The 72,089-nt window shown below is 36.6% G+C and overlaps 3 protein-coding genes across 5 annotated transcripts; 1 reads left to right on the forward strand and 2 right to left on the reverse strand.

The window, feature by feature from the left end:
* The first annotated feature begins 27,619 nt into the window (after nucleotides 1-27,619).
* On the forward strand, nucleotides 27,620-39,727 carry LOC107806361 (arginine--tRNA ligase, chloroplastic/mitochondrial). Of its 2 annotated transcripts, none has more exons than XM_075245275.1 (18): nucleotides 27,620-27,906; nucleotides 28,552-28,632; nucleotides 28,742-28,881; nucleotides 29,366-29,441; nucleotides 29,573-29,674; nucleotides 29,772-29,987; nucleotides 31,964-32,044; nucleotides 32,438-32,521; nucleotides 32,807-32,911; nucleotides 34,462-34,640; nucleotides 35,313-35,397; nucleotides 35,545-35,731; nucleotides 35,905-35,974; nucleotides 37,975-38,044; nucleotides 38,318-38,407; nucleotides 38,627-38,695; nucleotides 38,788-38,886; nucleotides 39,473-39,727. In XM_075245275.1, the coding sequence occupies exons 1-18, from the start codon at nucleotides 27,793-27,795 to the stop codon at nucleotides 39,581-39,583; spliced, it is 1,959 nt and encodes a 652-aa protein (XP_075101376.1). In that variant the 5' UTR covers nucleotides 27,620-27,792; the 3' UTR covers nucleotides 39,584-39,727. The 2 variants fall into 2 exon arrangements, with proteins under 2 accessions (XP_075101376.1, XP_075101377.1); XM_075245276.1 differs by having other exon boundaries at nucleotides 27,709-27,906; nucleotides 28,556-28,632.
* A 1,136-nt stretch (nucleotides 39,728-40,863) lies between these two features.
* LOC107806360 (protein OXIDATIVE STRESS 3) lies at nucleotides 40,864-41,955 on the reverse strand. Its single transcript, XM_016630503.2, has 2 exons — nucleotides 41,554-41,955; nucleotides 40,864-41,348 (listed from the first exon to the last, which is right to left on the reverse strand). The coding sequence occupies exons 1-2, from the start codon at nucleotides 41,748-41,750 to the stop codon at nucleotides 41,078-41,080; spliced, it is 468 nt and encodes a 155-aa protein (XP_016485989.1). The 5' UTR covers nucleotides 41,751-41,955; the 3' UTR covers nucleotides 40,864-41,077.
* A 7,381-nt stretch (nucleotides 41,956-49,336) lies between these two features.
* On the reverse strand, nucleotides 49,337-56,748 carry LOC107806359 (mitogen-activated protein kinase kinase 6-like). 2 transcript variants are annotated; one of them, XM_016630502.2, is made up of 8 exons: nucleotides 56,543-56,748; nucleotides 56,338-56,422; nucleotides 51,674-51,808; nucleotides 50,977-51,201; nucleotides 50,705-50,887; nucleotides 50,296-50,519; nucleotides 49,657-49,702; nucleotides 49,337-49,562 (listed from the first exon to the last, which is right to left on the reverse strand). In XM_016630502.2, the coding sequence occupies exons 1-8, from the start codon at nucleotides 56,614-56,616 to the stop codon at nucleotides 49,470-49,472; spliced, it is 1,065 nt and encodes a 354-aa protein (XP_016485988.1). In that variant the 5' UTR covers nucleotides 56,617-56,748; the 3' UTR covers nucleotides 49,337-49,469. The 2 variants fall into 2 exon arrangements, with proteins under 2 accessions (XP_016485988.1, XP_075101378.1); XM_075245277.1 differs by having other exon boundaries at nucleotides 49,657-49,763.
* Nucleotides 56,749-72,089: the final 15,341 nt, after the last annotated feature.

Genomic DNA, 72,089 nt, shown 5'->3' on the forward strand with positions numbered 1-72,089 from the left:
ACATCCAGGGAAATGCCTTTTGGGTCAGAGAGGTTGTTTCCACTGCCATGATCTGGGTCATATTAAGAGAGACTATCCACTGCTTGGACAAGCTCCGGGAAAAACTCCAACCAGACAGGTAACATCCATAGGTAATTCTACAGTTGCACCTCCTCTAGTTCGGGCATCTAATACTCAGACTGGGTGTGGTGCCAATAGAGGTGGAGCTCAGGGAGGAGGCGGACCAGCCAGATTCTATGCATCTAGACATGCAGAATGTTGAGGCGTTTAACAAAGTTATTACATGTATTCACTCGGTTTGTGGTTGCCTTGATTATGTATTAGTCGATCCTGGTTCAACTTTCTCTTATATGTCTCCTTATTTTTGTGTCGAGTTTTGAAAAGCACCAGAAAAATTAAGGGTTCCATTTGAGGCTTCCACACCTATAGGGTAATCTGTTAAAGTTGAGTATATATATTCAAAAAATGCATAATCACAGTTCAGGGCCGAGAAACATTAGCCGATTTGAACTTGTTAGATATGGTAGACTTTAACATCATAGCTGGCATGTACTGGTTATTTTCTTGTCATGCTACAGTTGATTGACACGCGAAGACGGTCAAATTCTCATTTATTGGGGAAGATCCAATTATAATTAAAGGTGAAGTAGGTATGCTTGTGAGTAAATTTATTTCTTACCTTAAGGCTAAAAAACTAGGGAGCATCAGGTGTTTGGCGTATCTAGCACATGTACATGATATGAAAGTTGGCTCCCCAGTGCTTGAATCAGTACCGATTGTGAAAGAGTTTTCAGACAAGTTCCCGGGTGATCTCCTAGGGATACCACCAGATAGGGAGATTGAGTTTGGCATAGACACATTGACAGAAACTCAACCAATCTCGATTCCTCCTTACAGAATGGCTCCATCTGAGCTAAATGAACTCAAGAAGCAGTTACAAGACCTCTTAGATAAGGGTTTTATTCGACCTAGTGTTTCACCCTGGGGTACTCAGTGTTGTTCGTGAAGAAAAAAGATGGTTCCCTACGGATGTGTATAGATTACCGCCAGTTGAATAAGGTTACTATCAAAAATAAATATCCACTGCCCAGGATAAATGACTGATTTGATCAGTTGCAGGGTGCCAGGTATTTCTCAAAAATAGATCTGAGATCGGGATACCATCAGTTAAAAATCAGAGAAGCAGACATACCGAAAACAACTTTCAGAACTCGGTATGGTCACTATGAATTTTTAGTGATATCCTTTGAGTTGACCAATGCACCAACAACTTTTATAGACTTAATGAACGGAGTCTTCAAGCCTTTATTAGATAACCCTGTCATAGTATTTATCGATGATATTTTGGTATATTCCCGTAGCCAGAAAGACCATGAGAATCACTTGATAATAGTTCTTCAAATACTCAAGGACCGTCAGCTTTATGCCAAAATTTCCAAATGTTAATTTTCGCTCGATACAATTACATTTTTGGGACATGCGGTCTCGAAAAAAGGCATTAGAGTAGACCCCCAGAAAACAGAAGCAGTTAAGAGTTGGCCTAGGCCGACGAACCCAACAGAGATTCGTAGTTTTCTAGGGTTGACAGGTTACTACCGTCATTTTGTAGAAGGGTTCTCTTCACTAGATACCCCGTTGACAAAGTTAACTCAGAAAAATGTGAAGTTCCAATGGTCTGAAGCTTGTGAGAAAAGTTTTCAAGAACTCAAGAACAGGTTGACTACAGCCCCAATCCTGACTCTGCCTACCCCTACAGGTAAATTTGTGATCTATTGTGATGCTTCTAGAGTAGGATTAGGATGTGTTCTTATGTAGAATGACAAGGTAATTGCTTATGCTTCTAGGCAGTTAAAGAATCAAGAGAGAAATTATCCTACCCACGATCTTGAGCTAGCAGCAGTTATTTTTTGTCTAAAAATATGGCGTCACTAGCTTTATGGAGAGTAATGTGACATTTATACATATCACAAAAGTTTGTAGTATATATTCAGGCAGAAAGAGTTGAATCTGAGACAATGCAGGTGGTTGGAGTTGGTTAAATATTATGATTGTAATATCTTTTACCATCCCGGCAAAGCGAATGTGGTTGTTGATGCTCTGAGCAAAAGATCCATGGGGAGTTTGACCAGGTTGTGTGTGGTCGAACGTCCAATAGTTAAGGAAGCCCAACATAGATAGCCAAGGGGTTCGTCTCGATGAGAAGTATGATGGAAGATTGATAGCAAGTATGGGTGCTAAATCTACTTTAGTAGAGCAAGTTAAAGCCAAACAATTTGATGAACCTAGCTTGCTTAAGCACAAGGAAGGTGTCCTCAGTGGCAAGATTAAGAATTTTGCACTTGATGAGAATGGTGTGATGAGACTTGATGGCCACTTATGCGTGCCTAATGTAGAAGATCTTCGAAGGGCAATTATGGTAGAAGCTCATAGCTCCAGATATTCAATACATCCAGGTTTACCAAAATGTATCATGATTTGAGCGATGTTTATTGGTGGAATAATATGAAGCGGGATATTGCAGATTATGTATCATGATGCCTTAACTGTCATCAAGTAAAAGTTGAACACTAGAGGCCAGGTGGCTTAGCTCAAGTCATTGAAATACAAGAATGGAAATGGGAACGAATAAATATATATTTTGCGGTTGGCTTGCCACTAACTTTTAAAACACATGACTCCATTTGGGTCCTAGTAGACTGACTCACTAAGTCAGCTCACTTTTTGCCATTCAAAATAACCTACACGTCACCCCAGTATGCATCATTATACATAAATGAGATTGTTCGGTTGCTTGGTTCTCCCATGTCTATTATGTCTGACATGGGTGCACAGTTTACTGCACAGTTCTGGTAGAGTTTTCAAGAAGGTCTCGGTACCCGAGTTAATCTGAGTACAACTTTTCACCCTCAAACGGGCAGACAGGCCGAGAGGACAATTCAGACTTTGGAAGATATGTTACGAGCCTGTGTTCTTGATTTTAAAGGAAACTGAGATGATCGTCTACCTTTGATTGAATTTGCATATAATAACAGTTATCAAATAAGCATTCAGATGGCCCCATTCAAGGCCCTATATGAGAGGCGATGTCGTTCGCTTGTAGGGTTGTTTGAGATAGGTAAAACGAAGCTTATTGGGCCAAACATAGTACAAGATGCCTTGAAAAAGGTGAAACTTATTCAGGAACGACTTAAAACAACTCAAAGCCGACAAAAGTCATACTCTGATATAAGACGTCGTGATCTCTTGAGTTCAAAGAGGGTGACTATGTATTTTTAAAGGTGTCTCCAATGAAGGGTATCATGAGGTTTGGTAGAAAAGGAAAGCTTAGCCCAAGATATATAGGGCCTTATCCAATTCTTTAAAGGATTAGGCTTGTGGCGTATCGACTAGCTTTACCTCTAGAGTTATCTTCTGTGCATCCAGTTTTTTATTTGTCCATGCTGAGACAGTAATTTCACGACCCGAGTCATGTACTTGATAGACATGAGATAGAGGTAGATGATACTCTGACATATGAGGAGGTCCCTGTAGCTATAGTAGACAGGCAGGTTCGTAGACTTCGAACCAAAGACGTTGCGTTGGGAAAGTAATATGGAGCAACCACTCAGCTGATGAAGCTACGTGGGATCCAGAGGAAGTCATGAAGAAAAATTATGTTTATTTGTTCGAGATTTCAGGTACATAATTCAATTTAAGCTTTAAAATATTTAGATTGGCAAGTTATGTGATTTTTGTACTTATAATGATGTAAAATGGCTTTGGCGGGTATATGGGTATGCCTTGATGTTGTATATAATTGAATTGAGTAGCTGGAGGTGCAAAGTATTATGGTTCGATTAGTTTTGACAGGTTAAAAAATTTGGGATAACTCCAGTTACAAAGGAAACTCTGCTAAAGTTTTTGAAAATTTTAGGAGTTAGCCAAATTTTGAGGTCCTAAGAGATAGTGAGAGTGGCATAAGACCTAAGATCTTTCTTTATACTCAAGAATAACTGTGATATGACATTCGAGGACGAATATTTCGAAGGGGGAGAGAATGTAATGCCCCATTTCGCTAGCTTTTAAATACATATTGCTTAATAATAACAAGTAGCAACTACAATGATTAAAAAGCAAAAAGATAAAAAGAAAAAGAGACTTAGTGGGACCGAAGCCTAAGGGAATTAGAGGGGTAAAAGTTTTTTCCCATGAGAAGGGTTGGTAAAGGTCTTTGTCTGAAAAAATAAAGAGGGAGAAATGAGGTATTAGCAAGAAAACCAAAGCAATTTAATTGCTTTGGGAGTTAGGCAACACAGAAAACGTAGAAAGTTATAAAAAAATTCAAGGTTTTACAATTTTCCATTCTCGAAACCCATGTATTCAATTCTTCCAAAATTTCTATGGTTATTATTGCTAGGTAAAAATTTAGTCAAAACCCTTAAGTTCACATTCTATGAAATTATTTTTATACGTAAGTTTAAGTATTCACTGAAATAAATTGATAGAGCTTTTGCGGTTCATATTTTCTAGTCATGGCATAGAAGTTTTCTTTGAATGCCCATATGATAAAAGTTTATCTTTTAGTTAGTTCCAAAGTTAAGTGAGAGATTCTTCCATATCTAGTATTTAATTGTATAATACATAATTGATGTTATTGGTCTAGAACCAAGGATTTATAATGAGGTCACTTTATCTTTTTTGTAAAATCAGTTTACTTGAATTTATGGCCTCGTCATCTATATACCTTTGTGGAAGAATGAAAATATTTAGTTGAAAACTTTACTTGAATTAGTGAGGTGAGAGTTTCTAGATTTATAGCTAAGTAATAACAAGTAAGACTTAATAGCTTATGAATTGACACGGTTTAGCCTATTATTGTAGATTTCGCGTTGTCGAATACTCAAAAAAAACTTGAAGAGACGAGTTGCAGCTAAAGTTTTAAGGTGAGTTGATGTTTACTTTCCTAGTTGGAAATTCCATTATAACCCTTGTGCTCCATATATTAGCTAAAGCTAAGTCATGTTTTCTCGTGATCCAATGCTTAGTTCACTTATTCTTATTCAGTACGGCATTATATGTGATATGAATATATGATTATGTGTATTACCAATTGTTACGTGCCTTTAATTGTGATATTCACATTCAGTAGGGAGAAGTGGCCAACCTCCCCTAGCGTGAGTGTTATGATATCAGGGTTACGTACCTCATACTCGCAGGTGCCAACTGTTTGTTGGGAAGATAGGTCGACACTCCCCCTTACGTATTCCCAGATGCTCACAACCGCAGGGCCATTATGCGTAACATTTAACATTGCAAAGTTATATCTTAAAATATATGTAACTCAGTTTCTATTTCAGATATCAGTTATGGGCTCCATTTCTACGTTAAGTTTCAGATTCCAGATTATTACTTGGTGGTAAAATTTTATATAATTTATATGATTTTCCATATATCCCTTTTCTTTCTTATATTTTCCAGAAGGTCTCGCTCCGCCTTTTTAGGAGGTAGCCTATGAGACTTAGTGGGTATCCTTTGGTGGTACTTAGCCCGTTTGGTCCTGCTACGTCGTGTGGCAGGTATTGAGGACGCATGTAACCGGGCCCATTTGGTCCTTCTACATAAGTAATCTTGAGTCAAAATAGCACCTTTAAGAGCTATCCAGGTGAAGCACATGATCTTTGTAGGGAGTTTGTCTTCCATATAAGCTTCCATGGCCAAAGTTCAATTACTTCATTGCTAGCACACTATTTCTTGTATCCTGCCTTCACTGAATAACAACCTCCATTGAGATTGCCCCCCCACCTTAGACTGTCTTGAGCTTGTGTGTTCATTTAAAAGCTTTTCAGTAGCTGGATAATCCCAGATCTTCTACTGGGATAAACCCCTAATCATTGTAACAAAACGAACCCTAATTGTTTGTATATATTTTCCAACAAATAACTAAGAAAAACTCTCCCCTTTCCTTTTCTTTTTCCATCCACTATATTGTCATCTCCCCTTTACTTAGCCCGTTTGGGCCTGCTACGTCGTGTGGTAGGTATTGAGGATGCAGGTAACGAGACACGTGGCTAGAGGAGATATTCTAGATTCAGTTTACAGACTCCGTTGATTCATCCCAGCGGTAGGGACCCTTTTCAGACTATTATTTATAACTTTTTTTGACGTTTATTTTATTTTCAGGGGATGCCCCCATTGGCTATGTATTTTAAATTTTATTTTTTCAGATTCTAGAGGCTCATGACTTGTTAGTGGGTTAGTATTAAAATATTTTGGGATTTATTTTTTATTTATTATATTTTATCAGTTAGCTTAAGAACTGCAATTTGATTAAAATTAATATTTAAGCATGTTAATTTCTTTGCTATTGAACTTGAAGTTTGATATAAATAGTACAGGGTTCACTCAATGAGTGGTAAGGGTTGAGTGCCAATCACGTCCCACCCCAATTTGGGGGCGTGACAAGTTGGTATCAGAGCAACAAGGTTTACGGAGTTCTAGGGAGTCGTGAGCCGTGTCTAGCAGAGTCTCAAATATGCGTATGTTGTGCACCATACTTATATTTGGGAGGCTACAGGATATGTTAGGATTTTTGTTTTCTCTCCTTTGACTCTTATATCGTGCGTTAGAGATAAACATTTCAGAATTCTAACACCCATTTATCTCTTGTTTTAGCACAAACAAGATGGTTAGAACAAGATCAACTTCATCCTCTACTGCTAACAATGTTGAGATTCCAACTGTTAATCATCAAGATGCAGCGCCAGAGGTGCAAGTCGCACTAATAGCACCAGTTGCAGTTAGAGGACGTGGCAGAGGTAGAGGCATAGGTCAAACTACTAGGGGTAGAGGTGGAAATGCGAGAGGTAATCAGGCTCGTGGTAAGGCCACAAGACAAGCACAAGCTCCACCTCAGCAGGTTGTTAATGATCGGGTACCACCACATTAGCAGAATAATTGAATTGACAGAATTTTGGACTTTCTGGAGTCCCTAGCCCCTCCGACTGGTGGTCGGGCTGCACATGTTCATGCTCCTCCTCAGGACCCTCATGATTCAGATGAAGAGGTTATATGAGATGATTTTCAAGCTCCACTCGTGGTGCCACCACCAGTTGTCCATGCAAATATTGCCCAGATAGTGCAGTTACCAATAGAAAAAATTGATCCACATGCCTTTCTGAGATTAAACCCTCCTACTTATAATGGTACCGATAAACCAAATGAACCATTGTTATTTTTGGAAGAGATAGAGGAAATGTTTGTGTCTTTGGGTTGTCTTGAAACACAAGACACAAAGTTGATTGGGTTTCGATTGAAGGGTGCAGTAGGACAATAGTGGGGAGGTTACAAGAAGGCCAGAGATTCTACATTACTGCCACTTACTTGGCCCAAGTTCAAAGAAGTTTTCAGGGCCAAGTTTTTGCCTAGCAGTCGGATGGATGAGCTCCTACGTCGGTTCGAACATCTTAAACAGGGTACTATGTTAGTGACTAAATATGAGATGGAATTTGCAAAATTGGCACAGTATGCACCTAATTTGATACCGACATAGAGAGAGGAAGTGAAAAGGTTCATTGAATGCTTGAATCCACATATGGTAAAAGATATGACTTCACATCAGGATGATAAGACTTATCTTTAGGTTGTCAATATCGCTGCGCATAAGGAGGCTTTTGATAAAATCGCCAGGGAAGCTAGAGATAACAGCAAGAAGGCTAGAATAATAGGTATTTATAGTGGATTTTCAGTTGGGGGTAAGAACATGAATCATTCAGCTCACATTCAATCAACGGCTCACTCATCTCCTTATCCAGCTCCACTCAGACATGGCCAGTAGAGTAAAGGTCAGGCCCCTCAGGGGCAAAGTTTAACTAGTCAGGGCCAACCTCGGTTCTCCTATCCTATATGTCCTTCATGCAGCAAAAGACATCCAGGGAAATGCCTTTTGGGTCAGAGAGGTTGTTTCCACTGCCATGATCTGGGTCATATTAAGAGAGACTATCCACTGCTTGGACAAGCTCCGGGAAAAACTCCAACCAGACAGGCAACATTCATAGGTAATTCTACAGTTGCACCTCCTCTAGTTCGGGCATCTAATACTCAGACTGGGTGTGGTGCCAATAGAGGTGGAGCTCAGGGAGGAGGCGGACCAGCCAGATTCTATGCATCTAGACATGCAGAATGTTGAGGCGTCTAACAAAGTTATTACATGTATTCACTCGGTTTGTGGTTGCCTTGATTATGTATTAGTCGATCCTGGTTCAACTTTCTCTTATATGTCTCCTTATTTTTGTGTCGAGTTTTGAAAAGCACCAGAAAAATTAAGGGTTCCATTTGAGGCTTCCACACCTATAGGGTAATCTGTTAAAGTTGAGTATATATATTCAAAAAATGCATAATCACAGTTCAGGGCCGAGAAACATTAGCCGATTTGAACTTGTTAGATATGGTAGACTTTAACATCATAGCTGGCATGTACTGGTTATTTTCTTGTCATGCTACAGTTGATTGACACGCGAAGACGGTCAAATTCTCATTTATTGGGGAAGATCCAATTATAATTAAAGGTGAAGTAGGTATGCTTGTGAGTAAATTTATTTCTTACCTTAAGGCTAAAAAACTAGGGAGCATCAGGTGTTTGGCGTATCTAGCACATGTACATGATATGAAAGTTGGCTCCCCAGTGCTTGAATCAGTACCGATTGTGAAAGAGTTTTCAGACAAGTTCCCGGGTGATCTCCTAGGGATACCACCAGATAGGGAGATTGAGTTTGGCATAGACACATTGACAGAAACTCAACCAATCTCGATTCCTCCTTACAGAATGGCTCCATCTGAGCTAAATGAACTCAAGAAGCAGTTACAAGACCTCTTAGATAAGGGTTTTATTCGACCTAGTGTTTCACCCTGGGGTACTCCAGTGTTGTTCGTGAAGAAAAAAGATGGTTCCCTACGGATGTGTATAGATTACCGCCAGTTGAATAAGGTTACTATCAAAAATAAATATCCACTGCCCAGGATAAATGACTGATTTGATCAGTTGCAGGGTGCCAGGTATTTCTCAAAAATAGATCTGAGATCGGGATACCATCAGTTAAAAATCAGAGAAGCAGACATACCGAAAACAACTTTCAGAACTCGGTATGGTCACTATGAATTTTTAGTGATATCCTTTGAGTTGACCAATGCACCAACAACTTTTATAGACTTAATGAACGGAGTCTTCAAGCCTTTATTAGATAACCCTGTCATAGTATTTATCGATGATATTTTGGTATATTCCCGTAGCCAGAAAGACCATGAGAATCACTTGATAATAGTTCTTCAAATACTCAAGGACCGTCAGCTTTATGCCAAAATTTCCAAATGTTAACTTTCGCTCGATACAATTACATTTTTGGGACATGCGGTCTCGAAAAAAGGCATTAGAGTAGACCCCCAGAAAACAGAAGCAGTTAAGAGTTGGCCTAGGCCGACGAACCCAACAGAGATTCGTAGTTTTCTAGGGTTGACAGGTTACTACCGTCATTTTGTAGAAGGGTTCTCTTCACTAGATACCCCGTTGACAAAGCTAACTCAGAAAAATGTGAAGTTCCAATGGTCTGAAGCTTGTGAGAAAAGTTTTCAAGAACTCAAGAACAGGTTGACTACAGCCCCAATCCTGACTCTGCCTACCCCTACAGGTAAATTTGTGATCTATTGTGATGCTTCTAGAGTAGGATTAGGATGTGTTCTTATGTAGAATGACAAGGTAATTGCTTATGCTTCTAGGCAGTTAAAGAATCAAGAGAGAAATTATCCTACCCACGATCTTGAGCTAGCAGCAGTTATTTTTTGTCTAAAAATATGGCGTCACTAGCTTTATGGAGAGTAATGTGACATTTATACATATCACAAAAGTTTGTAGTATATATTCAAGCAGAAAGAGTTGAATCTGAGACAATGCAGGTGGTTGGAGTTGGTTAAATATTATGATTGTAATATCTTTTACCATCCCGGAAAAGCGAATGTGGTTGTTGATGCTCTGAGCAAAAGATCCATGGGGAGTTTGACCAGGTTGTGTGTGGTCGAACGTCCAATAGTTAAGGAAGCCCAACATAGCTAGCCAAGGGGTTCGTCTCGATGAGAAGTATGATGGAAGATTGATAGCAAGTATGGGTGCTAAATCTACTTTAATAGAGCAAGTTAAAGCCAAACAATTTGATGAACCTAGCTTGCTTAAGCACAAGGAAGGTGTCCTCAGTGGCAAGATTAAGAATTTTGCACTTGATGAGAATGGTGTGATGAGACTTGATGGCCACTTATGCGTGCCTAATGTAGAAGATCTTCGAAGGGCAATTATGGTAGAAGCTCATAGCTCCAGATATTCAATACATCCAGGTTTACCAAAATGTATCATGATTTGAGCGATGTTTATTGGTGGAATAATATGAAGCGGGATATTGCAGATTATGTATCATGATGCCTTAACTGTCATCAAGTAAAAGTTGAACACTAGAGGCCAGGTGGCTTAGCTCAAGTCATTGAAATACAAGAATGGAAATGGGAACGAATAAATATATATTTTGCGGTTGGCTTGCCACTAACTTTTAAAACACATGACTCCATTTGGGTCCTAGTAGACTGACTCACTAAGTCAACTCACTTTTTGCCATTCAAAATAACCTACACGTCACCCCCAGTATGCATCATTATACATAAATGAGATTGTTCAGTTGCTTGGTTCTCCCATGTCTATTATGTCTGACATGGGTGCACAGTTTACTGCACAGTTCTGGTAGAGTTTTCAAGAAGGTCTCAGTACCCGAGTTAATCTGAGTACAACTTTTCACCCTCAAACGGGCAGACAGGCTGAGAGGACAATTCAGACTTTGGAAGATATGTTACGAGCCTGTGTTCTTGATTTTAAAGGAAACTGAGATGATCGTCTACCTTTGATTGAATTTGCATATAATAACAGTTATCAAACAAGCATTCAGATGGCCCCATTCGAGGCCCTATATGAGAGGCGATGTCGTTCGCTTGTAGGGTTGTTTGAGATAGGTAAAACGAAGCTTATTGGGCCAAACATAGTACAAGATGCCTTGAAAAAGGTGAAACTTATTCAGGAACGACTTAAAACAACTCAAAGCCGACAAAAGTCATACTCTGATATAAGACGTCATGATCTTGAGTTCAAAGAGGGTGACTATGTATTTTTAAAGGTGTCTCCAATGAAGGGTATCATGAGGTTTGGTAGAAAAGGAAAGCTTAGCCCAAGATATATAGGGCCTTATCCAATTCTTTAAAGGATTAGGCTTGTGGCGTATCGACTAGCTTTACCTCTAGAGTTATCTTCTGTGCATCTAGTTTTTTATTTGTCCATGCTGAGATAGTAATTTCACGACCCGAGTCATGTACTTGATAGACATGAGATAGAGGTAGATGATACTCTGACATATGAGGAGGTCCCTGTAGCTATAGTAGACAGGCAGGTTCGTAGACTTCGAACCAAAGACGTTGCGTTGGGAAAGTAATATGGAGCAACCACTCAGCTGATGAAGCTACGTGGGATCCAGAGGAAGTCATGAAGAAAAATTATGTTTATTTGTTCGAGATTTCAGGTACATAATTCAATTTAAGCTTTAAAATATTTAGATTGGCAAGTTATGTGATTTTTGTACTTATAATGATGTAAAATGGCTTTGGCGGGTATATGGGTATGCCTTGATGTTGTATATAATTGAATTGAGTAGCTGGAGGTGCAAAGTATTATGGTTCGATTAGTTTTGACAGGTTAAAAAATTTGGGATAACTCCAGTTACAAATGTAACTCTGCCAAAATTTTTGAAAATTTTAGGAGTTAGCCAAATTTTGAGGTCCTAAGAGATAGTGAGAGTGGCATAAGACCTAAGATCTTTCTTTATACTCAAGAATAACTGTGATATGACATTCGAGGATGAATATTTCGAAGGGGGAGAGAATGTAATGCCCCATTTCGCTAGCTTTTAAATACATATTGCTTAATAATAACAAGTAGCAACTACAATGATTAAAAAGCAAAAAAGATAAAAAGAAAAAGAGACTTAGTGGGACCGAAGCCTAAGGGAATTAGAGGGGTAAAAGTTTTTTCCCATGAGAAGGGTTGGTAAAGGTCTTTGTCTGAAAAAATAAAGAGGGAGAAATGAGGTATTAGCAAGAAAACCAAAGCAATTTAATTGCTTTGGGAGTTAGGCAACACAGAAAACGTAGAAAGTTATAAAAAAATTCAAGGTTTTACAATTTTCCATTCTCGAAACCCATGTATTCAATTCTTCCAAAATTCCTACGGTTATTATTGCTAGGTAAAAATTTAGTCAAAACCCTTAAGTTCTCATTCTATAAAATTATTTTTATACGTAAGTTTAAGTATTCACTGAAATAAATTGATAGAGCTTTTGCGGTTCATATTTTCTAGTCATGGCATAGAAGTTTTCTTTGAATGCCCATATGATAAAAGTTTATCTTTTAGTTAGTTCCAAAGTTAAGTGAGAGATTCTTCCATATCTAGTATTTAATTGTATAATACATAATTGATGTTATTGGTCTAGAACCAAGGATTTATAATGAGGTCACTTTATCTTTTTTGTAAAATCAGTTTACTTGAATTTATGGCCTCGTCATCTATATACCTTTGTGGAAGAATGAAAATATTTAGTTGAAAACTTTACTTGAATTAGTGAGGTGAGAGTTTCTAGATTTATAGCTAAGTAATAACAAGTAAGACTTAATAGCTTATGAATTGACACGGTTTAGCCTATTATTGTAGATTTCGCGTTGTCGAATACTCAAAAAAAACTTGAAGAGACGAGTTGCAGCTAAAGTTTTAAGGTGAGTTGATGTTTACTTTCCTAGTTGGAAATTCCATTATAACCCTTGTGCTCCATATATTAGCTAAAGCTAAGTCATGTTTTCTCGTAATCCAATGCTTAGTTCACTTATTCTTATTCAGTACGGCATTATATGTGATATGAATATATGATTATGTGTATTACCAATTGTTACGTGCCTTTAATTGTGATATTCACATTCAGTAGGGAGAAGTGGCCAACCTCCCCTAGCGTGAGTGTTATGATATCAGGGTTACGTACCTCATACTCGCAGGTGCCAACTGTTTGTTGGGGAAGATAGGTCGACACTCCCCCTTACGTATTCCCAGATGCTCACAACCGCAGGGCCATTATGCGTAACATTTAACATTGCAAAGTTATATCTTAAAATATATGTAACTCAGTTTCTATTTCAGATATCAGTTATGGGCTCCAATTTCTACGTTAAGTTTCAGATTCCAGATTATTACTTGGTGGTAAAATTTTATATAATTTATATGATTTTCCATATATCCCTTTTCTTTCTTATATTTTCCAGAAGGTCTCGCTCCGCCTTTTTAGGAGGTAGCCTATGAGACTTAGTGGGTATCCTTTGGTGGTACTTAGCCCGTTTGGTCCTGCTACGTCGTGTGGCAGGTATTGAGGACGCATGTAACCGGGCCCATTTGGTCCTTCTACATAAGTAATCTTGAGTCAAAATAGCACCTTTAAGAGCTATCCAGGTGAAGCACATGATCTTTGTAGGGAGTTTGTCTTCCATATAAGCTTCCATGGCCAAAGTTCAATTACTTCATTGCTAGCACACTATTTCTTGTATCCTGCCTTCACTGAATAACAACCTCCATTGAGATTGCCCCACCTTAGACTGTCTTGAGCTTGTGTGTTCATTTGAAAGCTTTTCAGTACCTGGATAATCCCAGATCTTCTACTGGGATAAACCCCTAATCATTGTAACAAAACGAACCCTAATTGTTTGTATATATTTTCCAACAAATAACTAAGAAAAACTCTCCCCTTTCCTTTTCTTTTTCCATCCACTATATTGCCATCTCCAACCAAAGCAAATAAAGACGCGTGAGAAAGTTTACTGCTTTATCATCCATTTGTTGAAACTGTATTTGTTTCTTTAACAAACAAATACACCAAATGGCACTTAAAGCTTTACTTTCGAAACCTTCATCTTTACCCATTTATCACATATCAGTAGATAAAGCTAAGGGCATCCGTGGACTATAGCTGATAGATCTACAATGAACTCAATTAATATGCTAGATGATCTAACATAAACTCGGGCTAAATTGCTGAATGCAGTAGCTATGAACCATTTATCGAGATTCTAAATTCAGAACATAGCATCTCTATCAGAGGTCCATAAACATGGATCTTCATTTTGGCATCTTAGGAACTGTATTTGGTATACATTCTGGCGATTTGGAAAAGATACCACAATAAGGCACCACAAATTGCAAAAAGAAGAGATTCATTCTCTCATGATTGAAAAGTATATCTCTAGATTTTTCTGGTCTGGACTTGAAAAAGGAGGCATGCACCACTGGGTTTTCTGGTACAATATTTGTTTTCCATATGAGGAAGGGGGTGCTAACTTCAGGAGACTAGATGACAGTTGTTTGGCATTCAATGCTAAAAGAGGTGTAAGTTTAGAACCACTGACTCCGTGTCGTCACAATTCATGAAGGCCAAGTAGTGTGGTAGTTCTCATCCTCTCACAGAGGTATGGACCAAGGGTCAGTCTCATAGTTGGAAAGCTATGTGTGGCATTAAGGATAGTGTGGACTCTAACATCTTATGGAATATTGGCAAGGGATACATTAGTTTCTGATTTGATAATTGGTCCACCATTGATCCTTTATACAAAAAGATTGATGATGGCCTGGCTCAACACAATATTTTTATCAATGAAGTGTTTATAGATGGGCAGTGGGATTGGTCTTGTCTTCATGCTCAAGTTCCAGTCAATATTAAGAGGCAAATGTCTCAAATGCATGTTGTTCTCAATCCAGATGCTGATGACATTCCACACTGGATATGCTCAAGTACACGTAATTTCTCTGTAGCTACTGCATGGAACCTCCTCAGACAGAGGAGCCACACAAATCAATATGACTCCAAGATCTAGCACAATGACATTCCTTTCAAGATGTCATTCCTAACTTGGAGAGCAATACATGACAGACTCTCCACTGATGATAAGATCATCAGGTTTGGTATCAACTTACCCTCAGTGTGCTCATGTTGCATGAGTCCTAGAATGGTCAACGGATCCGAGACGGTGGAAAATCTATTCTGTAAAGGCTATTATGCTCAAAATATCTGGAAATACTTTGTTGGTCCTCAAGGGATTACATACAGAAACATAAATATGAGAACTCTTATCATCAACTGCTGGGAATCAGAGGACTAAGAACTTTGTTATTGCTTATGTGCTTAAAATTATCCCTCCCTTTGTGTTGTGGGAACTATGGAGATCAAGGTGTAGCTCCAAATATGGAATGGAAAGACCATCAGCTGCTAGATCTATCTCCTTTATAGCTTTCAACATTACTGACAAACTGAAAGCTAAATTTGGTAATACCAGACTTGGTGAAGGCTAGGTTGACATATGCAATCTTAGCAATATTTCTCCCAATGAAGTATCAATTATCAGTGTCGGAGGGATAAGACCCCCCATTCTCTTTGTTAAACTCAATAGTGATGGCTCATGTATTGATGGTAAATGTGGTGCTGGAGATGTGACCAGAGATTTCAGGGGGAAATTCATTATGGCGTGCTCCATTCACTTGGGGATGGTACCAGCAACTCTGCAGAAGCATGTGCTTTGGAGTTTGGTATCAACTAGTGGAAACAAAGAGGGCACAACTTAATCATAGGTGAGACAGACTCACTACTCCTGCATAACTGCATTTCTGGTTTTTGGCCTACCCCCTGGAGGATTGCTAACAAAGTGAGACAACTTAAAACACTGGTGGAAAGCCACAGGGTCATCACCAGATATTATTTCAGAGAAGCTAACAGAGTTGCAAATAGAATGGCTGCCTTGAGTCACAATTCAGAAGAAGTGTACATATATACTAACTTTAATTCTCTATCTCGACATGTTAGAAGTCTTCTAAAATGCTGATAGATGGCAACTTCCTACATTTCGAGTCAAGAAGAGAACCAAGCAAGCTTGTTTACGAGCCTCCTTGAAGTAACAGCTTTATTGCCACATTTTTTGTGTTTTGCTTTTGTGAGGAAGTGTTAGCTAAAGTAGTCTCTAACTTAACTTACCTCTATCACATCTTCTAAAGAAGGCATGGTTATATCCACCTTCTTCAAATGTACTTTCTTCAAAAATGATGAATATGATATTATGAAGATGTGTAAAACTTATGAGTACAAATAAATAATTATAAAGACATTATTTGGGATTTTGTATATTTTTCTCCCTATTATAAAGACACCAACTGCGATTTTTAAGTCTTTGTTTAACTTATATACAGTAACTTGCAAAAGGAAGTGTTTTGGCAAGTATAGTGGAAGTTCAAGGGTTATCTCTTAAACGCTTTTAAGGTAGTGCATTAATATCTTGATGAGTGCTAGGGTATAATGTCCCATTTCGCTAGCTTTTAAATACATATTGTTTAATAATAGCAAGTAGCAACTACAATGATTAAAAAGCAAAAAGATAAAAAGAAAAGGAGACTTAGTGGGACCGAAGCCTAAGGGAATTAGAAGGGTAAAAGTTTTTTTTCCATGAGAAGGGTTGGTAAAGGTCTTTATCTGAAAAAGTAAAGAGGGAAAAATGAGGTTTTAGCAAGAAAACCAAAGCAATTTATTTGCTTTGGGAGTTAGGCAACACAAAGAACGTAGAAAGCCATAAAACAATTCAAGGTTTTGCAATTTGTCATTCTCGAAACCCAGGTATTCAATTCTTCCAAATTTCCTATGGTTATTATCGCTAGGTAAAAATTTAGTCAAACCCCTTAAGTTCTCATTCTATGAAATTATTTTTATACGTAAGTTTAAGTATTTACTGAAATAAATTGATAGAGCTTTTGCGGTTCATATTTTCTAGTCATGGCAGAGAAGTTTTCTTTGAATTGCCCATATGATAAAAGTTTATCTTTTAGTTAGTGCCAAAGTTAAGTGAGAGATTTTTCCATATCTAGTATTTAATTGTATAATACATAATTGATGTTATGGATCTAGAACCAAGGATTTATAATGAGGTCACTTTATCTTTTTGTAAAATCAGTTTACTTGAATTCATGGCCTCGTCATCTATATACCTTTGTGGAAGAATGAAAATATTTAGTTGAAAACTTTACTTGAATTAGTGAGGTGAGAGTTTCTAGATTTATAGCTAAGTAACAACAAGTAAGACTTAATAGCTTATGAATTGACACGGTTAAGCCTATTATTGTAGATTTCACGTTGTCGAATACTCGAAAAAAACTTGAAGAGACGAATTGCAGCTAAAGATTAAAGGTGAGTTGAGGTTTACTTTCCTAGTAGGGAATTCTATTAAAACCCTTGTACTCCATATATTATCTAAAGCTAAGTCATGTCTTCTCGTGATCCAATGCTCAGTTCACTTATTCTTATTCAGTACGGCAATGTATATGACATGAATACATGCTTATGTGTATTACCAATTGTTATGTGCATTTAATTGTGATATTCACATTCAGTAGGGAGAAGTGGCCAACCTCCCCCAGCGTGAGTGCCATGATGCCAGGGTTACCTACCACACGCTCGCAGCTGCCAACTATTTGTTGGGGAGATAAGCCGACACTCCCACGTACGTGTTCCCAGATGCTCACGACCGCAGTGCCATTATGCGTAGCAATTAACTTTGCAAAGTAATATCTTAAAATATATATAACTCAGTTTCTATTTCAGATGTTAGTTATGGCCTCAATTTCTACGTTAAGTTTCAGTTTTAGCTTACAGTTTCAGTTTCCAGATTATTACTTGGTTGTAAAATTTTATATGATTTATATAATTTTCCGTATATCCCTTTTCTTTCTTATATTTTCCAGAAAGTCTCGCTCCGCCTTTTTAGGAGGTAACCTATGAGACTTAGTGGGTATCCTTTGGTGGTACTTAGCCCGTTTGAGCCTGCTACGTCGTGTGGCAGGTATTGAGGATGCAGGTAACGAGACACGTAGCTAGAGGAGATATTCTAGATTCAGTTTACAGACTCCGTTGATTTATCCCAGCGGTAGGGACCCTTTTCAGACTATTATTTATAACTTTTTTTTTTACGTTTATTTTATTTTCAGGGGATGCCCCCATTGGCTATGTATTTTAAATTTTATTTTTCAGATTCTAGAGGCTCATGACTTGTTAGTGGGTCATTATTAAAATATTTTGGGATTTATCCTTTATTTATTATATTTTATCAGTCAGCTTAAGAACTGCAATTTGATTAAAATTAATATTTAAGCATGTTAGTTTCTTTGCTATTGAACTTGAAGTTTGATATAAATAGTATAGGGTTCACTCAATGAGTGGTAAGGGTTGAGTGCCAATTACGTCCCACCCCAATTTGGGGGCGTGACAAGTTGGTATCAGAGCAGCAAGGTTTACGGAGTTCTAGGGAGTCATGAGCCGTGTCTAGCAGAGTCTCAAATATGCGTATGTTGTGCACCATACTTATATTTGGGAGGCTACATGACATGTTAGGATTTTTGTTTTCTCTCCTTTGACTCTTATATCGTGCGTTAGAGGTAAACATTTCAGAATTCTAACACCCATTTATCTCTTGTTTCAGCACAAACAAGATGGTTAGAACAAGATCAACTTCATCCTCTACTGCTAATAATATTGAGATACTAACTGCTAATCATCAAGATGCACCACCAGAGGTGCAAGTCGCACTAATAGCACCAGTTGCAGTTAGAGGACGTGGCAGAGGTAGAGGTATAGGTCAAAATGCTAGGGTAGAGGTGGAAATGCGAGAGGTAATCAGGCTCGTGGTAAGGCCACAAGACAAGCACAAGCTCCACCTCAGCAGGTTGTTAATGATCGGGTACCACCACATTAGCAGAATAATTGAATTGACAGAATTTTGGACTTTCTGGAATCCCTAGCCCCTCCGACTGGTGGTCGGGTTGCACTTGTTCATGCTCCTCCTCAGGACCCTCATGATTCAGAAGAAGAGGTTATATGAGATAATTTTCAAGCTTCACTCGTGGTGCCACCACCAGTTGTCCCTGCAAATATTGCCCAGATAGTGCAGTTACCAACAGGGAAAATTGATCCACATGCCTTTCTGGGATTAAACCCTCCTACTTATAATGGTACCGATAAACCAAATGAACCAATGTTATTTTTGGAAGAGATAGAGGAAATATTTGTGTCTTTGGGTTGTCTTTAAATACAAGCCACAAAGTTGATTGGGTTTCGATTGAAGGGTGCAGTAGAATAATAGTGGAGAGGTTACAAGAAGGCCAGAGATTCTACATTACCGCCACTTATTTGGCCCCAGTTCAAAGAAGTTTTCAGGGCCAAGTTTTTGCCTACAGTTGGATGGATGAGCTCCTACGTCAGTTCGAACATCTTAAACAGGGTACCATGTTAGTGACTGAATATGAGATGAAATTTGCAAAATTGGCACAGTATGTACCTAATTTGATACCGACATAGAGAGAGAAAGTGAAAAGGTTCATTGAATGCTTGAATCCACATATGGTAAAAGATATGACTTCACATCAGGATGACAAGACTTATCTTCAGGTTGTCAATATCGCTACGCGTAAGGAGGCTTTTGATAAAATCGCCAGGGAAGCTAGAGATAATAGCAAGAAGGCTAGAATAATAGGTATTTATAGTGGATTTTCAGTTGGGGGTAAGAACATGAATCATTCAGCTCACATTCAATCAACGGCTCACTCATCTCCTTATCCATCTCCACTTAGACATGGCCAGTAGAGTAAGGGTCAGGCCCCTCAGGGGCAAAGTTTAACTAGTTAGGGCAAACCTCGATTCTCATATCCTATATGTCCTTCATGCAGCAAAAGATATCCAGGGAAATGCCTTTTGGGTCAGAAAGGTTGTTTCCACTGCCATGATCTGGGTCATATTAAGAGAGACTGTCCACTGCCGGACAAGCTCCGGGAAAAACTCCAACCAGACAGGCAACATCCATGGGTAATTCTATAGTTGCACCTCCTCTAGTTCAGGCATCTAATACTCAGACTGGGTGTGGTGCTAATAGAGGTGGAGCTCAGGGAGGAGGCGGACCAGCTAGATTCTATGCATCTAGACATGCAGAATGTTGAGGCGTCTAACAAAGTTATTACATGTATTTACTCGGTTTGTGGTTGCCTTGCTTATGTATTAGTCAATTCTGGTTCAACTTTCTCCTATATGTCTCCTTATTTTTGTGTCGGGTTTTGAAAAGCACCAGAAAAATTAAGTGTTCCATTTGAGGCTTCCACACCTATAGGGGAATCTGTTAAAGTTGAGTATATATATTCAGAAAATGCATAATCACAGTTCAGGGCCGAGAAACATTAGCCGATTTGAACTTGTTAGATATGGTAGACTTTAACATCATAGCTGGCATGTACTGGTTATTTTCTTGTCATGCTACAATTGATTGCCACGCGAAGACGGTTAAATTCTCATTTATTGGGGAAGATCCAATTATAATTAGAGGTGAAGTGGGTATGCCTGTGAGTAAGTTTATTTCTTACCTTTAGGCTAGAAAACTAGTGAGCATCAGGTGTTTGGCGTATCTAGCACATGTACATGATATGAAAGTTGGCTCCCCAGTGCTTGAATCAGTACCGATTGTGAAAGAGTTTTCAGACAAGTTCCCGGGTGATCTCCTAGGGATACCACCAGATAGGGAGATTGAGTTTGGCATAGACACATTGCCAGGAACTCAACCAATCTCGATTCCTCCTTACAGAATGGCTCCATCTGAGCTAAATGAACTCAAGAAGCAGTTACAAGACCTCTTAGATAAGGGTTTTATTCGACCTAGTGTTTCACCCTGGGGTACTCCAGTGTTGTTCGTGAAGAAAAAAGATGGTTCCCTACGGATGTGTATAGATTACCGCCAGTTGAATAAGGTTACTATCAAAAATAAATATCCACTGCCCAGGATAAATGACTGATTTGATAAGTTGCAGGGTGCCAGGTATTTCTCAAAAATAGATCTGAGATCGGGATACCATCAGTTAAAAATCAGAGAAGCAGACATACCGAAAACAACTTTCAGAACTCGGTATGGTCACTATGAATTTTTAGTGATATCCTTTGAGTTGACCAATGCACCAACAACTTTTATAGACTTAATGAACGGAGTCTTCAAGCCTTTATTAGATAACCCTGTCATAGTATTTATCGATGATATTTTGGTATATTCCCGTAGCCAGAAAGACCATGAGAATCACTTGAGAATAGTTCTTCAAATACTCAAGGACCGTCAGCTTTATGCCAAAATTTCCAAATGTGAATTTTCGCTCGATACAATTATATTTTTGGGACACGCGGTCTCGAAAAAAGGCATTAGAGTAGACCCCCAGAAAATAGAAGCAGTTAAGAGTTGGCCTAGGCCGACGACCCCGACAGAGATTCGCAGTTTTCTAGGGTTAACAGGTTACTACCGTCATTTTGTAGAAGGGTTCTCTTCACTAGATACCCCGTTGACAAAGCTAACTCAGAAAAATGTGAAGTTCCAATGGTCTGAAGCTTGTGAGAAAAGTTTTCAAGAACTCAAGAACAGGTTGACTACAGCCCCAATCCTGACTCTGCCTACCCCTACAGGTAAATTTGTGATCTATTGTGATGCTTCTAGAGTAGGATTAGGATGTGTTCTTATGTAGAATGACAAGGTAATTGCTTATGCTTCTAGGCAGTTAAAGAATCAAGAGAGAAATTATCCTACCCACGATCTTGAGCTAGCAGCAGTTATTTTTTGTCTAAAAATATGGCGTCACTAGCTTTATGGAGAGTAATGTGACATTTATACATATCACAAAAGTTTGTAGTATATATTCAAGCAGAAAGAGTTGAATTTGAGACAATGCAGGTGGTTGGAGTTAGTTAAAGATTATGATTGTAATATCTTTTACCATCCCGGCAAAGCGAATGTGGTTGTTGATGCTCTGAGCAAAAGATCCATGGGGAGTTTGACCAGGTTGTGTGTGGTCGAACGTCCAATAGTTAAGGAAGCCCAACATAGCTAGCCAAGGGGTTCGTCTCGATGAGAAGTATGATGGAAGATTGATAGCAAGTATGGGTGCTAAATCTACTTTAGTAGAGCAAGTTAAAGCCAAACAATTTGATGAACCTAGCTTGCTTAAGTACAAGGAAGGTGTCCTTAGTGGCAAGATTAAGAATTTTGCACTTGATGAGAATGGTGTGATGAGACTTGATGGCCACTTATGCATGCCTAATGTAGAAGATCTTCGAAGGGCAATTATGGTAGAAGCTCATAGCTCCAGATATTCAATACATCCAGGTTTACCAAAATGTATCATGATTTGAGCGATGTTTATTGGTGGAATAATATGAAGCGTGATATTGCAGATTATGTATCACGATGCCTTAACTGTCAGCAAGTAAAAGTTGAACACTAGAGGCCAGGTGGCTTAGCTCAAGTCATTGTAATACAAGAATGGAAATGGGAACGAATAAATATAGATTTTGCGGTTGGCTTGCCACGAACTTTTAAGAAACATGACTCCATTTGGGTCATAGTAGACTGACTCACTAAGTCAGCTCACTTTCCAGTATGCATCATTATACATAAATGAGATTGTTTGGTTGCATAGTTCTCCTATGTCTATTATGTCTGACATGGGTGCACAGTTTACTGCCTAGTTCTGGCAGAGTTTTCAAGAAGTTCTCGGTACCCGAGTTAATCTGAGTATAACTTTTCACCCTCAAACGGACAGACAGGCCGAGAGGACAATTCAGACTTTGGAAGATATGTTACGAGCATGTGTTCTTGATTTTAAAGGAAACTGAGATGATCGTCTACCTTTGATTGAATTTGCATATAATAACAGTTATCAAACAAGCATTCAGATGGCTCCATTCGAGGCCCTATATCGGAGGCGATGTCGTTCGCTTGTAGGGTGGTTTGAGATAGGTAAAACGAAGCTTATTGGGCCAAACATAGTACACGATGCCTTGAAAAAGGTGAAACTTATTCAGGAACGACTTAAAATAACTCAAAGCCGACAAAAGTCATACTCTGATATAAGACGCCGTGATTTTGAGTTCAAAGAGGGTGACTATGTATTTTTAAAGGTGTCTCCAATAAAGGGTGTCATGAGGTTTGGTAGAAAAGGAAAGCTTTGCCCAAGATATATAGGGCCTTATCCAATTCTTGAAAGGATTAGGCTTGTGGCGTATCGACTAGCTTTACCTCTAGAGTTATCTTTTGTGCATCCAGTTTTTTATTTGTCCATGCTGAGATAGTACTTTCACGACCCGAGTCATGTACTTGATAGACATGAGATAGAGGTAGATGATATTTTGACATATGAGGAGGTCCCTGTAGCTATAGTAGACAGGCAGGTTCGTAGACTTCGAACCAAAGACGTTGCGTTGGGAAAGTAATATGGAGCAACCACTCAGCTGATGAAGCTACGTGGGATCCAGAGGAATTCATAAAGAAAAAGTATGTTTATTTGTTCGAGATTTCACGTACATAATTCAATTTAAGATTTAAAATATTTAGATTGGCAAGTTATGTGATTTTTGTACTTATAATAATGTAAAATGGCTTTGGCGGGTATATGGGTATGCCTTGATGTTGTATATAATTGGATTGAGTAGCTGGAGGTTCAAAGTATTATTGTTCGATTGGTTTTGACAGGTTAAAAAATTTGGGATAACTCCAGTTACAAAGGAAACTCTGCTAAAGTTTTTGAAAATTTTAGGAGTTAGCCAAATTTTGAGGTCCTAAGAGATAGTGAGAGTGGCATAAGACCTAAGATCTTTCTTTATACTCAAGAATAACTGTGATATGACATTCGAGGACGAATATTTCGAAGGGGGAGAGAATGTAATGCCCCATTTCGCTAGCTTTTAAATACATATTGCTTAATAATAACAAGTAGCAACTACAATGATTAAAAAGCAAAAAGATAAAAAGAAAAAGAGACTTAGTGGGACCGAATCCTAAGGGAATTAGAGGGGTAAAAGTTTTTTCCCATGAGAAGGGTTGGTAAAGGTCTTTGTCTGGAAAAATAAAGAGGGAGAAATGAGGTTTTAGCAAGAAAACCAAAGCAATTTAATTGCTTTGGGAGTAGGTAACACAGAAAACGTAGAAAGTTATAAAAAAATTCAAGGTTTTGCAATTTGCCATTCTCGAAACCCATGTATTCAATTCTTTCAAAATTCCTACGGTTATTATCGCTAGGTAAGAATTTAGTCAAAACCCTTAAGTTCTCATTCTATGAAATTATTTTTATACGTAAGTTTAAGTATTCACTGAAATAAATTGATAGAGCTTTTGCGGTTTATATTATCTAGTCATGGCATAGAAGTTTTTTTTGAATGCCCATATGATAAAAGTTTATCTTTTAGTTAGTGCCAAAGTTAAGTGAGAGATTCTTTCATATCTAGTATTTAATTATATAATACATAATTGATGTTATTGGTCTAGAACCAAGGATTTATAATGAGGTCACTTTATCTTTTTTGTAAAATCAGTTTACTTGAATTCATGGCCTCGTCACCTATATACCTTTGTGGAAGAATGAAAATATTTAGTTGAAAACTTTACTTGAATTAGTGAGGTAAGAGTTTCTAGATTTATAGCTAAGTAACAACAAGTAAGACTTAATAGCTTATGAATTGACACGGTTAAGCCTATTATTGTAGATTTCGCGTTGTCGAATACTCGAAAAAAACTCGAAGAGACGAGTTGTAGCTAAAGTTTTAAGGTGAGTTGATGTTTACTTTCCTAGTAGAAAATTCTATTATACCCCTTGTGCTCCATATATTAGCTAAAGCTAATTCATGTCTTCTCGTGATCCAATGCTTAGTTCACTTTTTCATATTCAGTATGGCATTATATGTGACATGAATACATGCTTATTTGTACTACCAATTGTTACGTGCCTTTAATTGTAATATTCACATTCAGTAGGGAGAAGTGGCCAACCCCCCCTAGTGTGAGTGCTATGATGTCAGGGTTACGTACCCCACACTCGCAGGTGCCAACTGTTTGTTAGGGAAATAAGTCGACACTCCCCCGTACGTGTTCCCAGATGCTCACGACCGCAGGGCCATTATGCGTAACAATTAACATTGCAAAATTATATTTTAAAATATATGTAACTCAGTTTCTATTTCAGATATCAGTTATGGGTTCAATTTCTACGTTAAGTTTCAGTTTCCAGATTATTACTTGGTTGTAAAATTTTATATAATTTATATGATTTTTCATATATCCCTTTTCTTTCTTATATGTTCCAGAAGGTCTCGCTCCGCCTTTTTAGGAGGTAGCCTATGAGACTTAGTGGGTATCCTTTGGTGGTACTTAGCCCGTTTGGTCCTGCTACGTCGTGTGGCAGGTATTGAGGACGCATGTAATAGGGCACGTGGCTAGAGGAGATATTCTAGATTCAGTTTACAGACTCCGTTGATTCATCCCAACGATAGCGGACCCTTTTCAGACTATTATTTATAACTTTTTTTTTACGTTTATTTTATTTCTGAGGGATGCCCCCGTAGGGTATGTATTTTAAATTTTATTTTTCAGATTCTTGAGTCTCATGACTTGTTAGTGGGTCAGTATTAAAATATTTTGAGATTTATCCTTTATTTATTATATTTTATCAGTCAACTTAAAAACTGCAATTTGATTAGAATTAATATTTAAGCACGTTAGTTTCTTTGCTATTGAACTTGAAGTTTGATACAAATAGTACATGATTCACTCAACGAGTGGTAAGGGTTGAGTGTCAATCATGTCCCACCCCAGTTTGGGGCGTGATCTGTGTTTTTGTCATCCCGAATACTTGATGTGGATGATATTATTATTGTCAATTTAACTGAGAGGTGTCAATCTCGTGAAAATCAAAATATATAAGTGAGGAAATGAATGTTGTATTCGTTATCATCCCTCAAGACTCAAGAATAAGAAATAAAAAGACCTATATTCAGTAGATCCTATGAATGCCTGGACTTGATGGGTTTGGGGCAAAAAATTCCAATCATGCTGAGCCATCATAATGCTTAAATTATATAATGCATTGGAGAGTACTTTATAGGTGCAAAAATATCAAGTTCATTTCTCACACATGTTTGATTATGCTCCAAAGTATTTATACTCAAATCTTTGATGATTTAAGACCAATAAATCTTTACAATGTTTTTACTAAAATATTTGCAAAAATTCTTACCCCAAACTTGTAAGATTTTACCTTCTCTTATTCTTCTAATCAAAGTGGCTTTGACCAGGAAGACTAATAAAAAAAATATTTTACTACCTTAAAAAGTTTATTTAGAGTATTAAGAAATTTAACATATGGCAACTTAGTTTTAAAACTAGATAGGTTCGAAGCGTATGACAGGGTGTCATGGCCATATCTTTGTATGATTATGAGAAAGTTTATTTTAGTGAAATATGTATTGATCTTATATTTAAATAAATCTCTAATAATTGGTATTTGTCGATCATAAATGGTAATAAATGGTACTAAGTCTAGTTTTTTTAAAGTAGAAATGACGCTAGGTAACTACTTTAAAGGGAAGCTATTTAAGAATTAACCAGTGCGTCCTGAATTTTAGTTTATCCGTTCAATATTTTAGGACAAAAATGTCATGATTTGTCTGAAGTTAAGAATTTTAGTTTAAAATTCTAGAACAAAACAAGTACCGGTTCTTGAGAATGACTACCTGGACATTGAAATATGTACATTTGCCCCTTTTTAAATGAAAAAATTACACGTCTTATCACTTGGCCCAATAACCCATAAAAAAATAAAATTAGAATTGAAAAAATATATTATTGAGTAAAAATTAAATTTAGGGGTCCTAAAATTTATGTCTCTTGGTCTTCTTCTTTTTCTATTGGGGAAAAATGACATCATGACATAGCAATCTCTTATGGGTAGGGGTGTTCATGAAAATCCGAAAAATCGAACCAAACCGACCAAAAAAACCGATACTTTTTAGGTTTGGTTTGGTTTTGGTTTTGAATTTTAAAAACCGATCAAATTTGGTTTGGTTTTGGTTTTAATAAAAAAATAACAAAAAAAATTGAACCAAACTGACTATAGAAGTAGGTATTTAAATTTATTATTATACCTATATATATGTATATTTTTATATAAAGTTTCTAAAATTTTATGGTACATATTATTCGTTTATATTTTAGTCTACTTTTTTGCTATTATAATAATCTAATTATTTGCCTTTATATTCTAGTTTGATTGGTAGTTTTCTTTTGCTAAGTACAATAATTTATTTCATGTTAAAAATAATCGATTTTTAATTGAGTACTTAAATTATTCATCACTAGTTGATTCAATTATCATCAATATATCTTGGTAAATGATATATTTCTCAAAGAGCAATTGGTTTGATATTGTTACGTTAAAAATGTAGTCTCCGGAATATGTATTTGGTAGTGTATGTCTCATATTTAAGAAAAAACCCGATAAATAATCGAAAAAATCGAAAAACCGACCAAAACCGAATCGATAAAAAATGACTTAATTGATTTAGTTTGGTTTCAATATTTTAAAAACCGACTTAGTAGATTTAGTTTTTTTTTAGGAAAAATCGAACCAAACCGAATCACGAACACCCGAGTGAATTGAAAGGAAACACATTGAAACTTGAGAATTGACCACAAAGTCCCTATCCCAATATCTCCAGAAACCCTAAACAAAAAGTCTAGTTCGCACTGCGAATGCGAGCGCGTTGCGTGGAAGCGGAAAAAGGGTAGACCGAAGAAGAGGAATAAAATAGGAAAACCCAAACAAAAATGAGCAGCTTGGCCTTGTCTTCTCTCAAACTTCCGCCGGTGCTTTTGCTCTCTCCGCCTCCACCCGCCAAGCTCCTTCACCTCTCTTCTTTCTCCTCGTTTCTTCTCAATAACGTAAGCCTCTCTCTTTTTCTGTATCTCATTTCTGATGGATTGTTATTAATATACACTTATATACACAGTCATTTTCCTCCGTGTTTGATTTCAATCCTTCTAACTCTTCGTTGAATCATGAATTTGAGTTAATTTTTGTTTTTCATTTTGATGTTCAATTAATGCTTACCCAAGCCTGTTCTACTTAAATGCCGAGCCTAGCTGTCTTTTTGAACTTGAATATCGGGCTAATATAGAAATAATAAATCATCAATCAGAATTCAGAATAATGGCCGATGGCCGTTTAAGAAAGAAGGATAGAATTTTGGACTGCGCAGAAGAAAGAAGGTAGAATTTTTATATCAAGGAAAACATGTAAAACATACAAACATCAACGTTCTATTATCTTCGCGTTTTACTCCCTGCAACTCTTCCTCAGCCAGGCTTGGGCAGAGTATCAGAGCAAGTATTAGTAGAAAACAAAAAAGCCTTCCTCGTCATTGACATCTTTGCTCGTAGGGAAAGCGTGTTACAACATCTGGAGTTTGTTTCAGTATCCTTATTGTTCCTAGATGATTACTCTTCCGTTTTGCTTTCTATCTATTTCCTTTAGATGTAATATGCTAGTGCTTGTGGTAATTTTTGTCATGGTGCTGGTGAAACTAGACAGGTATTCCCCGAGCAACATCTAGGGAACTTTTCAGTGTGGTAAAAGTATCTACAAAGCCAATATCAACCATGGCAACTGTAAGAAAATACATCACCCTTTTGATATTGTTATTATCTTCATTAATTGCATGATAATGACTTGCAATGTTCTGCGGAATCATAGCTAACATACCTCCTTACTGAACAGGATAAAGAAATTGTAGGGAGTGTTAAGGAGCAATTAGCAAAGCTATTTGAGGAATCACTTAGGGCAGCATTCCCTGATGTTGAAGGTGTGCAGCCTATGATTGCTATTTGCAATGATCCAAGACACGGGGACTACCAGTGGTATGGATTACTTAATTTACAAGTAATTACAGTGTTGTCAAAGGCTCACCTTAAGCGTTTAACCCTTAAAGCTAGGTGCAAAAAGGATGATTGCTTCTCCTCGCTTAGTGTGTCTCGTTGCCAATGGACGTTGTACTGAAGAAGCCATGCTAAACAATAAAATATGTCACTGACTTAAAGTTTATAAGTTCCTTTTGTCCATATAACTGTTATTGGTGCGTTAGTAATTATTATTGAATAGCAGATATATTTATGTAGTCTTTTCTTCTTTTGCTCCTTTTTTCATTAAATCCTGCGCTTTGCTTGCCCTTTGCGACTAAAGCCCCAATAGACCCAACACTTTTCTGCTCTTTTCGTCTTTTGATAACACCTATTTGTTAAGACTATTAATAATTCTATTAATATCACTAGTAGTTTTATTACATAGGAAATATTAGGCCATTATTTCCTTTAACTTCTCACCATGGGGTTTGATTTTGGGCAGCAACAATGCGATGAGCTTGTGGAATAAGATTAAAGGCCAAGGTACCCAGTTCAGGGGTCCTCAACCTGTTGGAAAGGTAATGACATTGACATCCTCTATAGTCTCTTTGCCTTATTTCTATTCATGCCAGTGTCTTCGAAGTTCGTAGTTTTGATAATAGTCTTGAAGTGCAAGATACTAACATCGCATTTGTTTTCTTATGTTTAGGCTATTATAGATAATCTTCCTGCATCAGAAATGATTGAGAGATGCTCTACAGCAGGACCTGGTTTTATTAATGTTGTATTAAAAAAGCAATGGATAGCAAAGGTGTTCGCTTTATTTTACCCCAGTTCTATTCCTTTCGAATTTTATTTTATGAAAAGGTTTGTATCATATAATGACATTGTTGTTTTTGTTGATGCAGAGCATTGAGAGGATGCTAATAGACGGTATTGAAACATGGGCACCAAAGCTTCCTGTCGAAAGGACAGTTGTTGATTTTTCATCTCCAAACATAGCAAAGGAGATGCATGTTGGTCATTTGAGATCTACTATTATTGGAGACACTTTGGCCCGAATGCTGGAGTTTTCTAATGTTGAAGTTCTTCGGAGAAACCATGTGGGTGACTGGGGAACACAGGTAGATTTCATGCTCAAATAATCTCGTTATTCTGTCTTTGTCATGAGCAATTGGAATAAGATATACATATGTCTAAATTCGTTTGCAAATTCTTCTGGGCTAGACTTTTTTTCTTTTTCAAACTGATACATCAATTGCCTGAACTGTTAAAGCAATTAAGAACTGGTGCATTTAACAGATATCCTTGCCTTTTCTTCTTGAAAAATATTATATTGATTATCGTTATCCGCATCGATGTTATAACACTGTCAATTTAGCCTTAATTTATTATAGTACATGAGTGGAAAAGATTTCAGATAGATTGAGAAGGGATTTTTTGCTGGTAAGGAAGAAAGGGAAGAGGGAATTTCATTTGGTAAGGTGGAATATTGGTACTCTTGACAAAGAAAATGGAAGATTAGGAATAAGGAACCTGAGGATCCATAGCTAAAGCTTGCTGTACAAATGGCTTTGGAGGTTCAATTTTGGAGAAGGGGCTCTTTGGAGAAAAGTTTTGGTAGCAAAATAGGGCCACGAAGCCCACGACCGATGAGACCTGTGGTACACTAAAGTGGTTCAGGGACCTATGGAATTGGGGTTTGGAAGCACACCAGAGAACATTGGAATGTTCTTTGCTATGATCAAGTTAAAATTGGTAAATGGACAATTTTAATTTTGGCATGACACATGGACGGATCACACACCTTTACAAGATCAATTTCCAGATTTGCTGAACATGCTGATGCCACTGGGCACTAGTTTGGGTGGACTATTAGATTTATAAGGGATTATAATGATTGGGAGATTCAATGGGTGCTGCAACTGTTTGTGCAGAGTTGGAAGCCCTGGGAGTTAATTGGGGAATCTGGTACTTTAATTTGGTTCTCAAGAAATGCTATTTTCTCTGTTAATAGCTGCTACAAAAGCTTGGTAGCCTCTTCAATCAACACAGTAGAGTGGGCATGGCCATGAAGAAGGATCTGGAGAACGAGGTCTCCATATAAGGTAGGTTGTTTCTGTTGAGAGGCTGCCCATGGTGCGGTATCGACTCATCGGAATCTGATGAAGGGCAGCCCGGTGCACAAGGCCTCCCGCGTTCACGTAGGGTCCGGGGAAGGGTCGCACCCTAAGGGGTGTGACGTAGACGGTCTACCCTAATGCAAGCATTAGTGGTTGCTTCTACGGTTCGATCCCGTGATCTATAGGTCACACGGAATCTGATGAAGAGGGGAATGAATTTATGTGGCAGGTGTCTCATGTGAGAGGGACGTGGAGACATCAGGGCACCTTTTTATGTACTTCCGCGGAGCTTATTTCTCAACATCCTTTGGATTGTTCAGTGATGCCTACTTCTGTTAAAGATCTTTTCAGCTGCTGGCATTCACATGGTTAGAGAAAGGACAAATAGATGATATGGAATACAATTCCTTCTTGTGTGCTATGGGTGATATGCAAGGAAAGAAATTAGGTGTTTTGAGGGAAAAGCTCAAACTATACAGTGTCGGAAACATAAGTTTTTACGGTTATTAGCTAGTCGGTGTACATTGGAAGATGTATACGAAGCAGACAGCCAGACACTGACAGATTTTTTAATCTCTTTTCAGAACTAGCCTGATTTTGTAGATACTTTATATCTGACAGCACATACTTGATGCTGGTTTCATAGTGAATAAAAATTCCTACAATCTCTTTCAAAAATAGATATGTGACATGAATAGTCTATCATTATTCAAGTTTACATACCTTTAAAAAAAATACCATGTCATTATTCTGAAATATTCATGCAATTGTTGGTTGAATGAGCAATCTTACTCTGATTTGTTTTGAAAGAAAGACCAAATTTTATGTTCATTGGATTTTTATCCACGAAGCTATATAGTGATTTATTTATGACTCGATGCAAGTTCTCTTTTTAGAGTAGTATGTTATGCACTAGAAATGGTTTGTTCCCTTACCTTGTAAGTCAAAAAGCCTCACACTTATTATATCTTTTGCAGTTTGGAATGTTAATTGAGTACCTCTTTGACAAAATTCCTAACTGGGAAGCTGCTAGTGCCCAAGCCATTGGAGATTTGCAGGTGAATGTTCAAATTTAGCTGTCATTCTCCTATTATCTTACTCTGTGATATTTGATAATCTCCATTTGGCCCTAGATAAAGCATGCAATATGCACATAAAAAATTAGCTAATAGAAAATAATGGAAAAAGAAAAGGATTAGCATTGACAGAAATTTCTGATACTACATAGTGTTCTTTTCTTTGTTCACATGCTATCATTTTCAATTATTACTTGACTTATTTGGAAGTTTTTAAACAATTGTCTATTATTAGCTACAAATATGAGCATACCCTGGAATGTGCGCGTATCTGTTTCTTGAAAACTTCACTTGGGAAGGAGCAGTACATGTGGTAGGATGACGGAATTTTTTATGATAACTTGACATATCAGTCCCTTTCTTGATTTCTTGTAGGCGTTCTATAAGGCCTCAAAACAAAGATTTGACAATGATCCAGATTTCAAGGAGAGGGCGCAAAAGGCTGTTGTTAGCCTACAGGTGAACTTTCAAGTTTTGCAAGTCTGCATCTAATGATAACATTTTTCTTGATAGATGTTGGGGAAATTCAATTCTGTCCTTTGAAGGGGAGGGGGCAAATGAATATGCTTGCAGATATCTGCTGCTTCTCTTGCATTATTTGTTTGAAATGCCAGATGGCATCTGATAATCGTGTTATAGCTTCCTCATGAAAGATCTGCTCAACTAGTTAATAACTTTTAAGGATAACATTTTATTTGATCCTTTTCTCTTATATGTGTGTTTCAATTGGTGTATGTCTCATAGGGAGGGGAGGAGAAGTACAGGAAGGCATGGACACAAATTTGTGAAATTAGCAGAGAAGAATTTCAAAGGGTTTACGAAAGACTTGGAGTTCACTTAGAGGAAAAGGTACCTTGTTGAGCATTCTCTACTATCTTAAATTGAAATCTGGAGAGCATGCATTATATCTTGTTTTTGCCTTCTAAATGTGATGCATCCTCTAGGCTAATGTTGTTTAGTATCTCCACGAGCCGTGCTAAAATTTCTTCTGATCCTTCATGCTATTAGAATCACATATGTACTGTTTCAACTTTTAGCACCCATGAAATGATTCTGAATCTGATGATTTTACTTGTTTTGTATTTTCAACAAATACTTAATCCCAAAGAGAATGCTTCAAAGGTATTCCCCTGAAGGAGAATTCTCATAGCAGTCGTACCAAAGCGTGTGCTTAGTGGTGAATGAAGCTAGAATGAACCTTGGGAAACCAAGGTTCAAATTCCAGCAGATGCAAAAAAGTTAGGTATAATTTCTAGCCCGTCGCAGGAATCCGGTGGATTAATTGAGCTGCGCACAAGCTAGCTCGGCCACCACTCCTATAAAAAAGGAAATCGCATAACGGTTGCATTAGAAGCTTTAGTATGTTTTTACTGGACAATGTACTGCGTATATTGCTGCCACCTGAAATTTAATAAGACTTCTAAAAAAGTTGAAACTCTTAGATTCAGATGATTAATTTCTGAAGAAATGGTAAATGAAAAAGAAAGATAGAGTAGCCTGTTGACTGAACTTTTGATCTTAGAGTTATAGTTCTGCAGATTTGTTTTGATGATCAAATTAGTTGGTCATATAAACCCTAAAGAGAATTTTTTTTTTTTTGGGGGGGGGGGGGGGGGAGGGGGCTAAGTTTATAAGATCCTGGTGGATACTCTTTTAACTAATTTCATCTTGTATGTGGTGCAGAAGTTGCTGCCATGTGACCGGGTGGTCACGGGTTCGAGCCGTGGAAACAACCTCTGGCTGAAATGCAGGGTAAGGCTGCATACAATAGACCCTCGTGGTCCGGCCCTTCCCCAGACCCCGCGTATAGCGGGAGCATAGTGCATCGGGCTGCCCTTTATGTGGTGCAGAAATTGAATATGATTTATGATTGTTGACATTGGACCATCTGGTCTCTAGTAGTCAAGTAAATATGGGGAAATTCATTTGGTGTGAGTGTCCTGCTATATGTAAATAGTTCTATCATATCCTGTAGAAGGATTGTGGGAGAATATGATGTTTTTTTATGATGGTGGCGTCAAGCCCGAATTGCGCGCACTATGACTAATTCCACTGAGTATTTGCTACCTCCCACTAGCAGAGGTACTAGGTAACTCTACCCACCAAGGCCTGGGCGGATGGGAAGAAATCACCTAGTGTCTTTTGCCTCCGCTGGAATTTGAAACCGAGACCTTATGTTCTCCTCCCACTTCATTAACCACTAGGCCACACTCTTCATTAACCACTAGGGCACACCCTTGGGTACGAGAATATGATGATTCATTCAGCGGGGCTTATCCTTTTTTAATAAAATATTCTTTTTTCATTTTGAATTGAGCATGTAGCATGCACATGCATTACTTGTTTTATGTATGATTGAGCTAACCCTCATTGATTAATTTGGTATTTCTTATTTTTAGGGTGAAAGCTTTTACAATCCGTACATTCCCAAGGCGTTAGATTTGCTTAACAATAAGGGATTGATTCAAGAAAGCGAAGGAGCTCGTGTTATCTTTATTGAAGGGAAAAAAATACCTCTTATCGTTGTTAAGAGGGATGGTGGTTTCAACTATGCTTCAACTGATCTTACTGCACTATGGTTGGTTTTCATTGTAACTTGTGCTTTTGGATGGACTTTGCTATTATAGGCTGTTATGTCAAAATCATGGGATGTGTTTTAATGGGCTTTGGTGTCATGTTTGCCCCTTCTACTGCCAATATGACATGTCCTTTATGTCATTTTTGTCATTGCATGATACGTGTCTAAAACCACCAGTCATATTCATAGAGGAAATTGAAATATAAATAGGTTTGCGTTTCTACTTGGTGATAAACCTAGCGCTGTGGGAAGTTTGTTGCGCTACTCTACTTTTCTGTCTCAGTATTAAGGTTTGTGTAAGAGCTGCATGTATATTAAGTATGTACGCAGGAAGGAAAATATCTTGTCCCAGTGGCAAAGTAGGTCTGGTAGCTGTGAGTTCTTGTAATCAGTGTAATGCAAGCAAATGTTAATACGGAGTATATGTTAAAGAGGTGATTTTGAGTACAGATTACCCATCTTAAATTAATCCATATAGTTCAGACCATTATGATTAGATTACTCTAACCTATGTGATGTAGTATAGGTAACTAGCTGGGTAGAGGGGTATTGAGTTTGCAAGGCTTTTAATTTGGGTATCAACTGGTGTAACTGATGCTGAGACTTGGAGTTCAATGTATATTGAAGTTTCAACACATGATTTCATGATACCTTCTATATGCAACTCTTAAGGTATCGGCTTAATGAAGAGAAAGCAGACTGGATGATATATGTGACTGATGTTGGCCAGCGAGAGCACTTTGAAATGGTCTTTGCTGTAAGTTTCTAAAATCAGTATCTCTTTTTCTATCCCTTTTTGGCATATGATGTTAAGATATATTTATTATTTGATGAATAGATTATGATATGATCTCATGAGGATTGAGCCATAACCAGGTTTGTTTTCCCTCTAATCTTCTTTCAGGCTGCAAAACTTGCAGGCTGGCTTCCCCAAAACGAGAATGATTTTCCCAAGGCCAGTCATGTAGGATTTGGTCTAGTTTTAGGAGATGATGGCAAACGATTTCGTACTCGGAGTACTGAGGTGGTTAAGCTAGTTGATTTACTTGATGAGGCCAAGAGCCGGTGTAAATTAGCACTTGAAGAACGAGGTATGTAGAATGATATTTGGTTGATTCTTGAACAGAGGGATTTTGGGATTTTTTGTATACTAGTTTATTTTTATTTGAATTAGCGTCTCTCTTGTCAATTATGGGTAGTAAAGTTTTGCAATCTTAATTTATAATGCAGAATTTCATGTTTTCTGTCATTACTGTCTTAGCAGGTAAGGCAACAGAATGGACAGCTGAGGAACTGGAGCAAACTGCTGAAGCAGTTGGATATGGTGCTGTGAAGTAAGTTCCTCATGCTTTTGCATGCATTTGTACTTATTTTCATTTTGCAAGAGAACAAAAATGAGCTGGGCAATTGAATACAGAGCTTACAAGTTTGGTGTTGAAGAATAGCAAAAAAAGTGTGACAAGTGATGATGAGCTTAATATTTCCTCAAGCTTGGTTGAGAATTTATAATCATTACTTGTGTGACAATTAGTGAAATGCCAATTTTAGGCATAACAAAATTCATAATCTATGCATGATTACACTAATCAGATCAATTTATATCAAACCTATTCAATATGAATCAATGCATATCTTGTAGTTCTCCTAGAATTTACCCTCAAGAGATTTAGTACCCAGCATTCCCCTGCTGGAGCATGCAAGTGTTATAGGCTCCAAGTTTGTTACTAATTTACTGGATCCAATCCAAGTACCTTGAAGGGATTTAGTTATAACATGTGCAAGTTGGTAATTTGAACTGGCAAAACTAGTGGTAATGCATTCAATCTTCTATCTTAGAAAATGACAATCCACTTCTATCTATCTCATTCTTTCATGAAATACGGGATTTGAGTATATATAAAAGAAGGTACAATTGTCACATTTTTACTTCATCTTTGTGACGTCAGTGCACTTATCTTAGAGAAGTTGTTTAACTAGATAAGCTTTAAGTTGCAAGGGTAATAGCTTGATATTTTGCTTCTGCAGTAGATCTGGTGATAACATCTTGTCTTTTACTCTTTCAAGAGATCATATTTCCTCTGATCATGATACAGTATCCAGAAGTGAATTGTCTATGTGAGGGAGAATTTGTTCAATCTGCGTTAGAGTATCCAACATTTTGTTGATGACCCTTCATATAACAGTCTTTGTGCTTGAGCTCCTTTAGTGTACTCAAAATGCAAATTATTGCATCCCAATGGCCAGTTGGTCACGCCGTGGAGTTTGGAGAATTTAATTGACGGCAGATGAAATATTTGGTTGTGTGATTTTATGATAAATTAGTTTGTCAACCAGTCTTCCATTTCATCAGGGTTTTCTAATGGCTTCTAGCCTTTTTCTATCTAGAAACAAGTTTAACATTTGGATTCGTAAGAGTGTCAACATATTTGAAATCTAACATACTTGTCTCCTCAAATATATCCAAAGCGTACTTTCTTTGTTGGATAGCTATGCCAATCTTAGATTGTGATAACTCGATCTCCAGAAAGTATTTCTATTTGTCCAAATTTTTGGTTTGCAAGTGATTAAACAAATTGCAAGTTGAGAAATTCCTTGTTGGTTATTGCTTGCTATGTCAATGTCATCAACATAAACCAGTTTAGTGTCATACTTCAACCTAGCATTGTCTGTCGCATGCAAAGCAGGGGAATTTAATGGTCTGTGCTATGATTTTGTGAACTTTTAGTATAGCGGTTGTTTTAGGCCAACTCTTTTGTCAGGCAAAACTGAAAAAGTATGAACAGTGAAAGAAAATTTCTATTTTGAAGAAGTGACATTTTATTGGAGGATTCAAGAAAGAGACTTTATATGGGATGAGGCAGTATACATACGAAAATTAATTGCCTTGGTGGCAATAGTTTGGAACAAAAATTCTGGTTCAATAGCTCAAACAAGTAGGCCAGAATGCCTTTGACCACTGCAGCGATACATAAGAGTTCGTCAATAGGGAGAAGTACATAGGTTCTATATAGTCATTGCTGTTGGCACATTGTATTATCATAGGCATGCACTCCAATTACAGTTAGGTGTAATTTTGGAGAGTACATACCTTTTGCACCAAAATCTTTCACATTTATATGAATAGTGATGTCATCTACAATCTCCAGATGTTTCAAGAAATCAAATTCGTAACACTCAAAACTATGATTGTGTTTGACTTATTTCCCATCAAATAGATTTATCAACTATCTCTATAGTTTGCTCTGGTACATTTTGTGATACATCTCTTTTGTGCTTTTCTTGTCTTCTCTCGAGGACTCTGACCTTTTCTTTTCCCTTTTGGAATGGAAAATAGATATGCAGACTTGAAGAACAACAGATTGACCAACTACACATTTAATTTTGATCAGATGCTTAGTGATAAGGTGTGTATAGATATCCATTTACAAAATGAGTAAATTTCATTTTGCACTAGTATACTAATTTATCTCTCCTCGGATTAACCCACGTGCTTCATTAGACTTATCTTCATCCTTTTCAATCTTCATGGAAACAGTTCCATGATTATATTTATAACTGAAGCGGGTGAGATCCTGTAATATTTTATGTTTTGCACTTGATTCATAGATTTGCTTTCTTATTTATGCCTCTGGTTAAATAAGATTTGACATTCACTTGTGTTTCTCTGTGATTGGCAGGGAAATACGGCTGTGTATTTGCTGTATGCACATGCCCGAATTTGTTCGATCATCAGAAAGTCTGGTAGAGATATAGAGGAGTTAAAGAAGGTAAAGATCTCATTCGTCCTTGTTGAAATATGTCTTCCAGATTTTGTATGTATGTGTTTTTTGGGAGGGTGTGTGTGTGGTGTTCAACCAATGTTCAGGTCAAATAGTTCCTGCTATTATTGCTCTTTGGCCACTTGTGGCTGTTTAAAAGTTAATGCTTTGGGTTATTGGATTTGTAGAACTAATAATTCTCACAATTGAGTGATTTGTAATGGACAGGTAGGAGGTATAGTATTGGCTCATCCAGATGAACGTGCGTTAGGCCTTCATTTGCTCCAGTTTGCTGAGGTAAGTAGATGTTCTATAGTTATTACAGCGCCGTGACTTTCTATTATCTGTGCAAAGTTCTAGTCTTGTAAATATTGGTGTCTCATTTGCAGATCGTTGAGGAGGCTTGTATCAATCTTTTGCCAAACCTTTTGTGTGAATATCTTTACAAATTGTCTGAAGACTTCACAAAATTTTACACCAATTGTCAGGTAAGAATTTTTTCTAGTGAGAATTATTGTCAGGTATGAATTCTTTCTAGTGAGAATTAAGTTAACCAAAGAACGGAAAAATTGGATACTCTTCACCTGGACAATTCATGGCTAAAGTTGCCACAAACTAGCTTGAAACCACTTGCTAGTAAATCTGGAAGCATTGCATGTAGCTGCTGCTTCACAGTTAGTTATCCTAGGATTATAATGTAGGGATTGTTAGTGTTATGAATAATAATACATAAATTGTTATGCAAAGATTGATGGGGAAGTTAAGAATTAGTTTACTAATTAGCGTACATGTTGAGTTTTTGTTCTAAAAAGAAACTCTTAAATTAAAAAACACTGTAAAGTAAGGCGGATTACCTTACTTTTATTTTAGGAGTATTTGTCGTTTCAGGTACTCTTATCCAAACATTCTTATTCCACATTTATCTCACATATAATAGAACATAGGTTCCAGCATACAGCACTAAAGAAACAAGAACAACACATAAGATTCATGCAAGGATGAAGATCGTTTTGAGGAATTATTTGTTTTTGAGTTGATAGCTAGCCCTTAAAGTTTTATTTTGTAATTTGGCAGGTGGTTGGTTCAGCGGAGGAAACTAGCAGGCTTATGCTGTGCGAGGCAACAGCTGTTGTGATGAGAAAGTGTTTCCATTTGTTGGGTATCACCCCTGTTTATAAAATTTGAAATGTTAAAAAGATTTTGTACTCTTCTTTCTTTTTCTCTTGTAGTCACGAGTTTGCCAATCCTGCCAAATGTGTACACGAGTTTGTGCAGTTTAATAGTTTATTGAGATCCAAAATTAGTTGGTTATGTTTTCTGAGGGCAAAATTCAGCATTACTTCATATTGTTTTCAGAGCATTTTGGAACCTTACTCAACGTAGGGTCCAAAAAATCCTACGTACAAGGGGATAAGAGTTCTTAGCATCGGTAGTAGTTTTTCAGCAGTTCCTGCTTGAGTTGTTTATTTTAAGGATTTAAATAATAAGTAACTTTTACACTATCGGTTCAATTTAACCAGCTTTAGCAGGTCAGTACTCTATTTTCTAGGTTGTCATTTCAAAAAATCTATATACATGCATTGCACTAAACTTAAACTCTTACTAAATACCTGCCAACTTAAGTTTAATATTAGCCACCTTCACTTTGCCCATGACCTTATGGTTGTTTTAACTGGTCGATCTGTGAACCAAATGACATGCTAAGCAATGATAACTAATCATAACTAAAGATTGGTTATGGATCCATGACACATGCCATGGTTGTTTTAAAATCGATCTCCTGTGTTTGGTACGCGGAATAAGGTGGGATAATATAGGTGATTAAATTTATACCATCAATCAAACATGGTATAAATTTAATTAGACTGAATATCCACCTTATTCCTTTATCCCATTAAACTTGGGATTATTTTATCCCACCACCTGGAGGTGGGATAAAATAGTTCAGGGCTTATAATCCTGGGATTATAATAAGAGTCGAGGAAGGTTCTAGGTATGACAGTCGCTACTCACGACTGATCTTTTATCAAATTAGACGTGGCTAAAGTGGCCATTAATGCAAAGAAAGGTAGACAAGGAAAGTAGTTATGTGAATTGAACAAATGAAAGAATTTCCTAATTTTCAATTTCAAAAATATTCTTTAAAGCTATGATGTTTTTAATATTTTAAACTAGCTGAACTTCTTTTTTTTTTTTGTTTAAATTTTTTATAGATTGAATGAATTCAATTTGTATTTCATGTGAAGGAAAAACTAAAAAGATTAGCATAAAAAAAAGGCTTCTATTTTGTTGGTTTGGTTTGTTCTGTATTTTAGCAAATTGGCATAGTTGATTTGATTTATTTTAAGGCAAAAGCCAAATCAAAACAATTACTACTAATATTACGAGTACGACGACCCACCCAAAACTTATCTTACGAGTATGAATGTGGTAACTGCTCATAACCCTCGAAACATTGATCAGACTCCTCGAGAAACTTGTAGGGTTTAATTAGTTACAGAAAATTTCCATAATTCCTTTTTCTTTTTTCTTGATCCTCCATCACTTCATTTACATCAACAAACATTTCTGCTCAAAATTTGTTTCTCTTTCTACTGAAAATGTCAACCATTTTCCTTTTACAATTTCACATGTTGCTAGCTTTAAAAAATAAAAAATTACTACTGAGAATTTAGGAAATTAAAAATTCTTTTCCAAAGAAATGGGAGATGTAGCATGAAGAGTAGTATTTGATAAAATAGGCCTCCTTGAAGTTGAAGAGTAGGACTTCTTTTTAATGATAGGTTTTGGACGAAATGATGATCTTTTGACATTTGCTCCAAAACTCTTAAATGACTTCATTCTCTGGTTATAAGAATTCCCTTTCTTTGCAAGATCCTCTAGCCTCTTCACATTTCCTAAACATCCAAACGACCGACTATTCCCTTGATAATATTTTGATAGTCCTCTCCTGCACACACACAAGAGTTCATATATTTCATTACAATTTAGAGTGTATATAAAACATTTTGAGCTAAATGCTTGCCCAAACAGAAATTCTTAACTTTCCACAAAAATAGATTACATGTGAAGAAAACATATATTTTGCATATCTGAATATATACGAGGATCAAATATCTATTACCATAAAAAATAGTGATGAATGGTGAACTTACTTGATGGGTAACTGATCCATTAATTCAGACAACTCATACAAAGGTCCATGAGACGAAGCATCATCATCTAGCTCAAACGAAGAAGAAGAAGAATAAGAAAATTCCAACGAATTTGACTTAAGAGAATAATCATCAGAAATACAATTCTCAGTTTCCATAATAACCCACGTCTGAACATTCTTCTCTTTCAACCCCATTATATTTCTTCTTCTTGATAATTTCCCTTTATTTAAAGAAAGATGATTGAATTTGCTAAAGGAAAGGAAAAAATATAGAGAGTTAAGTAACGGAATAGAAGATATATAATGATTTTCTTGTTTCCTCAAGACTTGGTAATACGTTGCAATTTCTAGCAAGTTTCTGATAAGGAAACATTTATATATATATATCTCCTACAACTCTTTCGTCTTAATCCAATAATTTAATTATTTATAGATAAACATTAAAAAAATACTCTTGCTGTTTTAGATTACATGGTTGAGAGATTTTTGAAGGGTTTGGCTGGGTGAGTGGGTGGATAATGACTGACGTGTATAATTATGAGATTTAGTTTTGAGTACAAGATTAGTTTTTCTCTCTCTTCCCTTTTTCTTAACTGAGCAAGATTAGTTTGTTTTCATGTTGTTTAATTTGCATTTATTCTTTAATTACGGATTACTTTTTGGGGTTAATTTTAAGTGGATAAGGTAGATTTTTGTAGACATCCAAATGTGACTCACCACTCTTTCATTTTGGGGAAACTAATTAAAGTCACCATCTTTGTGACTTTTGTCCCCACAAAGGTATGACACTACAACCCATGTACTTGTAATTTTCATTTCTATATTCGAACAAAAGATTGTCAACATAAAGGTCGATCGATTTATATTTAATTGGTTTAATTTTTAAAAAAATTAGTATTGAATTTATTATATTTTTAAAATTATAAATTAAAATCTATTAATATTTATTGAGATTTAGTAAATTTTTAATATATATCTATATTTTGTGTCAAAAATTATAGAGTTAAATGAACTCTTACTTGATAGGCTACATCATCGTCTGGTCAAAGAGGTTAAATCTTTGATTATTCTACTTCTTTTAACCAAAGTAGTAGTGCCAAACAGATCTTATGCACTATGGGAAACAGAAAACTGTGGTTGAATTTTGGGTAATTTTCATGTATCCTTTATTTTGCGAAAATTCTCTAAGTATTTTCATAATCAACTATGTATGCTTGCATTAGGATGTGATGTCCATATCATACGTTTTTGGGGATGCAGTCTTTCTTCGAACCCTATGAGAACGCGGGATACTTTGTACTTCAGACTGCCTTTTTAGATCATTCTAACAATTCCAAAAAAAAAATTAAAAGTTTCCCTTTTCCGCTCTTTTAGAAAAATAAAAAGTCACTTTTATTATGATTTTCTTATCCAATATATCCTTCTTACTCCTATTAGTGTAGCATTAATTAATTATGTGAGACGTTTAAAGAAGACAAAGAAGATAGTTTAAATATATTCTTATAGTAAGGTTATTAATATTCTTATTTATAAAGGGATGTGTAAAATCTTAAAGCATACATAAAATGAAAGAGAGAGAGTAATTCAGTAGTAGAGCTACTAGTCTGCTACCTTGCATCTTAAAATCTTAATTGAAGGCGTAAAGTTTTATTTTCAAAAAAAAATCTTCTTTATCTTTTAATAATTCGAGCTTCCCAAAAGAATATTAAAAAAGAGCTGGCTTGAGTACATCTTTGTATGAGGAGTTCTACAAGGAAGAACTTCAATGGATGGTAATAAAGTCAATTTAGTTTTCAAGATTGTACTAAAAGAATTGTTCCTTTCTTACAAGTATATACCACATTAGAGAATTGGATAATAAGTTAATTTTGTCACTTTAGAGATTTCAAAGAAGTGTTCCTTTCTTACAAGCATATACCACTTTTGTGGCTACAAAAATTAACGGGTTTCTTATATTGATAGGTTGATGTAGAATTAATTATCTTTGACTGCTTAAGTCAGCTTGGGTCTTATATGACTCAAATTCTATACGTTAATTCTTTAAGGTTCTTAGTATCGAATGTAATATATTTTAAAAATTATGACTTCATATCTTACTATTTGTTATAATTTTAATGAATTTTTATTTATAATTTATATTTTACATCTAAAGTATCGAGTTCAGATAAACCTGAAACCACTAGATTGCATCCGCCCCTGACTTCGAGTGATACTGTCAAACTTGTTCAAATTTACCAATGGTGCAACATAGACCTTGTAACTTATGGTTTGACGGTTGCACTTTATCTTGACTGATTAAAGTTACTAACATAATCCATTTCGACAGTACAGCCTCTTTTCTATTTATTTATTGGGGGTTTTCCATCTATTTTAACTGAATTTATGTAGGACAAATAATCTTTATAATCACTGAAATGTTACCTTATTCCGGGGGAAGCAATAAAAGAAGGTAAATACCGTCTCATATTAATAAATAAAATTAGTGTTTTTAGTTCTTAAATATAACAAATTTTGGTTGTGGTCCTTGTGATATACGTATGTGGTTAGACATATTTAATCCTCGGTTAATCGAAATATGCACTTTTGATCCCTCTGCTAGTAAATCTTCAAAATTTTAATAAATTATTTATTGTTATGTTAAAAGTATTGTTACTCCATATTTGAGGGTAATATACTTCTAACAATAATCTAAGAATAACATAATTCTCTATATAAAGGATCAAACAATACACATTGCTTAGCCAAATATATGAAACCGGAATTTATCAATAACTGAGTGTGTTAAGTGCAATTATCCCTATTAATATACTCTCTCCGTTTTAAATTAGATTAGGTACTTTCTTTTTTAGTATGTTTCAAAATAAATGATATATTTTTAAATTTGAAAATAATTTAACTTTAAAGTCTTCATTTTACCCGTAATGAGAAGTTTTTATCATAAATTTTAAAAGTCTTCTACTCCGTGCCGAGTCAAACTAACTCATCTAAATTGAAACGGAGGAAATATTTATGATAGTTCCAAGAATCAAACCTTAATGAAGTTATTAATAGTGCCGAAATTATAGTCGGAAGCATTGATTAGAATTAAATAAAAGTGGCTGTCAAAAGAAGTTTCGAGTTGTAATGTAACAGAATCATGTCTGTGCTTTATCTCCTAATTAGGTCATTTTCTAACAAAATTGAATGGTATATATGAGGATAAGAAAAAAGCTGACTGTTGTAAAAGTCATGATACACGTGGAAATACATCTGCAAAAGTGTAACTTGCCCTTTGTTACCACAAATTCGTTTAATGGGTCCCACTGAACAACTGGTCCACGCATCCATAGGCTAGATTTTTGGCCCTACTAATTTAAATTTTTAATAACTGAGCTTTTCCCTAAAATAAATATTCCTCAGAAAGCGCCTCACCGACAAATTTGAGAATAATATATATTTATCTATATATTAATATAATGCACGCCATAGCCAAGCTGACGTGGCATTCTGTTATGCCAATTTTTCTATTTATCTTTTGTTTTAGAATTTTGCTTTTTTTAACCTTTTAAATAATCGTAGCTCTACTAAAAAATTCAATAGTCACCTCTTTTAAAAAGTTATTACATTATCTTTTCCTTAACCGTCGTTCATTAATTACGGCTACCGTTACATACTATAACTTATGGAAAACGCACATTCAAACCTCCTGGAAATCCTATTTCTCTGCACTTTGTGCCCTTCTGCTTCTTCTTACGCCCAAACTACAATCGACCATAGTCAAAGACCAAACTTGCCAAGAAGGAAGGTTAGGGAAATACTAATGTGGTTATAGACTCTATTCTTTACTATTTGTAACTGTATGAGACGATTGATATATTCTCTGGATTGGCAATAGCCAAGTAAAGATGGGACTTGACACAAATGAAATTTGAATCACTAATTATATACAATCTAAAAGTTCGATTAGGTGAAAAAATAATTTCATCTCTATTACACTTAATTGTTGATTTCACGAAAAAAGAACGTAATGCTTTTTTTTGAAAAGTTTCGTAGGAGTAAGCATAATGCCCATCTAAAGGAATTGATCATGTCGGCCTCACAGCAAAAATATTTGTTTCATATGATGTGTCTTTTACATTGGAACAGCAAATAAGTTGCTCTATAGGACTAGGAAAGTTTTGTTTAACTATTGTATATTGTCATCTTGATATGTACGGGAATAAAATATAAAAGAACTAAGAGTTCTTCGGGGGGAAAATTGGTTACCAAGCTAGGAAAAAGGGATATTTGACAGTTTCTCTGATAAAATGAAGAGGCCGGTTAGGTAATTTAGAAGAAAAAAAAAAGTCAAAAAACTTACAGTTAAGACTCATAAAATTTTGGTTTGTGGATTTATGACAGATGGATTCGGGTTTTTTGTTTCTTTTTTTCTTGCCTTACATGGAAAAACCATAAGACAAATCTTTAATTCGCTATGGAAAAAAATTAGATACTTATATACACATGTTAAGGGGCAGTTTTTTTATTTTGTGAATTTGCGCCAAAGGATTCGGGTTTGCTTTGTTTCTCTTTTAGTTGCCTTACAAGGAAAAATCATAATACCACAAAAATTTAATTCTCTAATAATTATTTTTAGATACTTATATACATATAGTAAGGAAAAATAATGTTTAAAATTTATTACGTATGCTAAAAAATTCTTTACATGTTTTAAGGGGGACAAAAATTATTGTTGCATCTCTATAGGTAAAACATAAATCAATTTATATGACAAAAAACCTTACATGACAACAAAGTACAGAAAAGGAAAAAACAAGTGTTAATACTTAAATGAGTTAAATATTATTTTAAAATTTAGAAGGCTGCATATCTAATTACTAATAAATATTAAAGAGTAGCTCGGTGCACAATGCATCTCACGTTCACACATTATCTCGGGAAGGATCGTACCTCTAAGGTGTGATGCATTATGCTCTAGGGAACAACATTAAGTAGGAATAGAAGGCAAAAAATCAAGTGTTAATAATAAATAAGATAAATATTATTTTAAATTTTTAGATGTATGTAAATTTAATTACTAATAAATATTAAAGGACAATTCGGTACACACATGCATTTCGCGTTCACGCAGGATTAGGAGAAGGGCCACACCCTAAGGGGTCATTTGGTACGCAGGATAAGATGAAATAAGATGTGGCATTAAATTTATACCATATTTGGTTGACGGTATAAATTTATTCCATGATAAATATATATACTGTCAACCAAACATGATATAAATTTAATCTTAGTCTTAATACAGGATATCCCACATTATCCTATCAAACTTGGGATTATATTATTCTACCTCTCTGATAGGATAAATTAGTCCAGGGATTATAATCCCAAAATAATTTAGTTCGCGTATCAAATGACCCCTCAGGGGTGTGGTGCATTATTCTCTAGGGAACAACATTAAGTTGGGGTTGGAAGGCAAGATGACTTACGTGTGCCAAAAGTCTAATAAATATTATTGTTTGTAATAATTACTATATATTACCAAGGAACAGTATTTGCCTCTAAATACAATCACTACTAAATATTATTATATATAATAATTTGTATAGTATTACTTATGAATAACATTTAACAGGATTTAAAGGCTTAATTTATAAAATTACAAAAATTACAATTATTAATATATTTTTTTATATGTATGTCTTACATTATCTTTTATATTGTTGGCGTTATGAAAATTATAAATTTTTAATCTCGACTAAAATTGTTAAGAGAATCACTTTGTAATGTACTAATATTTCACCGCGCGAAGAGCGGACAATTTAACTACTTATTCAATAATCCCTAGTGAGTAACGAAACACGACTCTTAACATTTTTTAAAAAACTAGTTTCTCGCGATGTGCGTTGAGTACCAAAATTTTGAAGTCTTGAAAAGTGATTTTTTTTATAATTAATGAATATTATTCCTATTTAGCTAACTCAATTAAAAGAAAATCTGATGACCGAAAGTTCCCTTAAATTCTTATAGTCTATGAGTTATGTATTTTCTTTAGAAGCCAATAGCACAAACTGTTGATTCATCTTGACATTGTTCACTTTAATTCTTCACTCCAAATATATGACCTATATACTTCTTTGAGAAAATAATTGGAAAAGGAAAATATTGATATATATGTAATACCCTAAAAGAAAAGAAAAAAAGAAACATGACCATATCTTTTCCAGAAAATCCAAAAAAATGGATATGAATTTGTGTAAATTTAATAACTTAAGCTTCTTGTTGTTACAGATTTATTTGGTTTTTTTTGTGCAAACTAATTTTGATAATTAAGAAAGTGACTCACATATTAGCAAATTAATTAATTTTATTAAAGCAATGATAATTAACTCAGAACAATACCTTGATCTGGTAATTAAAGTAAAAAATAAAAATAAATAACAAACAATTCAATAATTTGGTAATATCATAAAAGTAAGAGCCAAATGACAAAGATATTATAAGAAACAACAATACATCAAATGTTGCTATCTAGTGAAAAAAACAAACAAAAGCTATAAGCTAAAAGCGGTTAGGGGGGGGGGGGGGAGTTCAGACAAAAGACAAAAATATTAACTTTGCTATTACACAAATTGAATACATTAGATCTCATCATATGAATATTTTTATGATTTTATCCACACAAAAAATCATTGGAAGTCCAACAAACATCAAACATAAGCATTGAATTATCTTTTATCATCATCATACTTCCAAAATGTACAAGAATCAAAAGCTACATTCTGTATCCAAAGAGATTTCATTACCTTTTGTTAAGCTCCTAATGTTGCCTTCATGAAACAAATCATGGCTCTGAATACCATTCAAAACTCATGGGAAACGAATGAACTCTAATGAAAGGAGATTATAAATTCACTAGGTTTTTGGTCTCTCTCTTTCTTTTTCAAAGGTAACGTCTAGCCCTTCAGTCCCCCCGTAGATTCTTGTAATAAAGGTGAAACTACTAATTGCCATATTAAACGTACAATTAATGTTGAAGGAATTAAAAAATTTCCTACCACTCCAAGTTAGTTCTTGAAATACAACATCAAACATTTGAAATTATATTTTCGTACTTTAATGCAGGATAGTTATTTAAATTTTAAAGGGCAAAAAAGTTGTTCTAATGTTTCGACAATATCTTTGAATCTACAGTAATTTTACATGTTGTCTTTAAAAAATATTTTTAATTTGTTAAATATATGTCTCCTTATTAAAATTGATGTACTATAAAACACGGTGGCGAAGCCACCTTATAGGAAGGGGTGTCAAATGACATTCCTTCGCGGGAAAAATACAGTGTAGGTAGGCAAAAAATATATATGTATATTTACTATGTATTGACTCCCTTTAATTTTCCGGTATGTTTACTTTTATATATTGTGATATCCCTTAACGAAAATTCTGGCTCCGCCACTAATAACACATCTAAAATCTTCTAGGACCGGGGGAAGTGCACAGATAGCCACTGATTAGAAATGTTTTTACTTTTTAGCCACTGTTTTAAATGTATTTACTCTTTAGCCAGTGCTTAATAAATTTTTATCCGCCGGATAAAAATACCCTTGTGCTAGACATAGGTGCTGTAACGCCTTATTGTAACAACTGGGATAAGATTCAATTATAATTTGCCACTTAAAGCCTACAACGAGCTCGTCAAGTAAAGAGCTTGCAACTGCTAAAGTTGCAGGTCCATCATAAATAAATCATTACTTTGGAAAATACGAGATTCAGAGAAGGTCAATCCTCATGAGTCACGATTGTGTTCTGAAATTCAAACTCATTTAAGAAAAAAATGCAGCTAAATAATTCGATCAGCTCATGTGATGTTTATAACAACTGCTAGGTATAGAAAATATTACATGTCTATAATGTGTAATACTACTAATTTATGAGAATTTACCTTGGAAAATTTACAGGAGGTTCCAGGCTACTCACAAGTATGCCGAAATCTATGTCTTTGTCTTCGAACTTCTTAATGAAAGGGTGGCTCTGTAAGTGACATTGTAGTAAAGTAAGCAGTTGCATATTTAAGCTCAGCAGCTAAAGGAAAAACATGAAAGATGATGCACTGAGTTATACTTACCAAAAGGTCCAAAGCTGAAGATCTATCCCTTGGGTCCTTTTGTATGCTGTGCAAATAGAGCAATGCAGTGAGCTAGATTATCATTACCAAACTTTAACTCCTTGTACCTGCTTGAGACAACGAAGGGGAACCTTGGAGCAACGGTAAATTTGTCTCCGTGTGACCTACAGGTCACGGATTCGAGCCGTGGAATCAACCACTGATGCTTGCATTAGGGTAGGCTGCCTACATCACACCCCTTTAGGGTGCGGCCCTTCCCCGAACCCTGCGTGAACGCAGGATGCTTCATGCACCGGGCTGCCCTTTTTTACTACTTGAGACAACAATTAACAATACTAGCCTAATTTTTCCAAAAAGACTGTCCTCGAAACAGGCAGCAAGCAAGATATGAATAGATAATGAGTAAACTAGGAGTTAACTATTTTTAATTAAATTAAATTTAGGGTGAACAATTAAGTCAGGTCTCAAATTCAAAAACAATGATATACAACCTTAGACTTAGTTCAATCATCATCAAGGTGATATAGAAAGAAAGCAACAGAAGTAAACTTGGTGGAGAATCCATTATCAGTTCCATCTTTGCTTGGCGAGCACAATTCAAAGTCTTTAAGACACAAGCAAAAGAAACAGTATTCTTACCAAGCAGAAACAAATGAACAGAATTCTGGGGAAAATTGATCTGCTGGAGCAGACGGTGGTGGACTGCTAACAATAGCCTCCAGAAGCTCATAAAAGCTCGGCCATGCTTGCTGGTCCTCCGACTGTATGTATGGAAAACGTCCAATAGCACATTCAAGGATGACCATGCCCAAGCTCCAGATATCACTCTTGTAGTCATAGGTACTTCCACTTATCCTTTCAGGCTTAAACCAGGGTAATGAAGGAGTCAGTTTATAGTTGGAAACTAAAAGGCATTCTCGCCAAACTATTCCTAGAAGGAGTTGTTCATAAAATAGCTGAAGCTACTCGTAATGGACTAATTCAAAATAAAGAGCAATTACCAAAACACAGAAGAAAACAACTCTAGTGATGTAGGAAGAGGACTTACTGCCATGTAATTGTAAGTCCCAACAAATGTATCTCTTTGACCCATAGAGCTGGCTAGCATTGCACTTACACCAAAATCAGTAATTTTAACTTCTCCTTTGTGGTTCACTAGCAAGTTTGATGGCTTTATGTCTCTGTGGATAACATGTCTCTCATTATGCAAGTAGACAAGACCTTGTAAAACCTGGAAAGAGAACATTAGCAATGAAGCAAAAAGTCATCATCTGGAGAGCAGAAACTTGTTCAAACATTAGTTTCTAGAAAGCCAAGAACCTGCTTGCAAACAACTGCGAGATATGGTTCAAGAATAGTCTTAAGTTGCCTGATTACATCAGCTAAAGATCCACGGTCCATATACTCAAGAACCAGAGAAATAGCTCCATTGTGATAGAAAGAGTGGTAGCATACAACAACATGTGAACATTGTGATGCTTGATTTATTTTCAGTTCTTGCACTATCTGCTTACGAATATCTTCCTGTATAGTCATCTGGATAACCTGGGTCAGAAGCAATCACCCGTCAACATTAAAAGAGATGACCAGCATGAAGTTAAACCAAAATACAACTTCCCGGAACAACAAGAAGCTAGTAGACACTTTAACAAAAAGTGACAATGGCCCAGTAAGCAAGGGTCAAATTGCGGCAAACCATATGTAGATTTTGTAATGAAAGATTCTGCAAATTGTCATTCCAAGAATAGTTAAGACGCATTTGTTTGTTGATTCCTTTATTCAAATGCTAAAAATGGTTCTCTAAAGGATTAGAATCTCTTTTTCACAAATACTTGTTCTTCTACAATTCATTGAAGGAGGATCACTCGCATAGCCACTATTCCATGACATTGACATTTACAGAGAGTAATGCGTAAGTAATGCACTTTTCTTGGTCCTAAATATATGCAAACATCAGTAACCAATTAAATTTGAAAAAAGAGGAATGTTAAAACATTCTTGCTTGATGAGTACTGACCTTCAAAGCAAACAATGTTCCAACCCATTTATGGCGAACAAGTTGAACAACACCACCACTTCCCTTTCCGATGACTTTGATGGTTTCAAGATCTTCCAATGAGAACTGAAGATCTATCTCCTTAGTTTCTGAGGCCTGTGAACATTATATTATGCACAAGAAATTGAAACTTTCTATAAGATCACAGAAATGTTCCATAGTGAATTTTGACTAAACCTAAGGGTATATCCGCTAACTAATCAAATAATCAATCCTTAGCTGAAGATAAATTCGACTTTGAGGAAATAATACAGACAAAAATATGTGCAAATTTACAACAGTTAAAAATTTTAAATTTCCTACTCATAATGTCATAGCGACTAGAGCTACATAAATAACTGAAAATAATCTGAGTAACTTAAAATGGAATAATAATCAAGACGCCTCAGACTGGAGTCTCAATTGAAAATAATTGCAATGTGAAAATATAAACTACAATTAGAAGATGGGGAATTGAAATAAAAGGTTTATTTAGAGAGAAAAAAGGTTAAAGTCTTAAGCACATGGAGCAAAGCGTGAAGACAATATTCTTCAACTTGGACAGACTCCTTCTTGCTGCTCCTCAGATATGCAGCAAGATAAAGCATCCTGAATCATTTGAAGCTCTCTTGTTTGGGTATTACTAATTTATTACTGCACAAAATTGCTTGTGTTGAATCTTTGAGTCTTTCCTTCAATGAGAGGAGAATTTTCCATCAAAAAGCTTACATCTCAAAAGCACGACATAGAAAGAATTGAATGGGTTGTTACAAATACACTTTCCCATCTGCCCAATGCTCTTTATAGTTTTATATCCTCTACTCTACTCTTTCCAACATATTGCCTTCTTTTCCTTTTTTTCTGATAGGAGAAAACTCTTGCCAAGTTGTGTGCCAAAAAGTAGAGAACCTACACAGAAATATAGTTCTCTATAAATGGCATCTAATTCTCTATACATACAGGAGAACTTCTTGGGTGCACCAAAACTAACAAATAGTAAGAGGTTATTCCTCAGATTTATTAAATCATTTTCTAAACCCTTAAAAACTTTACTTCTACTCTCTAAAGGTCTATTTAGAAATGTCCGGTCCTGCTATGCGATTGCAACACATTCTTCACTAAGCCCGACATCACCTACTGTACCCAAATATAATTCAAAAGAAACCACCAGAGTGTGAAGCCACCTGGAACCATATTGCCTTCTCCTACCAAAGCTAATACACAGCCACATGAGAAAGTTGATATGCCATCAAAGCATCTGAGATTCCTTTCTGTCCAAATACACCAAAATATACTTGCTGGGGTCATCTGCCAGATCCTCTTGATGGTTCTGTCAATTTTGCGATGGTTCCAACTTTCAACTGCTTCTTTTATGCCTTGTGGGGTTGTCCAACTGATGCCAAAAACTGAAAGGAACATGTGCCACAAATCTGCAGCCACTCTGCAGTGCAATAGCGTGTGGCAGGTATTGAGGACGCATGTAACCGGGCCCATTTGGTCCTTCTACATAAGTAATCTTGAGTCAAAATAGCACCTTTAAGAGCTATCCAGGTGAAGCACATGATCTTTGTAGGGAGTTTGTCTTCCATATAAGCTTCCATGGCCAAAGTTCAATTACTTCATTGCTAGCACACTATTTCTTGTATCCTGCCTTCATTGAATAACAACCTCCATTGAGATTGCCCCACCTTAGACTGTCTTGAGCTTTTGTGTTCATTTGAAAGCTTTCCAGTAGCTGGATAATCCCAGATCTTATACTGGGATAAACCCCTAATCATTGTAACAAAACGACCCCTAATTGTTTGTATATATTTTCCAACAAATAACTAAGAAAAACTCTCCCCTTTCCTTTACTTTTTCCATCCACTATATTGCCATCTCCAACCAAAGCTAATAAAGACGCGTGAGAAAGTTTACTGCTTTATCATCCATTTGTTGAAATGAGTTTCTTTAACAAACAAATACACCAAATGGCACTTAAAGCTTTACTTTCGAAACCTTCGTCTTTAACCCTTTATCACATATCGGTAGATAAAGCTAAGGGCATCCGTGGACTATAGCTGATAGATCTACAATGAACTCAATTAATATGCTAGATGATCTTAGCTAGACTCGGGCTAAAGTGCTGAATGCAGTAGCTATGAACCATTTATCGAGATTCTAAATTCAGAACATAGCATCTCTATCAGAGGTCCATAAACATGGATCTCCATTTTGGCATCTTAAGAACTGTATTTGGTATACATTCTGACGGTTTGGAAAAGATACCACAGTAAGGCACCACAAGCTGCAAAAAGAAGAGATTCATTCTCTCATGATTGAAAAGTATATCTCTAGATTTTTCTGGTCTGGACTTGAAAAAGGAGGCATGCACCACTGGGTTTCCTGGTACAATCTTTGTTTTCCATATGAGGAAGGGGGTGCTAACTTCAGGAGACTAGATGACAGTTGTTTGGCATTCAATGCTAAAAGAGGTGGAAGTTTAGAACCGCTGATTCCATGTCGTCACAATTCATGAAGGCCAAGTAGTGTGGTAGTTCTCATCCTCTCACAGAGGTATGGACCAAGGGTCAGTCTCATAGTTGGAAAGCTATGTGTGGCATTAAGGATAGTGTGGACTCTAACATCTTATGGAATATTGGCAGGGGAAACATTAGTTTTTGATTTGATAATTGGTCCACCATTGATCCTTTATACAAAAAGATTGATGATGGCTTGGCTCAACACAATATTCTTATCAATGAAGTGTTTATAGATGGGCAGTGGGATTGGTCTTGTCTTCATGCTCAAGTTCCAGTCAATATTAAGAGGCAAATGTCTCAAATGCATGTTGTTCTCAATCCAGATGCTGATGACATTCCACACTGGATATGCTCAAGTACAGGTAATTTCTCTGTAGCTACTGCCTGGAAACTCCACAGACAGAGGAGCCACACAAATCAATATGACTCCAAGATCTAGCACAATGACATTCCTTTCAAGATGTCATTCCTAACTTGGAAAGCAATATATGACAGACTCTCCACTGATGATAAGATCATCAGGTTTGGTATCAACTTACCCTAAGTGTGCTCATGTTGCATGAGTCCTGGAATGGTCAACGGATCCGAGACAGTGGAAAATCTATTCTGTAAAGGCTATTATGCTCAAAATATCTGGAAATACTTTGTTGGTCCTCAAGGGATTACATACAGAAACGTAAATATGAGAACTCTTATTATCAACTGCTGGAATCAGAGGACTAAGAACTTTGTTATTGCTTATGTGCTTAAAATTATCCCTCCCTTTGTGTTGTGGGAACTATGGAGATCAAGGTGTAGCTCCAAATATGGAATGGAAAGACCATCTGCTGCTAGATCTATCTCCTTTATAGCTTTCAACATTACTGACAAACTGAAAGCTAAATTTGGTAATACCAGACTTGGTGAAGGCTGGGTTGACATATGCAATCTCAACAACATTTCTCTCAATGAAGTATCTATTATCAGTGTCGGATGGATCAGACCCCCCATTCTCTTTGTTAAACTCAATAGTGATGGCTCATGTATTGATGGTAAATGTGGTGCTGGAGATGTGACCAGAGATTTCAGGGGGAAATTCATTATGGCATGCTCCATTCACTTGGGGATGGTACCAGCAACTGTGCAGAAGCATGTGCTTTAGAGTTTGGTATCAACCGGTGGATACAAAGAGGGCACAACTTAATCATAGGTGAGACAGACTCACTACTCCTGCATAACTGCATTTCTGGTTTTTGGCCTACCCCCTGGAGGATTGACAACAAAGTGAGACAACTTAAAACACTGGTGGAAAGCCACAGGGTCATCACCAGACATTGTTTCAGAGAAGCTAACAGAGTTGCAAATAGAATGGCTGCCTTGAGTCACAATTCAGAAGAAGTGTACATATATACTAACTTTAATACTCTCCCCCGTCATGTTAGAAGTTTTCTAAAATGCTGATAGATGGCAACTTCCTACATTTCGAGTCAAGAAGAGAAAACCAAGCAAGCTTGTTTACGAGCCTCCTTGAAGTAACAGCTTTATTGCCACATTTTTTGTTGTTTTGCTTTTGTGAGGAAGTGTTAGCTGAAGTAGTCTCTAACTTAACTTACCTCTATCACATCTTCTAAAGAAGGCTTGGTTATATCCACCTTCTTCAAATGTACTCTCTTCAAAAGTGGCAATAAAACCGGTACTCGATTAAGGTAAAATAAAAAATAAGAAAAAAAAGTGCAATGAAATCTATTATTCTCCAAATAAGTACAAATAATAGATTTAGGACCCAGTAAATCAAATGGGCAGGTAGAATTTTGGAACTCAAACCCATAAAGTTCAAATGATGGATCAGTCTCAGCACTCAGATACAAGTACAGTAATTACGGATGACACAATTTCACAACCAATGCATAGAACAACCAAAAAGACTTCCCTTCCTCGCCAAATATGCAATCTCGTGGACCACAACTCAAATCAACGTGCTAGTCAATCATAGAAAAAATAATGAATTCAGATATCTGAACATAAAGCATTTTGGAATACCTAATGCTCAAACTACACGCAGAGTACATTAGTAACATAAATCACAGCTAACAAAGAGATAAAAGGAAACTCAACAAAAGTTATTGAAACTGAAAAATAGCTAACCGGGGATTCATTCTCTTCAGAAATTAATCTCAGTCCTTTCTGGTTTAAAAGTAAATCGCCGTCGTGAAAGGTTCCACTGGCTGTCCTGAATTATAAACAAGCACAAGCACTAATTAATTGTCACCTTTTCGCAAGAGATTTAATCACTAGTAAATAAATGGGATTAAAATAAAACGTCTAATACAAGTATATTAGAGGTAATTACAAGAAGCTGGAGATAGGGGTATCTTGAGCAGGTACAGAGAGCTTAAGTTCCTTCAATGGCTTCGTCGTCTTCATTATTTGATCTCTATGCCTAGGGTTTGGTAGAAAGAGTGTTGAGATTTGAGATTTTGAAAAGTGAAATGGACCGCCCAACTGCGGAGAAAGGTACACTGAATTTCAAACTCAGACCAGCGCCAACAAATAATAATTCTATTACTACAAGACAAGTTTGCCTCTATACCCGCTTATGCGTTGTGTCAAAAAAACTGAACGTTATGCAAATTTCTTAATTTTTATTTTTAGCATATAGTCTTTAAAGCCTTGTGATATTTGAATTTGAGTTTGTTATACTTGGTAGCTTTATTTAAAAGGGACTATTGAGCCTCTTCTTTAAAATAAAAAATTTAATAAGGAATTGATCCCATTTCAAGATTAAGGCTAAATTATATGTTAATTATCTTTTAGAAGGATTGAAGCTTATTTGTAAGTGTATTGGGTAAAATATGTTATGACATGTGGCCGTTCAAGAAAGGGTTACGTGGAGCCCAAGACACGGTGAAGACTGAAGACAATTGTTTCGTTTATCACCCGAAAGAATAATATTCATAAAGATGTGATAAATGCTCTTCTCCCGGTAGCATTCAATAGAGAATATTCATAGCATTAAGAGCAGTTATCCGTTACAAGGAATTTGGTATTTATGTTCACCGTTACATCTCCATAAATGCCCCTCATAATTGACATTATAGAAGGGCACGACCCTAGGACTTTATTCATAGCTATAAATAGTGAGCTCAGTTGTCATTGTAAAGGGATAATTTTCTAGCAAACTTATACTACATTTTATACAAAGCTCAATCCAATTTTATCTTCTGATTTCTCGATTCTTTTGTTGTTGTGCCTGGAAACCTTATTCCTGGAATTGTTGTTTCTGTTGTTTCCTCTATATCTTAAGGCTAAGTATTGCGTAACTCTTCAATTATTTATTTATTTCAAGATCAAATTAATTCACTTATCTAGAAACAACGTATAAATTCAATTGTACCGTTTTACAGGTAAACAGTTTGGCGCCCACCGTGGGGCCTAGATAGTCGTGTAATTAAATTGATCTTTGCTTTTTTTACTAGCGTGTTTTGATCGTTTTTGTCTTAGAAAAAATCACAAAAAATGGCAGATAACATTGTTAACGACATGCACGACCTCGAGATTCGATGGGATCAGCCTCATTCTGAGGACTCAATCAGCGATACCCATAACGAAGGGAGTGACGCTACACCAGTGCATGGCATGCAGTATCATCGACATGTTCGGGGGATCACTCCCAATGACGCTAATGAAGAGCATGTCGTCGACACGGTAAGTGTCTTGCAAGAGCAACAAGCGATCATTTTAGGCTACCTCACGCGACAAGATAAAGTTATGACGGAGTTGAAGCAAGCGCTGTCGGGAGCTTCAAATAATGCAAATAGATGAAATCTAATCCCTCCCGCGATTCCCACAAATCAAACAACACGGAGGATCGACAACAACACTTTCAGGGGTGAAATTGGCTCTGATGGGCAGGGGAACAGATCTGATCTCAACAACGAGAATGATTCTTTCAAGAATGAACTTTTACGGTTCATGAGGGAAGTAAACGCCCGCATGGACCAGATCCCGAGCGTGCCACCAATGCTAAAAGGCCCAGACTCGAAGAAGTATACTCAATTGTCGAACAAGCCAAGTGCGACACCAGAGTTAATCCCGAAGCGGTTCAAAATGCCTGAAATGCCAAAGTATGATGGAACTTTAGACCCCTAGGAGCACATTACCACCTACACAACAACGATAAAAGGGAATGATTTAGCTCCTCACGAAATTGAATTTGTGCTGCTGAAGAAATTTGGAGAAACCCTCACGAGGGGGGCCTTGACGTGGTATTCGTTGTTACCCAAGCATTCCATAGATTCCTTCGAAATGATTGCGGATTCTTTTATCAAGGCTCATGTCGGGGCAAGAAAAGTACAAGCCCGAAAGGCCGACATATTCAGGATAGCGCAAGGAGAGCCTGAGCTGCTACGAGAGTTCATTACTCAATTCCAGAATGAGAGAATGTTGCTCCTGGTTGTCCCGGGTGAATGGGCGGCTGAGGCGTTCACCAAAGGATTGAATCTGATGAGTCCAGACGCTTCCCAGAAATTGAAAGAGAGCCTACACGAGTTTCAAGCAATGATCTGGATGGACGTCCACAACCAGTATGAATCAAAAATAAGGATCAAAGATGATCAGGTTAGTTGTCCATCGTCGATCAAAGGACGGGAAAAGAATAAGGAAAAATCAAAATATGATTATTACGCGGATATGCGGACTTCGAGGGGCCGATTTTTGCCTTACAAATGAACCGAAGGCCGTAGCATAGGTTTTTGGACAGCGGACAGGTTACCGATCGCGATCGGAATAATCGGTCACTGCAGGATAAAGAAGTGGCAGGATCACGTGATCCTTCCTACCCCAAATTATGATAATATAACTTTAACGTCAGTATAGTGGAATTAGTATCGGCCATGAGAAATATCAAAGAAGCACGGTTCCCAAGACCGATGAGATCTGATTCTAACCAGAGGGATCCCAACTTGTGGTGTGAATACCACGGGACGAATGGCCACCGGACAGGGGACTGTCGACATCTCCGGGAGGAAGTGGAAATGTTACTAAAGAATGGTAACCTCAAAGAATTCTTAAGTGGCCGAGCTAAGAACAATTATGGTCAAAAACGAGACAGCGTGGAACCCTTGAAAGCGTCAACATGATCTTCGGAGGGAACAAGATTAACGGGGTCACTTTTTTAGCAGCAAAGAAGACGAAAGTATCAATAACGCATAGCAAAAGGCTTCGGGAAGACGATATCACTTTTACGGAGAAGGACGTAGACAGATTGCTGCTACCACACAACGACGCATTGGTAATTTCTTTAAATGTGCTAGATTGTAAGATTAAATGTGTTTTAGTGGATCCATGGAGTTCGGCTAATATCATACAATAGAGAGTATTGGAGCAAGCTAAACTCACCGGAAGCATTATTCCGGCCACAAAGCTCCTCGTCAGATTCAACCTCGCAAGTGTGACAACTCGGCAAGAAATTTTATTACTCACAAAACTGAAGGAGTAACGAAAATAACTCTTTCCGAAGTGGTAGATGAAAGTTGTACCTTCAACATACCATCAATTGCTGAAGTTTCCAACACATGAGGGAATTAAGCAGATAAGAGGCGATCAACCAACGACAAGGGAGATGAATGCAATTTCGGTCTCCAGTAGCAAAGGAAATGAACATGTGGCATAGCAATTACAAGGCCCGACACCTACTCCTGAACTAGATGAAATTAGCCCGACGTCAGAAGATAATCAAGTGTCGAGATATTTCTAAGTTCCATAAGAGACTGATGTGACGAAGTCCACATCAGAAGAGTTGTAGCAAGTGGCATTGTTCGAGGAATTCCTAGAAAGGAAATTCCACCTGGAGACAGGACTGCACCCGGAACTCAGGTCCGACTTCATTAAATTCCTTAAATATAACGTCGATTGTTTTGCATGGTCTCATGAGGATATGACAGGTATCCCGACAGAGGTAGCCATACACAAGTTAAGCTTGGATCCTAACATACCTCCGGTAAGACAAAAGAAGCCTCTGATCACCGAAGCCAAGAATAAATTCGTCAAAGAAGAGGTAACCCGCTTACTTAATATTAGTTCGATCCGGGAGGTAAGATATTCAGACTGGCTAACTAATGTAGTAGTAGTTCCTAAAAAGAACAATAAGTTTTGCATGTGCGTAGATTATAAAGATCTTAATAAGACGTGCCCGAAAGACTCGTTCACATTGCCAAACATCGATCAAATGATTGATACCACGAGGGGTAGGCGTCGGTCGGTTCGGTCGGTTATTATGAAAGTACAGTTCGGTTTATCGATTTTCGGTTTTTTAATATTAATAACCAAATCAAACCAAAGTATTTACGGTTCGGTGTGGTTTTTTCAAAGTTCGGTTATTTTCAGTTTATTTTTTTGGTTTTAAACGGTTGTAGGAATAACAAGTATTTACGTTTTGTAGGAACATCAATAAACAAGGCTGGAACTTATTTGCTTTTCGTCCAGGCCAGCAACAAATTATCATGTTGATTTTTTAGAAAGACAACCCAGCAAATTGTCATTTAGTTATTGTTCGTCCAGCCCAGCAACAGAGAAAGACAGTGGCAGACGATGGTCTAACACAAGTTTTGCTGACAATAACACTTTAATTTGAAACTACATTATAAATGAAACCGAGAATAGACTATAGAGAACAAGAAGACAGAGAACATGGAGGCCTTCAGTGGCATCATTGCAAACAGAACACCTAAGTAGCAAAATACTGCACAGTTCAGCAGTGGAAAACTAGTCCAAAACAGTTTAACACAATGGAAAATCTAGCAGCTACCAAAGTCCAAAATAAGTCTAGAAATACCATTACCAAACAACAAAACAGTGGCAAACTAGCCACAAGCCACAAAGTAAGTCTAGAAAATGTACTTAAAGTTTTAAATATGAATCACTGGATGAGGCATGAGATACTTCTTAATATGCTTCACTAAGCCATAAGTGCCATAATACTTTGGATGACAATTATAAACTCGACCACAATGAATTCACTTTGCATTGCGAGCTTCTTCATTTACTTTAATTAGCACAAAATGTTCCCAAATAGGCGATCTAGCTTTAGGACCACGAGTCATAGTTGAACCTACAAAAAAAAAGTTCACAAGTTAATAAAAAAAATTAGTTATAAATAACAAAAGAATATCATAAAACAAGCAAATCTTTAAACTTACCACTTGTTCAAACTATGCATCAACAATGCTAGTATCTCTTTCAACAATGCAAGTTTCTCTTCCGCTCGTTGCCATATCTAAATATAATTTGATAAAGTGTGTCATTTAAACTTACAAAGTAAACTAATTTTCACTAAAACACTCATATAACGCAAAATCTTACCAAGTTCAATTTGCTCAAGAAACTTCAAATCTTCTTCAACATTAATAGGAGTACCCTCATATCTAAACCAATCTTGAACACAAACAAGACTTTGCACCAACTGAGGAGTCAATGAACTCCTAAATGAATCAAGAATGCGTCCATTGGTGCTAAATGCACATTCCGATGCAACACTTGAAATTGGAATGGCTAATACATCACGAGCTAGCTCAAATAGAATAGGAAATCGAGGCGCATTAATTTTTCACCAATCTAAGATTTTAAAGTCATTAGAATCATCAGACAATGGCTATTGTCCTTCACCAATATATCTTTCCAACTCAGATTTAGCACCTACACTTCCGGAGTCTTCCTTTTGTCTTTTCAACAATTGCTTTGTTCTCACAGATTTTGTTCTCACATTCCCACTAGGTGGCTCAGATGTGTCATCGGATGAAGTAGATTTAGATGGATATGATTGAAGATAACATCCTTTGGAATATTTTTTTTTGATACTCCCCAAACAAATAATTCACATAAGCATCCACTTCGGCAGTTAATTTCTTCCCTGGTCCCTTTCCTAGTCAACTGAATTTGTAGGTGAAGATGTCATTTCGCTTTCAGATGAACCCACCTCACTTACTCTACTTTCAACTTCTTCCATCTATAGAAAATCGAATGAAAATAGAATTAAGGTCGGAATTCCTATAAGTCTACAACAAATAGACACTACAAGAAATCATAGCTACGACGACATTTATTTAGCGACATATATAATAAATGTCAAAAAAAAAACTAATTCTTTGATATTAAGATTTTGGTAAGTATTTTTCTATTCTAATATGTTGTTCACTGGATTAAATTTTTGGTTAACTGCCTTTAACATTATTTGGTTGTTCAATCGTTCTTACTGCTATACAACCTTGAATCCATTTACTAGTACATACATCATTCATCAAGCGATTATGTGTAGATACTAAACAACATGTTTCCACTTATGAACATAGGAAAATTAGTACCTTTCTCTTTTAACTTTAGAGTCTATTTACAATACTTATTTATTGTAGTGGTATGTAAAGCAAATCCTTTGCTTTTTAGGTTGGCCATCTACCTGGAAACCTCCTTTGGCAGAAACATCCAAGCACTTTATTATTTTATTGTTATACTTAATTATTTTTTGAAATTTTGAGAGAAATTGTGGTGCTTAATACTAAAGTAAAGTTGTACATACCCTTTAGGGTTAGACATGATTTTGAAATATACTGAAGTGAAAGACTAAGACAGTGAGACATTTTCTTTCTTCATACACAAAAGACTAACACGAAACTCAGAAGAACTTGCACTAACCTGAGGATGAAGGATGAGCGACGAGCTGAGGAAGAAGGCGTCGCAGTCGAGCTGAGGAAGAAGGCACAGAACTCACAGGAACTCAGAAGAAGTCACAGCAGTCGGCGATGACGAGTCGCAGTCGGCATCTCGGCGACGACTAGTCGCAGCAGTCGCAGGCTCGCAGCAGTCGCACAGGAAGAAGGAAGAACCGAAGAGGTGAACTTTTCAATTGATGTAGGTTTGGGAACCCTAAATCTAATTCTTTATTTAGGTTTGGGAAATGGGAATTGGGAAGTGACTAAGTGTAATGTGTATTAGTGATTTAGTTAGTGTAACCGATGGGTTTGGGTATTAGACAGACTATCAGTAAGTTGGGTTTGGGTAAACTAAATTGGGCTTCAAAGTTTAAATAGGTATTGGGCTTCAGCCTAAAATGGGTAATAACTAATACCCAAGATTTTGTTTTTTTGGTTAAACCAAAAACCGAAACATCAAACCCGCAAACCGCACTAAAAAACCAAAAATTAATAATTTAAAAATCGTGCACCGACCGAAAAACCGATTAAACCGAAACTGAAAAATCAAAATTCACGGTTCGACCGGTTTTTCCGGTTCGGCCGGTATTATGCCCACCCCTAGATGCCACAATCGGGCACGAGTTAATGAGTTTCCTCGATGCTTATTTCGGGTAAAACCAAATTAATATGAACCCGGAAGATCAGGAAAAAACTTTGTTTATAATGAGTTTCGGTATATATTATTACAATGTGATGCCCTTTGGGTTGAAAAACGCTGGAGCCACTTATCAACGGCTCGTGAACAAAATATTTGAAAATCAAATAGGAAAAACTATGGATGTTTATATAGACGATATGCTCGTTAAGTCTTCAAATGCAGGTGATCATCTTAAACATCTGCAAGAGGCTTTCAACATTCTAAGGAAGCATAATATGAAGCTTAACCCCGAGAAATGCACGTTCGGGGTCAGCTTTGGTAAGTTTCTGGGATTTCTGGTATCACAAAGGGGGATTGAAGTAAAACCCAGATAAGATCAAGGCCATAGAGGATATCTCGGACCAACTGACAAGTGTGAAGGAAGTCCAAAGGCTTACGGGGAGATTGGCAACTTTGAGCAGATTTATTTCTCTATCGTCAGAAAAGTATCATCATTTCTTTGCACTGCTCAAAAAGAAAAATAATTTCGAATGGACCCCGGAGTGTTGGCAGGCTTTGAGGGATTTATAGAATTACTTGTCAAGCCCCCCATTGCTTTCAAAACCAAAATAAGGGGAAACATTGTTGGTTTACCTCGCGGTCTCAGAAGTTGTGGTAAGTGCGGTTTTAGTCCGAGAAGACGAAGGTACGCAATCTTCCATTTTTTATGTTAGTAAAGTTTTAACGGGAGCAGAAACTTGTTACCCACATTTGGAAAAACTGGCCTTAGCTCTCGTAGTCGCCGCGCGAAAGCTGATGCCCTATTTCCAATGCCACCCGATAGCCGTGGTGTCTACTTTCCTTTTGTGGAACATCCTCCATAAACCCGATCTCTCGGGTAGATTGGCCAAATGGGCCGTTGAAATGAGTGAGTTCTACATAGAATATAAGCTGAGGACTGCAATTAAATCGCAAGTCTTGGTTGACTTTGTGGCCGATTTCAGTTCGAGATTATTGCCTCAAGTAACCAAGGAAGCAATGATGATGTCAGAATCGACATAAGGGGTTTGGACCTTATTTATGGACAGAGCTTCCAACGTGAAATGGTCCGGGATTGGTATAGTCTTAATCACGCCTTCGGGGGAAACCCTAAGGCAAACCATCATGACGGTCCATTTACCTAACAATGAAGCAGAGTATGAAGCTTTGATTGCAAGACTCGAGTTAGCACGGGGACTTGACTTTGAGTTCATCGAAATCAAATGCGACTCATAGCTGGTGGTATATCATGTCTACGGGATCTTCGACACCAAAGAGGAGCACATGCAACAATACGTGGTAAAGGTTCAAGCTCTACTGGCGCGATCTCGAGAGTGGACAATTACTCATATCCCAAGAGAAGAAAATGGAGAAGCAGACGCATTGGCAAATCTAGGGTCATCAACAGAAATAAAGGGATCGGAGTCCGGGTCGATAGTACAACTGATGAACTCAGTCCTGGATACAGATGGTTACTACGAGATAAATTCAACTAGCCTGGTCTGGTACTGGAGGAATGAAATAATCGATTATCTCGAACATGGAAAGCTACCTGAAGACCCCAAAATGTCACGGGTGTTGCGCGCCAAAGCAGCACGATATAGCTTCAAGGGAGGCCAATTGTATAGAAAATCTTTTCAAGGCCTGCTGGCCCGATGATTAGTGTCACACCTCCTTTTTCCCGAGGGGATAGGGGAGTTTTTCTAATTTAAGTGACATTATTCGAAATGGGATTATTTATTTATTCAGAGTCGCCACTTGGAATAATTTATGGTGTCCCAAGTCACCGATTTAATTTAGAATCCCAAATCGAGGAAAATTGACTCTTATTTATGGTCTGCGAACACAGAAGATCGGGTTAGGAATTCTGTTAACCCGAGAGAAGGTGTGAGGCATTCTCGAGTTCTGTGGTTTTAGCACGGTCGCTCAACTATTAATAATTGGTCTGGCTATCTGATTTAATACATGTGTTTAAATCTATATGTGCATTTTTATTCCTTTTACCGCTTTCATTACATTACTGCATTTTAAATTTTTATGGAATTAATATGAGACGTGTTACATTGTCGTACACTCGTTGTTTATACACATCGCAAATCGTGTCACGTGAAACACACCTGCAATCTACAACGTATTTAATTTTATTTATTATTGTTTGAAGTTGTGGTCGAGTCACGTGAAACGCACACTCAAATTAGGGATTACGTATCGTGACCATGCCACGGGAACCGTACCCACAGTCACGATGATTTATTATTAATCGCGCCTACAGCAAGCTACGAAGTTTATGAATTATTTGTCTTAAACTAATTTGAGATTTGTAAAGCCATAAGAGTATGTCATTGTAGAAAAATATGGAAATAAATTAAATTAATTATTCAAAAACTACAAAAAGGGGTCATTGTATGAGATTAATGGGCCTAGCAGATTTTAAGTTTTGGCCCAAAAATAAAATAACTTTCTTCATTAGTTAGCTTGTAATAACCTCACAACTCCACTTCCTTCAACAACCCATGTGTCTAGGCCCAAACGTTGGATCTTCACTAGTGACATAATTCTAGTTAAACTTGTTTAACAACTTAACTCTATACTTTAGACAATTGAAAGCTTAATTTAAAATAAATATGTAACTACTAAAGCTCATTTATTAACACGTGAAGGACTAAATAACCAAATAGAGACATAACATTGCTTGAGCTTCTATTTCAATAAGTTTTTTTTTTTTTAATGAACAATCACAACTCACTTATCAATTAGCAAATTTTATTGAATCATTCGTGGATGAACCCCCTTTTTAAGAGAACATGCTAATGAACTACAACAAATATACAAAGAGGAAGCTCAAAAATTGGCATGTTTAATAGATAATAATTTCATTCATTAAAGATATAAATGAACACCAAAGAACACCAAAAGAAAAAGAAGCAACTCATATCATTAATCAAAACAAGATAAGAAGTGGACTTCAAAAGTTGAATCTGAAACTTTACGGTTTTACAGCTTTGAATCTTAAACTCATCCAGACCGCACGCAAGACCTCAAACGGAGCATCGAAACTTGCCAACGACCTCAACTAAAAACTTCATTGTTTCGACTGGGTTTGGATGGTAGTTTATGGTATTAAAAGGGTTGTTCTATGGAGGTTTAAAGATTGTTTTTGGGTGGTGAAGCTGCTGATTTTTTCGAAAGAAAGACGAAGAAAGAATGACACGAGTAGAAATTTTCTTATCCTAGAAGAAGAAAAATATTTTTTTCTCAATTCCTTCCTCCCTATTTTTCCCTTTCTCTCTCTCCTTTTTTTTCATCACATTTCTCTTCTATTTATAGAAAAAAATTTCGAAATTTTCAGATTTTTATTTTTTATTTTGTATTTATTTTTTTATTTTTAATTAAAAAGAATTTCCACTTCCCATTTTTCTTATTTTTTTAAAAAAATAATTCCCCACTTTCATTTACTTTTATTTTTTAATTTCTCACTTTTTTATTACTTTTAATATATTTAAAATCCCACTTTTTACTTTTCTTTTTTTATTTCCCACTTATTTTACTTTTCTTTTTTTATTTCCCACTTACTTTTACTTTTTTTTTAAAAAAAAATCAGATACCCTTACTTTTATTTTTTAATTCTAACTTTATTTTACTTTTTATTTTTTAAATTTCCACATTCTTTTACTTTTATTTTTTAAATTTTCCACTTTCTTTTACTTTTTTTATTAAACAATTTCTACCTAATTTTACTTTTACTTTTTAATTTTATATTTCTACTTTTCCTATTTTTTAATTCCCATCCGAAATTTGTTTTTTTTTTAAATAATATTTATTTTCGGTTTTTAATTCATTTTATTTAAAAATAAAGATAAAAATAATACTAATAGTAATAATTTACCTTTTAAATTATTAATAATTCTCTCTCTCTCTCTCTCTCTATATATATATATATATGTATGTATATATGTATGTATAAGTGTAACAAAGCTAAAAAAAATATATATTAAATTTTGAAAATATTTACATAGTAGTAGGTGATTAAAATTCAAATATAGTCAAAACTTAGGTGCTCACAGCTGCCCCTCTTTGCTTGGAAACATGAAGAGTTTTCAGGCAAAGACTAGGTGAGCCACGTGACTAATTTTTGACCAAACCATTATTCAAAAGGAAAAGAAATAAAAGATAGAGTGCAACCGAGTCCTGGTTTTGGACAGCCTACATATCCCGGGTTATAGGGGAATCAGGTCGCGTGTAGTTCAAGGAGAATGGTGGAATGATGAGTTGAGGAGTCGAGTGAGGTTCCGTCGAGGCTCCGGTCCACGGTCCTGCTATTATATCAAAATAAAAAAAAACTAAACAAGTCTATCAATTATGAGTTACAAGATTCCTATCTATGAGTCTTCAGAAACTTGATCTTGAGTCTTGACTGGTTCTTCATGCAGACTCTGATCTAAACCTTGATGCTCACTAGTTGTAGGTTCTAGTTCATTGTTCTATAGCTTCTTCTAATCAAACCGGAACTCCAATGCTCGTGGTTTCAGTCATGTCTTAGCATTCCACATCTTTTCAATTGCTTTTGCATTTTGGATTCACTTATTTTTTTTTCTTTTATTCTGAATTGAGACTTCTTTTTTTGGTCATCTCGAACCCTGTGCCTCGAGGTAAAACCTACTCAGACACCAAAACAACAATCGAACGAAATTTTTCTGCCCTAGTTTGCACTAGGAAAATTTCGTGAGTTATTGTAACAAAATTCTAAACTACTTCTTTATTGAAAGCAATAAAATGTCGGGAGTGGTGTACCCTAAAAATGTCATGTTTTTTTTTTTGGATTGTGTTCTTTTATTGTCAAAAGGATGTCTCAACTAAGGATTGGTATACCTTATGTTGGGAAAATGTGGCCAGGGAATGGGATACCCTATATTGGCAAAGATATCGGGGAATGGTGTACCCCGCATTTAAGATTAAATCAACTAGGGAGTGAAGACCCTATGTTGGAAAAAGTGACTAGGTAGTGGAGACCCTATGTCAAAAATAAAATCAACTAGGGAGTGGAGACCCTATGTTGGAAAAGACGACTAGGGAGTGGAGACCCTATATCTACAATAACATCAACTAGGGAGTGGAGACCCTATGTTGCAAAAGAGACTAGGGAGTGGAGACCCTATGTCTAAAAACATCAACTAGGGAGTGGAGACCCTATGTTGGAAAATAAACTAGGGAGTGGAGACCCTATGTCTAAAAATCATCAACTAGGGAGTGGGGACCCTATGTTGGAAAATTATCAACTAGGGAGTGGAGACCCTATATTTGAAAAGAGACTAGGGAGTGGAGACCCTATGTCTAAAATATCATCAACTAGGGAGTGGATACCCTATGTTGGAAAATTATCAACTAGGGAGTGGAGACCCTATGTTGGAAAAGAGACTAGGGAGTGGAGACCCTATGTCTAAAATATCAATCAACTAGGGAGTGGATACCCTATGTTGGAAAATCATCAACTAGGGAGTGGAGACCCTATGTTGGAAAAGAGACTAGGGAGTGGAGACCCTATGTCTAAAATATCAATCAACTAGGGAGTGGATACCCTATGTTGGAAAAGAGACTAGGGAGTGGAGACCCTATGTCTAAAATAAAATCAACTAGGGAGTGGAGACCCTATGTTGGAAAAGGCTACTCGGGAGTAAAGACCCTATGTCTAAAAATAAAATCAACTAGGGAGTGGAGACCCTATGTTGGAAAAGTGACTAGGGAGTGGAGACCCTATGCCTAAAAATCATCAACTAAGGAGTGGAGACCCTATGTTGGAAAAGCGACTAGGGAGTGGAGACCCTATGTCTAAAAATCATCAAATAGGGAGTGAAGACCCTATGTTGGAAAAACGACTAGGGAGTAGAGACCCTATGTCCAAAATAACTTCAACTATGGAGTGGAGAGCCTATGTTGGAAAAACGCCTAGGGAGTGAAGACCCTATGTCTAAAAACATCAACTAGGGAGTGGAGACCATATGTTGGAAAAGCAGACTAGGGAGTGGAGACCCTATGTCTAAAAACATCAACTAGGGAGTGGAGACCCTATGTTGGAAAAGCAGACTAGGGAATGAAGACCCTATGTCTAAAAACATCAACTAGGGAGTTGAGACCCCATGTTGGAAAAGAGACTAGGGAGTGGAGACCCTATATCTAAAATAAAATCAACTAGGGAGTGGAGACCCTATGTTGGAAAACGCAGCTAGGGATTGGAGACCCTATACTACTATGATTTTTATTTTTTATTTTTCTTTTTAATTTCATATATTTTTTTAAGATAATGAGTAAAATGCGGGAAAGAGTTTGGAGAAGACTTCCCTTTTGCAGTAGTTGCTGCAAAACTATTTCTAGCCTTTGCGTAATTTCGTTTTGATTGCACCTCCTTCTTGCAAGGTTGCTTTTGGATTGCACCTGTTTCCCTATTATTATTTTTTTCAAACAAAGAACAATTTGTCAGTTTGAAACAGTGGTTGGTTTTGTGGCCTTGATTGTTTCAGTCACTTGGTCTCGGTCCTTTCAGTTGCAACTGGTTATTTCCTGAATATCGATTGCATTTCTAACCTCGGAGAACCTCTAGCTTTTCCGGATTTTGCCACGATGGTTAGTCACATGGGACTTAACCTTTTCAACTTTTATTTTGCCCTTGTGGTCATTTGACTTTGAATTCCCTCTTTCAACAGTTTTTTATTTCGAAACATCGGCCAACATGGCCAGTTGGAGTCAACTTGATGCCCTTGCCGAGATTGGGTGCCTTTTCTTTTGCATATTGGCTTGTATCAAGTGAGAACCCTATAAATCAGTCCTGCCTTCCCTTATTTGTCTTAGTTTTAGAATAGAGTTAAACCGAAAAGGATTCAAAGAAAAGCAAACAATGGAATAGACAAATGAATTTAGACAAGAGGTATCCTTTTCGGGGAAAAGAAAGAAGGACTTATCTGGAGTGTATACAGACTTCAATGAACATGACATGCCTCTTGGACTAGATGCCTGATCTGTGTAAACCGTCCAACTCTCAAAAATTCATCACAACTCTTTCTTTGAGATTGAGAAACTTTGCCCAGGATTGTGTCGATGCCAGTGATTGTGAGGATTCTCTTTTCGATCAGTGGCGCCCTTTGCGGGTTTTCACCAGCTGGCCTCTCTCATTTCTCTTCTCACCATCGCCTTATAGTACTCTTTGTGAGTTTTCACTAACAAGACTCTCTCATTTTCGAATTTCTCTGCTTACCATCGCCTTATGATGCCCGTAAGATTTTCACCAATAAGAATCTCTCATTTTATTTCTCTTATTTTGTTGTATCAGATCCGAGTAACTGTATCCTCCCATTTTGAATCTCTTTTCCGATTGATCGGAAGGACTTAAAAAGGATTTGGGTAAAAAAGATATGGATTGAATTACAACTTTGGAACCTTTCAGACAAAATCATCGCCAAACCATTATAACATCTGCCCCGGTTTCACTTTTGAGGGAATTTGGGTTTTTGTTTTGGTGTGACTGAACCCCAGAGAGAGGCTGCCTACGTATCCTTTTGGAATCAAGTCAAACGTAGTTCAAGTAACATGAACTGTTTTGATTTTGTTTTTCTTCTGTTTTGTTTTCTTTTCTCTTTCTTTTTACTTTCCTTTTCCTCTTTTTTTCATTTTTCATTTCATTTTCTTTTGTCTCTATTTTTTTTTCTTTTTTTTTCAATAACACTTTCAGGTTCCAAAGAGGGTAGTTAAAGAAAAGGTAACCGGCTCAAAGTGTTTGCAAAGGGTTGATAGTATTTGGGTAGTGAGAATGAAAGCCTTCGTCATCCCAATCAGAGAGCATTAAAGCTGCTTAAAAGGGTCAAACATAATACCTTTTGACCGCATCTGTATTGACAGCCGGCACAGAGACATTTCCTTCAATATCTCCCAAATACAATGCTCCATTTTGGCATTACTCTTGTTACAATGTATGGACCTTTTCAATCTGGAGCCAATTTTCCTTTAGTTGTTCCGAGTCTTTGTTTTATTTCCTTACACTTATCTTCATTGCATTCTGATTCTTGATTCATTATTTCGAAGTCTGACAGCGTTTTAGGATCTGGGCATGAAGTCCGCAAGCATGTCATGTTATTTAAATGTGCATTTAATAGAACTGAAAAAGAAACAGGAGAAGTGACAGAATTAAGAAGAGACATTCATGGACAATGAAATATTAATTTCATTTGATTGTTTTCTTCTTCTTGTTTTTGATTTTGATTTTTTTTTTTGGGATTTTAAATATAGAAGGGTTTACATCGGAAAGTAAGACAATAAAGTAAAATATTCGGATCACACCCTGAGATAATCCGGACGTAGAAAGGACAGCAAGACTAACTACTGAGACTCCCGTCTAATAGGGAACTTTCAAGCTTGGCGACCGTTTTTGGCTTTTCCTCTGTCTCGGCAAGGGCTGTAAGGGCCTTCAGTGCCGTATCAAATTCCTCATCTCTCTAATTTCTGTTCATCAAACCCTCTGAACCACTCTGAACGGCCTGTGATGTGGGCTT

This window comes from Nicotiana tabacum, chromosome 23, assembly GCF_000715075.1.
Source record: "Nicotiana tabacum cultivar K326 chromosome 23, ASM71507v2, whole genome shotgun sequence".
Taxonomy (NCBI): domain Eukaryota; kingdom Viridiplantae; phylum Streptophyta; class Magnoliopsida; order Solanales; family Solanaceae; genus Nicotiana; species Nicotiana tabacum.

What these genes read in the sequence shown, in the direction of transcription:
- LOC107806361 (XM_075245275.1), top strand. Translation starts at nt 27,793, where the DNA reads ATGAGCAGCTTGGCCTTGTCTTCTCTCAAACTTCCGCCGGTGCTTTTG. An exon ending in AGACACGGGGACTACCAGTG is followed by an intron (nt 28,882 to 29,365) that starts GTATGGATTACT and finishes GATTTTGGGCAG; the next exon opens with CAACAATGCGATGAGCTTGT. An exon ending in GAGTTCACTTAGAGGAAAAG is followed by an intron (nt 32,912 to 34,461) that starts GTACCTTGTTGA and finishes TCTTATTTTTAG; the next exon opens with GGTGAAAGCTTTTACAATCC.
- LOC107806359 (XM_016630502.2), bottom strand. Translation starts at nt 56,616, where the DNA reads ATGAAGACGACGAAGCCATTGAAGGAACTTAAGCTCTCTGTACCTGCT. An exon ending in ACCCCTATCTCCAGCTTCTT is followed by an intron (nt 56,423 to 56,542) that starts GTAATTACCTCT and finishes TTTATAATTCAG; the next exon opens with GACAGCCAGTGGAACCTTTC. An exon ending in TGTTCATTTGTTTCTGCTTG is followed by an intron (nt 49,703 to 50,295) that starts GTAAGAATACTG and finishes CTATTTGCACAG; the next exon opens with CATACAAAAGGACCCAAGGG.
- LOC107806360 (XM_016630503.2), bottom strand. Translation starts at nt 41,750, where the DNA reads ATGGGGTTGAAAGAGAAGAATGTTCAGACGTGGGTTATTATGGAAACT. An exon ending in ATGGATCAGTTACCCATCAA is followed by an intron (nt 41,349 to 41,553) that starts GTAAGTTCACCA and finishes GTGTGTGTGCAG; the next exon opens with GAGAGGACTATCAAAATATT.